This window comes from Diospyros lotus, chromosome 6 (assembly GCF_014633365.1).
Source record: "Diospyros lotus cultivar Yz01 chromosome 6, ASM1463336v1, whole genome shotgun sequence".
Classification (NCBI taxonomy): Eukaryota; Viridiplantae; Streptophyta; class Magnoliopsida; order Ericales; family Ebenaceae; genus Diospyros; species Diospyros lotus.
Window position 1 is genome coordinate 25,338,285 of NC_068343.1, and position 72,089 is coordinate 25,410,373.

Consider the following 72,089-nt stretch of genomic DNA (forward strand, 5'->3'; position numbering starts at 1 on the left):
TGATCAACTGCACACCTTGTATTCTCCCACGATTACAAATAGATTATTTTATTTTGGTAACAACAATTGGCATTTGTGGGAAGTAGAACAAAAAGTCAACTTAAAACATGGAAAACAGCCATAGACATAGACGATCTCTCTCTCTTAAGGCGTAGAAACACGCCCACCTCCATGGGACTCTCAACAACAGGGAGCGCATCCACCTCCACGGGATTCTCAACCATAAGGGGCACCTCTGCCTCTTCTAGACTCTCAGCCATGGGGAGGTGCTCACTCTACCCTCCTAAATTCGCAAGTGGGTACCATCTGACCCCACCTCTACTCAATATTCGCTCATAGGCACATCCCACTGATCAAGCTAGGACTTCGCAATAGTCTCCACGTATGGTCCCATGGGAGGAATTCGAAGCTCTAAGATAACAACATATTGAGGGTATGCAGGCACTTTGAGACATGGCTAAGATACTCCAAGGCATGGTTCTTGGAGGGATATTGCCTAGAACCTTGAGAAGATTCATGCTGGAACCAATGCAGCCCCATAAGTCTCAGCCTGACTTGGAAAGTCGACTCATATTGGGAAGCTACTCCCGACTCTTATTCTCAATCCTCTCCTCGTCAGAAGATCAATAGGCCAAGATCACTACCACCAAGGAAGAATCCCCACACTATGCCCAAAGGAAATGATAATCTGTGAATGGAGGACAGGGCGAGAAGCCCACAAAGGAGGAGGTACCATGAAACTTTAGCTAGTACACCAACGGGAGGAAGACAAGAAAATTAAATGTCAGCAAGTGTACGGGATGATATGAAAAGAGTAGTTGAAGAGGTACTTGAACAGAAGAAACTAATCCCGGCCATAAAGGAACAACAACACAGAAAACTTCCCTTTACTGTAGATATATTGGAGAAGCCAATGTCTAGGAAATTCAAGATGCCCTAGATCACCCCTATTCCAGCAAGGATGATCCATATGATCACATTTAAAACTACAAGTTGTTGATTATATTGCACAGATGGGACGATGACATAATGTGCCAGGCCTTCTCCCTAACTCTATCGGGGCACACCCAAGCATAGTTCAACAATTTACCCAAGGCCTCTATCTCTTCGTTTGGTTAGCTTAGAACAAAGTTCATTAAGGCCTTTGTGATTAACAATCAAAGGAAAAAAGATGTTACATACTTACTTAGCATTCCACATGGGAACAAAGAAACTCTACATCAATTTGTGGACAGATTTCGGAACGCCACCCTCGAAGTTTATGATTTGCGGGTCCAGGTGGCAATGTCTGCCATGATCCAAGGGACACGGTTGACCTCACTTTAGAAGTCACACTCCCTAGATCCCCCAGCGTCCCTAGCAGAGTTGTTCATCATAGAAAACAGGTATGTCCTCCACACTAAGACTATGAGAAATGTGGGAGGAAATGAAGACAAGGAGCGAAAAAGAAAGGAGTAAGAAGGGGAAGAAGACCCTATTCGGCGACAAGAGAGGGTTAGGGGAGTAGATGCACCTAGACCTCAGTTTCATCACTACACCAGGCTTCTACAACCCCGGCCTGCCATACTTGCGGCAAATAAGGGGGTAGATCTCCTCAAGCTGCCCCGTAGAGTTGATAGACCCATGGTAAGAAATCAAGAAGAGTATTGCAGGTACAACAGGACCCGTAGACATTCTACGGATCATTGCAGAGAATTGAGAGATCAGATTGAGATGCTAGTTTGGGAACATCTTCGAAGGTATGTACAGGGAAGAGATAAGGAGCCTCGTAAAGGAGAAGAGAGATAAGAAAAGTGGGTGAGATCAAATCAGAGACAAAAAGAAACAAGAAGGGATTATGGAGAGAATCATCTTCTAGATAATGAGCCAACTCACCAAGCTATCCATGTTATTTTAGGAGGTGAAACTCTGGCTGGAGACATTTCAGCCTCACAAAAGGCATATGCTCGTCAGGCTTACCAGGTGATAGTGGCTAGAGATGAAGAGGAACCAATTACATTCACTCCTGTTGGTAGAGGTGATATAATACTTCTACATGACGATCCGATGGTAATCTCTGCAATTGTTGCAAAACACCCTATCAGTAGAATCTTGGTGGATAGCGATAGCTCTGTTAACCTTACTTACTGGAATTGCTTTGACCAAATGCATATATCCCACAATCGATTAAAGAAAGTGTCCTCCCCCCTGTACAACTTCACCGAGAAAGTTATCCCAGTAGCAGGGTCTATTCTGTTACCAATCACATTGGGCTCAAATGCCCAAAGCGTGACTAAATAAGTGAAATTTATGGTAGTCAAAGCACCTTCAGCAGCATACAACATGATCTTGGGCCAGCCCCTGCTTAATGATATGAGGGATGTTGTGTCTTCTTGCTACTTATTGATGAAGTTCCCCATGCTTGAAGGAGTAGGATAAGTTCGAAGGGATCAAAAGAAGGCACGCAACTGCTATGTGTCATCCACAAAAGGGAGAAAGAGTGAAAAGACTTTATCCATTGCCAAGACAAGCCACGAAGGGACATGCCCATAGGAGAAGGCAGTCAACTATCATTAATACCCTTAGAGAGAAAACTGGGAGCAAAATTCAAACACATTCAAGAAAAGCTATGTGAAAGATCGAGAAACTAAACTGTTTAAAATTGTGCGTGACCTGTGTACTTTGTGATTAGGGGCAGCAATAAAACCCCAAAATGAAACAGTGGATGTACTCGCTTAGTTGCTAAACCATGCAAAAAATGTTAGCATCTTCATTACTTGCACATTGCTTTATGAAAGTGTGTTTGCTACATTTTGCTTCCAAGAAATAAAAACAAATTCAAGCATGTTACCTCTCTCACGGCCCAACAATGAGGAAAAAAAATTTTAAGCCCGTTGCCCCGCTCACAGTCTGATAACGAGGGAAATACAAATTCAAACCTGTTGCACTACTCATAGTCCGGTAATGAGGGAAATACAAATTCAAACCCATTGCCCTACTCATAACCCAACAATGAGGAGAAGACAAATTCAACCTTATTACCCCACTCACAGCCCAACAACAAGGAAAAAATAAATTCAAACCTGTAGCCTCGCTCATAACCCGACAACAAGAGAAAAATAAATTCAAACCCATTACCCCGCTTATGACCCAGCAACAAGAGAAAAATAAATTCAAACTCATTGCCTCACTTACAGCCTGACAACGAGGGAAAAACCTAACACAGGCCCATTGTCCCGCTTATGGCCCAACAGCGAGAGAAAAACCTAACGCGAGCTGTTATCCTACTTATAGCCCAACAATTAGGGAAAAACCTAATGCAAGCCGTGGTCCTATTTATGGCCCAACAATGAGGAAAAAACCTAACTCGAGCCTGTTGTCCTACTCATGGCACGACAACTAGGGGAAAAATCCATGTTCATTGCCGCACTTATAGGCCCACAATAAAGGATAAATCCAAAACCTATTGTTCTGCTCACAGCTCGGTAACGAGGGAAAAAACTCAACGCAAGCCCGTTATCCCACTTATGGCCCGACAACGAGGGAAAAACGAACTCAAACCCATTATCCTGCTCACAGCCCGACAACAAAGGAAAAGCAAATGCAAGCCTATAGTCCTGCGCATAACGCAAATAATTGGGAGCAAAAACAAACTCATTTTTCGGTGCATAGTTCGACATCTATGGAAAGCAAACTTATCAGTCCATCTACCTCATACTTCCATAAAGGAATTGAAAAGCACTAGAGCCCAGAAATTTAAAGGCACAGTGCAAGAACATACTCGAAATGAAGCAGCTAAAAGAAAAGTAATGCTAAAAAAGTTTACAAGACAAGATACTCTTCCACCCGGGACTCACAGCCGAAAGAGTAGGGATCGAGCAATTGATATGCCCTACAAACTTAGAGAGAGGTAAAGCTACAAAAGAGTCACGAGACTTGAAAGGATGACGAGAGTCACAAGACTTAAAAGAGTCGCGAAACATGAACATGAATCCCAAAGGGCGAACGGGTTGCAAAAAATTAGGGAAACAAGCTAAAGAAGCAAGAGGTCGAGTGAGACCGAGTGGGGGACACCCACTCGATCATAAAATTAAATGGGTTGTGGTTTCGATGCTGCTTTGGTTTTTTGGGCATAACTCTCTTATCCGAGCTCCAATTGAGGTGATTCAAAATCATATGGAAATCTAAGAAAAATATATACAACTTTCATGTTTTGAAGTTTGAGAAATACTGGTTGCATCAAGGCTGAAATCAGGCTTGAAGTTGATGCACATGCACCCTTACCCAATTAAAGAGCGGAGTACAACATTGGAGCAAGGATGGATTCAAACCAAGGCCGAGTGGGCATAACCCGCTTGGTCATATGAGCGAGTGGGTGGGGGGCTTTCTCCCCCCTCCCCCCCCCCCCCAAAAAAAAAAAAAGCGTGACCCTGTAATACCCCAATTTTTTCTAGGCATTAAGTACAACGTTTTCTTGGAAATCGAAGGATACAGTTAGTACATGTGAAGTTCCTGGGTAATCGCCGAGGAACAAATGAAGGATTTTTTGAAAGATCATGAAAACTACCACAGGGGGTATCGTCTTAAGATATTTTGGAGAGGTTTAAGGAGTTCTAGGGCCCAAGTGATATAAGTGCAAAGAAGTTTTGGGCTAAGGAGTTATTTGTAAGAAGTTTAAAATATCTTGTAACTATGGAGTTAAAGGAACCAAATGAAGTAACTTATGGTTAGGAACATAATCATGAGCAACAATAAGGAATCTTGAAAAACCTAATTAACATGTGGTGGTACATGTTTCAATGGACACATATCGTAAGGGGGAAAAATGGCACAAATCACTAGGGACACGTGGCGCGATCCTACGAAAGCAATGATTACAACCTTATCCAAGTTACACATGGCAAGCGACACATGGCAAGCGACACATGGCACACTTGGATTGGCCATAGATGCATATAAATACTAAGCCCTTAGAAGGGACAATCTCACCATTAATAAATAGGGAAAAAATAGGTGAGTTGAGAGAAGAAACTTTGCCAAAGAAGGAGGTAGAGAAACGCTTCGCCCAAAAATTTGGACTGCCACCATAAAAGGAGTGAAACAGCATCAAAACAGCAAGGTAATTCTAATTTCTTTCCATGGTTTGATAGAGAATTGAATAAGGAGTCTGGCTTCAAACGGAGGTCAAATCGGATTCCGGACAAGGGAGAACGGGCCAAAAAACCCCAAGAGGTTAAAACGGGAAGGGCGGCACGTGCAGCTCACGCGCCACCTGACTGCTGCGAGTGCAGCACATGGGGGTCCTTACCCCAATGCGTGAGGCACGTGAGGGGCCCCTCTGGCCCCAAATTTTTTATTCATGGTCCTTAAATTTATCCCTAGGACCCTATATAAAAATATTTTAGGTTTGAGTTTCGAAAGTATGTTATTTTTGCAGAAAAACATTCACGAACCCTGTGAACAGTACCTTAACGCTTCCGAACCAGCAAAGTGAGTGTTTCTTGCATCCTTTTGCTACATCCCGATCATTTTGGCTTCATTGGGTGAGGATGTTGTCTTGCATATCATGCTTTTGTGGCTTACATGTCATTTTTCCTTGGTTATGCATATTCCTTCTACTTTGTCATATATCATGTTCGTTGTGGTGACTGTGGCTAGTTGTTGGGACATCATGAGTTATCTCGAGCTCTTATGGTGAGCCAAGGAGTGACTATGATGACTGCGGAGGTGATTGCAACACCTTGGCATTTCTACCACAGGGGCAAATTTCATAATGGCATTATTGCATCTGCACGCATGTACTTCATTGTTTGATTCACTCACCTAGAAGTTAGAAGGAAGAGCCTCAGGAGCTTTACTACTCCTCGAGCCCTTCAAGCTGAAGAGCTCAAGGAGTGGGGGGCAAGTGATGAGGAGAACGCACTCGGTCCCATAATTACGCCAAGACGGATACCCAGTGGCGGTCAGAAGATACGTTTCCCAATAGGGAGTTTAGTCTGCGATCTTCTTGTTTAAATCTAGAGGATACATGACAGACAAGCATCGCCACGTCAATCGGATAGGCACTCAGTAAAGAAATCTCCGAGGCCGTAGGAACAGGCTAACCCACCGAAGGTCACGGAGGCAACAGCTATCCCGAACTCCTCGAAGACGGATATTATTGCGAAATCTTTATCGGGAAAGTTTCGAAGAAGGCGGAGGGGAGATCCCGAAGATCCCTCCATGATCTCTATCCCGAGAAAAGGTAAGAGAAAAAGGTGGGGGATTCTTCTTATCCTCTTCTGGAGCATATAGTTTAAAAGAGACAATTAATCCTGGATGGAGGGGGAACTAACTTGATCGTCGGAGATCGACCGGGGGAACAAGTCCCCGTCTCCATTGCAGGTACCTTCGGAGAGGCAAGAAGGGAGCGTGCGGCTACCACTTCATAAAATTAATCATCAAAAATAGAAATAACAACAAACAAGGTAAAGTATGAAAACGTTGTAGAAAGAAAGAAGGAAAAGAAATCAATCCATTATTTTGTTTTACAACAAACTCTTATCGATAGTAAATCACTTTACGTAGCTTCGAAATGTCGAACGGAAGACGTGAATGAATATTCGAACGTGGAGTATAGCATAAATGCTAACTGGAATACTTCCTAACGTAAGCATGGGTATGGAGATCCACATAAAATGCTCCCGCAACATTATGAAAAGGGCAATACCAAAAGCGATCATCATTGTTGCAATTGATAGGAAAAGAGTGAGAAGGCCAAACATCAAGGCGAGGGGCAACTTGATCCGGAAATCGTCTTCTCTGAAGAGCGACGTATGAATTCCTAGGAATATCATAGCCGAAGTACAAGAGAAGAGCAATGAGAGTGCATCTGAAATTATGTAAATGGTGAAGTATTTTGATCCCAATTTCCTAGGAAGGCCTGTATCGTCGTTTTCGCCACCTGGCACAGTAAATGCTGCAGTAAACATGATGGTCACAATTAACGTCGCCACTACTGAACAAGATTGTGCTATCTCCTTCAACCAGACTCGCGCTTCTTCCTTGAGGTCCTTGTGTTCATCATTGAATAAATCTGTTGGAGTCTGGTTCCGTTTGTTCATTAATTTTCTGCACATTGGTGTCAGCTTTTCCACTTCCTACACATCATGGATACACCTCGAAATTAAATACATCAATTAACAAATATTTCATACTTTATCTAGTTTAATTATGTGCAAACAATAATTAGTTAAATGCATTGCTCTCTCTCTCTCTACAACATAAATGGTTTTTGTTTTTTTAACATTCCTTTTCAAAACAAATAAAAATGTCAACCGACCAAAAGTTAGGATGAGTTCTTTCATCTTTTTTTAAGCATCTTTATAATAGCATGTCTTAGAAAATAAAAATAATAAAAATATTTGAAATACAACACTAATAGTTTGATAAGGCAAATAAAATGGTGGAATGTCTTAAATATTTGTTATCATGAAAAGAAAAAATCTTTCAATGTTGTGTTTTTTTACTTTATGAGCATTTTCCTTTCTTCTCATAGTTTAAACTAACAATGACACTTTATCTCTTGTAAGGGAAAATTAAAAAAAAAAAAAAAGAAACAAACAAGAAGGAAAGGAACTAGAAAAGAAGTTGCTTCATAATAACAAAAAATTATGAGACAAACCTTAAATCGCTGTAGCTCTCTCTGCATTTGTAGAGCTGGACCAAGAAATTGGCTAAGTTGAGGGGATGGTGACAACATTGCAGCTTGATGAAGGAGGGTGTTACCCTTCCGATCGGGAATCATGTTTGCTAAAAGGCTTATTTCAGTCCTTTTACAAACAAAAGTATAGATTTTCTCAAGCCCCTTTGAGATCGCATGACCAAAAATGGGTAATTCTTTGAACTCCAACCAAATTACATCAGGGCATTCTTCAATAACTATTTTAAGAAATTCCACATTCTCTTGTAAAACAGCTGTAAATGTTGGATTCACCAGTATGCTGTTAATATCATACAGATTTGACCTTGATAATTCCTTGATTATTCGGCGCAACAATTTACCAGCTAGTCCATGATCACTCCTGTACTTTTTAACAAAACCCCATTGCACTGTCATTGAAACAAAGACAAAGAACAACTTTTGATATTAGTGTTTCTTAAACTAATAATTGCTCCCTGAAATACCACATCAATGTGAACTAAGGGTTTATTTTGAGGAAATTGCAATAACCACATCCATTGTAATTTATATGAGAAAAACTACTATAGTAATTCCCCAATTGGGGTGGGTTGGATCTTAGCACTCTCAGTTGGAAGAAAGAGCGAGTGGAACCCAAGGTTGAAGAAGAACCAAGATTGTAGTGATTGAAAGAAAGGTAGAGTAATGAGATCTAGTGGGTAGGGAGCAAAGATGAAGTTACACTAGGAATCATCAATTGCCACATCCATTGTAACTAGGGTTGCAATTGAGCCGAGTCGAATCAAGTTTCACAAAACTTAGGCTCGACTCTATGAGTAAGGGTACGGGCTCGAGCTCTACTTGAGCCTTAAAACCTGGCTCGAGCTAGAGCTCGGTTTATGTGAACTAAGCTTTAGCTTAGCTCGGCCTCGGCTTATCAAGAAGCTCAACAAGGCCTCGACCACAAATTTGAGACAACTGAGCACAAATCATCTAGGTTCAACTTTCTCAGGTCTTCTCTTTCTTTCTCTCTACATATATATTTCAACATAGATGGTGAAAATGGCAATGACTGAACCCAGATCTTGGTCTCTCTCGATCTCTATCTATCTATCTATATGTGTGCATAGTCTATAATAAAGAAGAAGATGATGATGATGATGATTTTCATTTGTTAATTTCTGATGGAAGAAGAAAAAAAATAACTTTTGATTGAATAATAGTGAAGAACATACCATTGGCCGTCCCTGTTTGTTCCGAAAGGAAAAGAAGAGAAGAAGCCATGAGTAAGGAACAAGCGAAGAAGAAACCACTGCTGCCTGCTGAAGAAGCAGAGGAACAGGGGACGAAGGGGCCAAATACACAAAAGGGTAGAAGGAGAGGAGAGAGGAAAGAACATGCAAAAGTTTCTTGGAGATCAACCCCACTAAATCTAATAAATAAATACCACTTTGATATGATATAATGATATGTATATGTATTTATGTTAATAATATATTTATAAAATATATGTCTAATATATTCATATATTTTTTAATTATAAAATAATATATTTATAAAATTATAAATAAATTTATTAATATATTTATAAACGAGTTTAAACAGGAGCTAATCGCGAACTTCTAATAGGGCCTACTCGCGACACTCTAATCAAGTTAGCTCACGAGCTAACGAACTGAGCTTTATTGACCTCAAGCTCAGCTCATTTATAAATCAAGATTCAAAGGTAGTCTCAAATTCAACTCGTTTATCTTAATGAATGAACTTGAATGATTTTTTATGGAGTCGAACACTGAGTCGTTCATAAATGGTTCGACTCATTTGTGACCCTAATTGTAACTAAAGAAGAAGAGAAAAGAGAATATGGGTAAGGAATAGAAAGAAAGAGAGAAATAGGAAAAAGACTGGGAAGACGAGGGCATCGGAAATAGTCATTTAAAAAGAATTAATATAATAACTAAGCCCTAGAGAGCTTTTGCCTCTAGGGGTCCCAATGGTGTTTTCAATTTTTAGGGTTCATTTGCTTTTGTCCCTATTACTACTGTTAATGGTTTTGTCACCAACACCATTATCTGGTCCTTAATTTTCTTCTCGTTGGTTGTTGGATGGTCATTCAGCTAAGGCATTGCTCATGGTATGAGTGATCGATGACCCATTCAGTCTTTCTTCTCCTTCGTATATGTTTCCTTCTTGTCGAGCTTTATTTTGCATAGATGTATTTTTTTACTCCTTTTGTTGGTTGTAATCCACATCAACTTGACATCTCCCTTATATATACCATTGTTTGCTATCGGTCTTATCCTTGTTCCCAATTATCGTTTTGCATCTATCATTATTAGGGGGATGTTAATTTGTTGGTTGAGAAACAAAGGTAAGGGTGGTTATCCACCAGTGGTGGTGTAAAGGTTTTGGCTTTCTATGGATTATTGTAAAAATGTTTGAAGACAGGCTAGGTGTGCTCGCTATGTTTAATGGTAGTTTGACCAGTTGAGGCAGATGTTTCTTTTAGCCAAGGGAGGTTTTAGCTCCAGAATGTGATTGTCATTTTTTGTAGGTGGTCAGCAATGACTTGTTAAGGAAGATTATGGCAGCGACAATAGTTATTCTTTTTGCTCGAGGGTTGCAAATGGTCTTAGGGTTCTAGGTTGCCTTTTGTTGGTCTTGGATGGCCACGTTCTTGTGTTCTATTGCTCTTTTTATGTTTTTTGTGGCCTATATATGCCTCTTGGGTTTAACTTGTGGGTGTAGTTATTTTAACCTATTTGACTATGGCTTCAGGATGGACTTTGTTCATTGTTTTAACCTATTTGACTATGTGTTTAGAAAAATAAAAAACAATAAAAATAACTGAGGCTAATTAAGGATAAAGGTCCAGTGCAACAAAGGTTTCTAAAATCAAGAGATGTCACTATTATTTCCACAACCTGAAGGTTACAAGCACATTTTTCATTTCTTTTTTTCCGGCTAAGTATGAGCTAATTTAAGGTAATGAGTCTAGTATGCCATAAAAATTGAAACTTGAATGCACCATACAAAAATTACTGCTAGATTGTACCTTTGATAATATATTCATATAACAATTCACGCTAAATGAACAACGATAAAAAAAATCATGATTTGAATGGAAGCTTTTAAGAAGGTATTCGATTTAATTGGATGATTTTATTTATTTATTTATTTATTTGCTTGAACTAATTAGTTTAAGGTATTTAGTAGTTTTTTTCCTTCTAAAAACTAAGTTTGAAAATCAATATATAAATATATATAAGACTATATATATAGTTCTTATGAAAAACACGCATAGTTAATTAACTAGCGATCGGCTTGTGGCCTAGTAACCCTAGAAGTAAAGGAAATTTGGAGTAAGTTGAATTACCGAACTCGATAGTTACGTAGGCTAAGACCCATGTTGGAAGTCCTGCACAAAAGGCCAACCTCAATAAATATTAATAACTGACGAAACATAAATAAATTCAATTTTTTAATGAGAACAGTATAGTACTCACGCGAGGAGACATTGTGATATAGCCGAGGTAGGAATCCATTTATTCCAAAATTTGTAAGGGCTAGTGAACACAGTGTTTGACCTTTCTCCTTCTGTAATTCTTCAATGCACTGCTTTGGGCCTTCGTTGAATGCCTCCAAAGCAATATCTATGGGGTATATATATGATGATATGCGGAGAAAAATGATTATTACTTACAAATAGGATATATATATATATACATATGTGTGTGTCGATCACCGTAATAATTTGCTAGAGTGGAATTTAATCCCGTGCATATACCGTAGATTTCAGCTGTGATGCATGCTTTGAAAAGCATAAACCCATTATGCTCGCTATAATGTCCTTCGTAATCTGCAGCAGCATCGCCAACTGGTTTCGAATTTTGATCTCCCTTGCTTACATAAAGAAGGCTTTCAACCAAAGTGACGTCATAAAGATAGCTAACTGTTTCCTCGTGCCCATAGAGAGCAGCCACAACGACCGCCAGCTGTCTTCTACCATTCATGATATCCGGCAAGTCTTCGTGCTTCTCAACTAACAAATGGATGACCGCACTCAACCCTGTAGCGGCAGCTAGAGTAAGCGCCGTGTCGCCGAAATCGTTTTTCATTTCTAGGATTTCTAGGATTTCTGGATCAGGTCTTTGCTTCAACAAATGCTAAACAATATTTTTGATGAGGAGAACGCCCTCGGTTCCATAATCATGCCAAGACAGATACCTAGTAGCGGTCAAAAGATACATGGCAGACAAGCATCGCCACGTCAATCGGATAAGCACTCAGTAAAGAAATCTCCGAGACGTCAGGAGCAGGCTAACCCACCGAAGATCACGGAGGCAACAGCTATCCCGAACTCCTTGGAGACGGATGCTATCGCGAAATCCTTATCGGGAAAGTCCCGAAGAAGGAGGAAGGGAGATCCCGAAGATCCCTCCATGATCCCTATCCCGAGAAAAGGTAAGAGAAAAAGGTGGGAGATTCTTCTTATCCTTTTCTGAGAGAACATAGTTTAAAAGGGACAATGAATCCTAGATCAAGGACTAACTTAATCATCGGAGATCGACCGGGGGAACAAGCCCCGTCTCCATTGCAGGTACTCTCAGGGAGGCAAGAAGGGAACGTGCGGCTACCACCTCAGAAAATCTATCATCAATTGGCGCCCACCATGGGGCCGACATTCTTCTCTTCTGTCTCTCCAGTGCAGCAAACAATCTTGCCTTTTTTCTCAACCGTGAATGGCAACCAGAAGACAGCCGTCTAGGGCCGTGGGGAGCAACCCCGTTCCAGAGCCGAGTCAGCAGAATCCTCCCCGAAGCCCGCCGGGGAGAGCTCGGAGTCCGGAGGGCCCTCCGCCTCCCTCCGATCGGATAGCACTCCTGGAGGGTCAAGTGCAACGATTGACGGAGTTACTCATGGGTTTTCTAGATCGCCAGCATCAGCAAGCCCAGCATTCTCTGGCGGAAGAAAGGCGCGAGCCCCCAAGAGAGGAGGAGTCCTATCGACGGGATGAGAATCCACAGAGGCCGGGACAAGATGATGGCGAGGCGGCCCAGTCTCTTGACTTGTCGTTTGTGCAGCAGCGGCAGGAAATAAGATTGCAGCAGTTGGAGGAGGAGATGGCCACCCTAAAGCCGAAGACCGGAGAGGCTCAGGGACCAAGGATAAATCAGCCCCTTAGCCCAGAGATCATGGCGGCCATACCACCGGAACGTCTCCGTATCCCAGCCATTAAGCCTTACGCAGGGACCTCTGACCCGATGGATCACCTTGATCTCTTTACCTCGCATATGATGGTACAGGACGCCTCAGACGCGATGTGGTGTAGAGTTTTCTTGGCCACCCTGGAGAGGCACGCACGGGCGTGGTATTCAAACCTGGCTCATCATTCCATCGTAAGTTTTGCGCAACTCCGAGGCAGCTTTCTAGCGCATTTTGCACCTCTCCGAAGACACCGAAGGTTCACCATGGCCTTGGTGAGTATGAAGCAGAACCAATGAGAGCCCTTGAAGGATTTCGTTTCACTATTTAATATGGAAGCCTTGAGCATTGAGAACTTTGACCACAACGTAGCTATGGTGGCATTCCAGAACGCCCTGAGGCCTGGCCCTTTCGCCCAATCATTAGCCAAAACGCCTCCGAGTGCGTTCACGGACATATTGGGCCGGGCCACGAAGTACATAAATGCCGAAGAGGTCATGCAGGCTAAGAGGGCGGAGCATGTGGAAAAGAAGGATAAAAAGAAGCATCCCGAGGAAAGGAGGAGTGACGACCGAAGGGAAAAACATCGCCCTCGGTGGGATTCGGGGGGTTTCACTCCTTTGAACGCCCCGAGAGCAGAAATCCTGGCTACTATTGAGGGAAAAGACTATTTGAAAAAGTCTCGACCGATGAAGGCACCATCCGACAAAAGGAACAGAAGTAAATATTGCCAATTTCATCAAGATCATGGTCATGACACTGAGGAGTGTCACCAATTAAAGGAGGAGATTCAGGAACTTATCAATCGGGGTTTCTTGAGGAGCTATGTGGCTAAAACGGGTGATTCTCAGGGGAGAAAGGATCGACGGTCGCGATCGAGAAGCCCCCCCAAGAGAGACCGCACGGAGGATCGAAATCGGGCCCAGCAGGAGAGATCGCATCGAAGAGAAGATGATCATCCTCAGCCTCCGATATTCCACACACTCGCACCAGGGGAGGTCCCAGTCATGAAGGATGAAAAAAGTAATGCGGTCCGGCTGAAAAGATCGAGGAATGTGGATCCAATCTCTTTTTCAGATAGCGACCTCCCGGGATACCCGACTCGAAATGACCCACTGGTGATAACGGCTGAACTCGGGAAGTGGGAACTTCGGCGGATCCTTGTGGATCCAGGAAGCTCTTCAGAAATCTTGTATCGGCAAGCCTTCTTAGGCATGGGCTATGAAATGACACAGTTGAGGGCAGCGAAGGTCCCTTTGGTGGGATTTGATGGTGAAGCTGTATATTCAGAAGGGATTATTCAACTCCCATTGACGGTAGGGAGAGGTTCCCGAACTTCTCGAGTTATGCTAGACATCCTGGTAGCTGACGTGCCTTCGGCTTACAACATGATTCTAGGAAGATCTGGTCTCAATGCCCTTCGAGCCATCCCAAGCACATATCATATGATGATGAAGTTTCCCACGGATAGGGGGACGGGCGAAGTGCGGGGAGATTTGCGCTTAGCCCGTGAATGTTACATGGCCTCTATAGGCATGGCGAAGAGTAAAGAAGCAGGGCTGCAGAAGGATGTTGACCCCCCGAAGGAGGTCAGTTTTCTACTAGAAGGACCCGAAGATCCCAAAACAGCAGAGCCGATGGATGAATTGGAAGAAGTACCTCTGGAAGAGAATTGCCCAAGTCGATGCGTAAGAGTAAGTATGGAGTTAAAAGATCCGCTAAGGAGTCAAATAATATCACTCCTTAGACAGTATGCGGATATCTTCGCATGGACAGCCCGGGATATGCCAGGAGTAAATCCAGAAGTAATGACACACAGGCTGGGGGTCCGATCAGGTTTTCAGCCTGTCAGGCAGAAGAAACAAAGCTTCGCCCCAGATAGGGCACGGACAATCGAGGAGGAGATCGCAAAGTTAGCAGATGCGCGCCACATTCGGGAAGTGGATTATCCAGATTGGTTAGCGAATGTCGTGCTGGTTCCCAAAGGGCAGAGCAAGTGGAGACTTTGTATCGATTTCACCGATCTTAACAAAGCCTGCCCGAAGGATAGTTACCCACTCCCGAGGATTGACGCCCTAATTGATGGAACTGCTGGATGTTCGCTCATGAGTTTCCTAGATGCTTTTCAGGGATATCACCAGATTCCATTGCACCCGGAGGACCAGGAGAAGACAGCATTCATCACCAACAAGGCAACCTACTGCTACACCGTAATGCCTTTCGGGTTAAAGAACGCAGGAGCCACTTCCCAACGCTTGGTAAATAAGCTTTTTCACCAACAACTCGGGAGAAATATGGAGGCATACGTCGACGACATGCTGGTAAAAAGCATGGTAGCCGAATGTCATCCGGAGGATCTGGAGGAATGTTTCAAAACCCTTCGTAAGTTCCATATTGTAATACCCGGTATTACATGGTATTGAAAATAAATAATTTTTGATTATTTTGAAAGGACCTCGGGTGGTCCGGGAAGCCCAAAGGCCAATATCAAGAAATTAATTAATGAAATTTGCCGAATTGGCGGCTGGGAGTGCCTCGGGACTTGGATGTCCAGGGATGAGGGCAAGAGATTGACGAGCGTCTCATGATGAGATTAATGACGCTGGAAGCAGTCCGATTGGGAATAATTTTCGGAATAAATTCTGTATAAGCCCGAGTGGGTGCCAATACCGAATAATCGGAGGGGACCTTCGGGAAGCTGAGGGGACCCTAGGGGTGGTCCGGTTTTGAGAATAAGGCAACCCTTAAGTGTTTTCGGGTCGAATAAAGGTCCCGTGCAGGCGCAGGGACGAAGTCGGTATTCCCGAGTAGCAGTCGGCTATTAATTTTTGATAAATCGAGATGTGGTGTGGCTTGATGATAATTTAATTAAGCCTTGGAGGGTCAAAGTGTTATTATCAAAAATCCCAAGTGTAATTAAATTTCCTAAATTGTGATTATGGAAAATTTGGAGGGATTAATAAGTAATTTTAAGTGTATATATATATATACGTTGGTGCGTGAGAGTTACCACCCATTTCAAAATTTGAAATCCAAATCAGAGAGTGGGAAACAGAGAGCTCGGCAGAGAGAGATCGAGCGATTGAGGAAGAGATCGCGAGTGAGAGCTTGCGAGAGAGAGGTGCTGGCCGGATTTGCTAACCGAAGGCAGCAACCATGGCTGCCGTTTGATGGCCGAAACAGAGAGAGCAGAGGAGAGTGAGAGCCTTCGCGAGGGAGAGATCAGAGAGCTGGCCGAGGCTCGCGGGATCGGAGAAGAGCGAGAGAGAAAAGGAGTAGTGCGAGATCGAGGGAGCCGGAGGCTAGCCGCGACCAGCTGCAATGCTGGAAGCTGCCATGGCCGAAAGCGGCAGCAACTTCAGGGGAGCTGGAGCATCAGCGAGGGCCGGCTTCGATCGCTGGTCGAGGTCGCGTCGGCATGGAGCGGCCAATGGCAGTGCTTGCGATGACCAAGAGGCGTCGACGAAGGTCGATTGCAGCGGCCATGGTGGACGCTGAGGTTGCAGCGCACAGGTAGTGTGTGCTTGGGAGGAGGATCCAGCCGCAGTGGCGGCGTTCGGCCAGTGGCCGCGAGCAGCCGGTGGTGGCTGCGAGCGGCGGCGGGCGTCGGGCCAGGCGAAGGCGGCTGGAGGAGCTGGTGCAGGCGCGCACAGGGCAGCCACGCGAGGAAGAAGAATGAGGCACAGTGCGCGCGGGAAGAAAGAAAATGAAGAATAAAAGAAAAGAAAAAAAAATATAATAAGGAAATTCTGAAAAATCTGGAAAAATAGGGGAAAAAATCCCGAAAAATTTCAGAAAATTGGGGAGAAGTCTTGGAAATTATATTGAGACTCATAGAGCATACCGGAAGCTCGAGAATGGGATTTCGGGCAAGAGATGGCAGCTTGGGAAGCAACGTCGGCGTGGGCAATTGGCCGATTCTTCCTTCCAATTGAATGAGGTAATTAATTAATTCTTTTGAATTAATTGAAGTAAATTAATTTAATTATTCTCATTATGTGAGATAATGAATTAGGTAGTATTAGTTGGATTAAACCCTATGTTGGGGTTATTTGAAATTTGTTAAGAATGATTTTGGTGATTTTGCGATGTGTGGTGAAATTGAGGGCATTGGGTTAATGCCGGATTTTAATGGAGTTGGGTATTGTGTGTATTTGTACCTAGGTTCGACCGGGGAGGCGGTGATCCTAGAAGAGCTCGGAGTTCGGGCTAGAGTTCGTGCCGAGGCAGAGTTGAAGCTTCGAGCCAGGTAAGGGATGGCCCCATGTGGAGGTGGCTTTGCAAGTCGGTAAATATGCTTGATAATGTTTTTATGTTGCATTGGCATGTAGTGGTTATATCTTGTGTGATGCAAGACCTAGTGGACCTATGGCCATATGGAGGACTAGTGTGGTGGGGGCTGATAGGTTGATGCCTCAAACCTTAGTGGGTTGTGAGGATGAGGGGACCTAGCCTCATTTGCATGCATTGGCATACATAAACATGATTATATTCATATTTACATGCATTTGCACCCTTACTAAGTCTTTATGACTCATGAGGTTTTACCTCATGTGTAGATGATGCAAATCCGGATGCAAACAGGGATGGCGCCGGGAGGCCGTTGTGGCAACTAGCTGAGTTGCCCGAGTTATGTATTTTTAATATTGCTTGTATGTAGCCAGAGGGCGTGGTATATGTATACCCTTGTGAGTAAATGTATACTTGTTGAGAGTTGGTTGTATCTAATTATTGTAATCATCGTAGAGTGATAAATGATTGTGAAATTGTTCATTATATATATATGGCTTGGGTTATTGAAGCCAAGTTCGGATCGAGTAAAGATCAGCGAGGTATGTTCTCATAAATCCCTAATACTCAGCGAAGTGTTTGTATGCTAGCTTTGTGCCTGGGTCACCTATAGCTTGCTATGGGGCGAGCTGAAGAGAGGTGAAGCTCACTCGGGTTTCGGGTCTCAGTCCGCTGTGTCTTCTTGATTGAGTTAGGACCGATTCCTGAGTGGAGCGAAGGGAAGGACGAAGCCTAGTTCCCACCTAGGGCGTTTCTCTTGAAACATAGTCCAACCCTTCAGTTGTGGTTTGATAGGTGAGTAATCTAGTCGATTATTTACCAGTGGCACCCGTAAGTGGGAGCGGGTCGTTACACATATGAAACTTAATCCTGTCAAATGTGCTTTCGGTGTTTCTGCAGGAAAGTTCCTGGGCTACATAGTACACCACCGAGGGATCGAGGTAAACCCTGCAAAGGTCAAAGCTATCATGGATATGCCGGCCCCGAGGAATGTGAAAGAGGTACAAAGCCTTACGGGCAGGATGACAGCCCTTGGCAGATTCCTTTCTCGTTTGGCAGAAAAAGGTCTTCCTTTCTACAAGGTCTTATCGAAAGCAAATAACTTCGAATGGAATTCTGAATGCCAGCGAGCTTTCGAAAAGCTGAAGGAGCACCTAGCCACGCCTCCGGTTCTTACCAAGCCGAAGCCCGGAGAACCATTATACATATATCTGGCGGTGGCCAATGAGACCGTAAGCTCGGTATTGATACGAGAAGAAAATAAGATCCAAAGGCCCGTTTATTATGCGAGTAAACGATTATCGGGAGCCGAGGTTCGGTATCTTCCTATGGAAAAACTGGCTTTCGCCTTAATAACATCGGCGAGAAAACTCCGACCCTACTTTCAAGCTCATACGATTATAGTGCTTACTAATCAACCTTTGAAGCAGGTTCTTAGCAAGCCGGAGCTTTCAGGCCGGATGTTGAAGTGGGCAGTAGAGCTCACCACCTTCGACATTGAGTATAGGCCGCGACCGGCCATTAAGGCGCAGTCGTTAGCAGACTTCATTGCCGAAGGGATAGGAGCTCCCGAAGGCCCCGAAGAAAATCAGAGACCATGGTTGATGGCGGTAGACGGAAGCTCGACCTCGGGCGGTGGTGGAGCAGGATTAATGATAAAAAGTCCCGAAGGGCAAATATGGCCTTATGCGCTACATTTTGAATTCCGAGCATCTAACAATGAAGCAGAATATGAGGCCTTATTGGCTGGACTAAGGTTGGCTGAGCAGTTGGGAGCTCAAAACGTCGAGGTAAGTTCAGATTCTAACTTAGTGGTGCAGCAGGTGAATGGAGAATATGAAGCCCGAGAAAGTCACATGGCGCGATACTTGACCATAGTCAAAGAGCTGATGGCGCGTTTCCAACACGTAAAGGTGGAATACGTCCCTCGGGCTATGAATACAGAGGCGGACTTGCTGTCCCGAATCTCTTCTTCCTCTTTCCCTATGAGCTCTCGGGAAATTCGGATCGAATCTCTTCCGCAAAAGAGTATCGAAGAAGTCGCGGACCAGTTATGTGTCGATGACGAGCCTAGCTGGATGGACCCCCTGTTGTTATATTTGAGAGAGGAGAAGCTCCCCGAAGACGATTCGGAGGCACGGGAGGTCAGACGAAAAGCCCGAAATTTCGTGTTAGTCGGCGGGGAACTATACAGAAGGTCTTTTTCACAACCACTGCTCAAATGTATCCGACCTCGCGAAGCAGATTATATCCTACGGGAGATTCATGAAGGAATATGTGGAAACCACATCGGGGCTCGGGCGCTTAGTCAAAAGGCCCTGCGGCAGGGGTATTATTGGCCAACGATGGTACGAGATTCCGAGCAGCTAGTCAGGACTTGTGATCGATGCCAGAAAATGTCTAATTTGGTCCATGTGCCGGCAGTCGCACTAACTCATCTCGCTACACCATGCCCCTTCGCTCAATGGGGTATAGACATCCTGGGGCCTTTTCCCCCAGCAGCTGGACAAGTCAAGTATATCATGGCTGCTATCGATTACTTCACAAAGTGGGTCGAAGCTGAAGCAGTGGCCTCTATTACTTCTCGGCGGGTGAAACAATTTCTATGGAAGAATGTAGTCTGTCGCTTCGGAGTCCCTCGGGTGCTGATCTCAGACAACGGCACTCAATTTTCTGATCGGTCTGTTCGGGAATGGTGCCAGGAGTTGGGAATCAAGCAACAATTCACCTCTATAGCTCACCCACAAGCTAATGGCCAAATTGAACTCGCTAACAGAACTCTGTTGCGCGGTTTAAAAACAAGAGTAGATAAGGCTAAGGGTAGCTGGGTGGAAGAACTATCGAGCATTCTGTGGTCTTACCGAACCACGGCGAAGGTCTCCACGGGAGAGACTCCTTTCAGTCTATGCTACGGCTCAGAAGCATTAATCCCAGTTGAAATTGGAGTGCCTACGCTACGAGTAGAGCTGTTCGACCTTGAATCCAATGAGCAGAGTTTAAGGGACAACCTAGACCTCCTTGATGAATTTCGTGATCAGGCGAGGATTCGACAAGCTGCTTATAATCAGCGCATAGAGAGATACTACAATCGACGAGTAAGAGCACGAAATTTTCTACCAGGAGATTTGGTATTAAGGCGAGCAGACGTTCAGGGAGCCCGAGAAACAGATAAGTTAACACCAAATTGGGAAGGTCCTTACAAAGTAACAGAGGTTCTCAGCCCGGGGGCATACAAACTACAGACCCTCGAGGGTACAACGGTGAAAAACGCATGGAACGTGCAGAACTTGAGGAAGTTCTATCAGTGATAACTCTTTATTATCTTCGTATGATCTGTTAGTAATAATTTTACATTAGATGTCTTGGCATTTTTTCTTTTTGTTGCTTTGCGTATGCTATCCAGGAATAAATTCATTTTTTCTCCTATGCGTAAAAACTCATCATTTCCAAAGATCTGGGAAGGCACATCAGCGCAAATAGAAAGAATTGACATACCCTCAACGGGGCCCGAACCCCCGACAAAAACAAAGGATCAGATATGATCCTCAGGGGGCCCGAACCCCCGACAAAAACAAAGGATCAGATATGATCCTCGGGGGGCCCGAACCCCCGACAAAAACAAAGGATCAAATATGATCCTTGGGGGGCCCGAACCCCCGACAAAAGCAAAGGATCAGATGTGATCCTAGGAGGGTCCGAACCCCCGGAAAAGACAAGGAATCAGATATGATCCTCGAAAGGCTTAAGATTACGAGGATCAGGCGCGATCCTTGGGGGGCCGAAGCCGAGCCCTTTTGAGCAAGCGACAGCAAGCAACGAAGACCAAGTCTTGCGATAAGCAGGGGTGGTAAAAAAGGAAGAATCAAGCCTGATCCCAAACGGCCTTCTTTTTCTTGTTTTCGGCAAAAAACAAAGGAAACAAAAAAACAAAAAGGCGGTAGCAAAAGAAAATTGTGTGAAAAATCTAAACACTTTTATTATTACGACAACAGGTTTTAATACAAAAAATGTCTACTCTAAAGAAGACAAGGCGGCGACAACATCGAAGGGGATGGAGTCTACATCTAGGTTCGGGAAGCGCTCTTTGATGAGTTTTCTCATATGCTCAAACCCACCCCGAAGAACTCCTTCTAATTCCGCGGCATAAGCTTCGGAACTTCAAAAATCCTCGCGACCATTTTGAAAAGCCACTTGGGCATCCTTGAGGGCGGATTGGAGTTGGACATGAGCAGTACGAAGGTCTTCTTTGCACCGGGAATAATACTCCAACGCTTCGACCTGTCCCTTCTTGGCTTCCTTCAGCTCTAGAGTAAGTCTTTTTATATCCTCCTGAAGCTGGTGATTAACAACCTTAGTGGAGTCCAGCTCCTCCCCAAGTCGGGAATTGGCCTGATTAGCCTCAAGCATGTTTTTCTAGACCAACTCCAAATCCTCGCGCACTTGAGCTTCGGCTTCGTTGGCAAGTCGGGCATCTTCTTGCGCCAGCTCCACAAACTTAGTTAAAATATAAACACGGTGCTCGAGACTCGACAGTTGGGAGGAAAGAGATTCCAACCCCCGAAGCCTTTCGACCTCAGACTCCAGGGAAATGATTCGGGCTCGAAGTTCGGATTCTTGTCGAGAGACCAGACCTTGGAACTCTGTAAGGTTCTGAGGAAGTAAAAACAGAATATAGATTAAGACCTACTCGCATAGAAAAAGCGCAAAGTCAAAAGAGGAAGGAGTACAGTCGCACCCTTAGAATTTCGGCGCAATAGTCGGTTTCGTTCGGAGTTCGTAGAGTCTCCGGTAAGACTAAGTGGTTGAAGGAGCATTGGTGGCTTCAGGAGCCGAAGGCTCGGAGGGAGTAGCAGCTGGGGAGGCGGCCTCCATCCTACGACGCTTCGTCCGGCGTGCTAAAATCTCCTTTGTCGACAACACCGAAGCCTCCTCCAGCGAAGCCTCTCCCGTCAGCTCCGAACGCCCCGCTGGTGCTAATGGCGTTAAAATTCGTTTAAAAATCGAACAGATAGGGATGCTGGGAGGCGTAGCACTGGACTCCGTACCTGCCATGGTTTTGCTTTTCTGGGCCTCTGCACGAGCTACAGCAAGCACCTGTGCGATGGTCGCTGAATCGTCTTCGTGAGAGATCGGCAAGGGCGCAGGCATGGTGGAGGCTTCTCGCTGCGCGGTCGAAGAGTCTCTGGTCTGAGAAGTGAGAAGCTGGGAAGATTGGTCCCCCGAACCCCCAGCAACGCCCCTCTTGGAAGCCTCTTGGAAGGTCCCAGGATCTTCCTCCACCGCTCTTCGCGACCTGGACGGTAATGAGTTTTTCTTATTATTCTTCTTGCTCTTTGGAACTCGCTCGGGAGGCGCAGCCCTCTCCAACACTCTCTGGTTGCTGGAAGGTGCCGAAGGGCCCTTACTCCCAGGGAAGTCCAAAATCATTCCTCTGGTGATAGTAGAATAAGATATCTCCCAGCCCTCTTCAACTAAGAAAGAGATAACAACGAAAATCAAATACAGACAAAGGAAGAAGAGAGAGTAAAAGAAAAAGGTGAAAGAAAAAGAGCTCACAGTTCTCGCCGTCCAAACCCGCTTGGGTAAGGCTGGGATTGGAAAGCCATCATTCTTCCCAGTTCCGACTGTTCTTCATAAGTCGGCAAGCGAAATCTTCAATGGTCTCAACACTCGGACGCTTGTGCTTAGTGTCTAGAGTCCACTCGTTGCTGACAGACCAGATCTCTTGAGAAGAGCCGGATGGCCTGGGGCGGACGAAGACGAAACGCTCCTTCCAATCATCAAAATCTTTCGACCCGCCAGATTGCATGAGAGTCGAGGCAAAAATCTCAAGTCCGGAGTATCCCTTGCAGGCGAGGAGACGGCTATCTTTCACGATCCGAGGGGAGATGGAGATCCACCCTCCGGGGTCGCGATTGGTCGTGAAGAAATAGTCGAAGAGGTCCCCAGTTGGCTCAATTTTGCCAGAATGACAAATAAGGAGGAACCCCATCAAGTATCGCCATCCGAAGGGAGACAGCTGGGCGGGAGCGATAGTGAGATATTGAAGTAAGGTCATCACTCTTCTTCGGGGAGGAAGCCGAAAGCCCCTGTCAAAAGCACACTTATAAATGCAGAGGCGGCCGGCGAAGGGATGACACGCTCATAAATGGCTGTTGAACTCTACCTCCCACTCTTCGGGGACGTTGTACTTTTCTCTGAACTGTTGGCATTCCGCTTAGCTCATCCATTGACATGGAATCGAGGCAGTAGGGTGTTTTTCCCACTCAATAAGCTCTGCGCCGGTGGGATTAAACCTCCCAGAACCAATTATCGCCATGGCAAAGAGCTAGAAGAAAGAGAGGCGGAAGAAGTGGAAAACGCTTGCCGGCACAAGAAAAGCTAAAACTGAAGGAAAGTCGTGCGGAAAGAGAAGTAGAGGGACTGAGGAGTTCCCATTTTAAAAGTTCAAACTACGGGAATAAGAGACCAAAGGGCGAGCAATAATGAGCATTGATCGCCCCGCACTGACAGAGCTCGAAAGACGAAAAGGCCTCGGACAGCGCATAGGGAAGGGATACTGCCGTCAAAACCGATTGATTTTCGCGTCCGCCAGACACGCAAAAAAAAAAAAAAAAAAAAAAGGGAGAAAGAAGAAGGAAAAGAAGAAGTTAGAGGGAAGAGCCTCAGGAGCTTTACTACTCCTCGGGCCCTTCAAGCCGAAGAGCTCAAGGAGTGGGGGGGCAAGTGATGAGGAGAACGCCCTCGGTCCCATAATTATGCCAAGACGGATACCTAGTGGCGGTCAAAAGATACATGGCAGACAAGCATCGCCACGTCAATCGGATAAGCACTCAGTAAAGAAATCTCCGAGACCTCAGGAGCAGGCTAACCCACCGAAGATCACAGAGGCAACAGCTATCCCGAACTCCTCGGAGACGGATGCTATCGTGAAATCCTTATCGGGAAAGTCTCGAAGAAGGCGGAAGGGAGATCCCGAAGATCCCTCCATGATCCCTATCCCGAGAAAAGGTAAGAGAAAAAGGTGGAAGATTCTTCTTATCCTTTTCTGAGAGAACATAGTTTAAAAGGGACAATGAATCCTAGATCAAGGACTAACTTAATCATCGGAGATCGACCGGGGGAACAAGCCCCGTCTCCATTGCAGGTACTCTCAGGGAGGCAAGAAGGGAACGTGCGGCTACCACCTCAGAAAATCTATCATCAATTTTCATGTCCGGCGACCACAGTAACTTGGAGAGCATTCACCTCTAACCCGGTGAATTTGGTGTTCAACAGTTCGCTATTTTTTTTTAGCATCTCCTTCACCGCATTCAACTCTCCGCGTCGCACTGCCTCGTAAAAGTCTCTATCAAACCCTGAAATCAAAGGTTAATTACGGGAATTAGGAAAAAGAAAAGAGAGAGAAAATAAGTGACACAGGATGATCTTCAAAACCTGCACCGATAAATATATAACACCTACACAACACCTACAGAGCGGTAATACTACTTGTACATTTTTGTTGACAATTTATTAATCAATTATTAATATATCCTCAACTACGAGTTCTTTTACAGAGTCAGACAAATTGATAGACAGACTAACAGTTGTAATGTGAGTGAGGATATTTTAATCTTTTTGCTCCTATTCTATAATCCTATTTGTCAACCTATCTCACTCTTAAAAATTTTCTCCTCAACTGCATAGTAACATTAAGTGGGGTATATTCGGAAAATTCTATTCGCAGCTACGGTTTTACTCTTCGCAGCCATTAAAAATTTATTATTATTCTTTTACTTTTCATAGCCAATTTAATAACTTTTTACAACTAATATTTTCCAAAAATACCCTCCACAGCCATAACCATTCACACACTTTCTCTTGTAGTAGCCATACGCAACTGCCCAAACACAAAAAAAATTTACAATGGGAGAATACAAAAAAATAGATGGAAATAAATAATCAGACACACATACATATATATACATGCAGACAGACAAATATATATATATATACACGCACAGACACACACACATATACATCAACAGTCCGCCTACACAAACATAAATATATGTATGTATATATACACACATATATATATATATATATATTTATATAGAGGAAGGAAGGAAGCAGGCTGCTTCCTTCCTATACAGGAAGGAAGCAACGGCCATGGGGGCGCCCATCACGCGCCCCGAACCCTGGGGTTCGGGCTCCTTAATGGCCCCCAAACTCCAGGCTTCGGGGGCCATTAAGGCGCCCGAACCCTGGAGTTCAGGAGCCTTCAAGCTCTCCGAACCCCAGGGTTCGGGGGGCCGTGAGGCGGCCATGGGTGCCCCCATGGCCGCTGCTTCCTTCCTGATATTACTTTAAATTCACCCATCCAAGCATAACTTAAATGCATTCGTGCTCTAACCCACAAAATCATGTATATTAGATAACTACATAAATATACATACATATATATATATATATATACACGTGATGATAGATTTTCTGAAGTGGTAGCCGCACGCTCCCTTCTTGCCTCTCCGAAGGTACCTGCAATGGAGACGGGGGCTTGCTCCCCCGGTCGATCTCCGATGATTAAGTTAGTCCTTGATCTAGGATTAATTGTCCCTTTTAAACTATATCTCTCAGAAAAGGATAACAAGAATCTCCCACCTTTTTCTCTTACCTTTTCTCGGGATAGGGATCATGGAGGGATCTTTGGGATCTCCCTTCCGCCTTCTTCGGAACTTTCCCGATAAAGATTTCGCGATAATATCCGTCTCCGAGGAGTTCGGGATAGCTGTTGCCTCCGTGACCTTCGGTGGGTTAGCCTGTTCCTGAGGTCTCGGAGATTTCTTTACTGAGTGCTTATCCGATTGACGTGGCGATGCTTGTCTGTCATGTATCTTTTGACCGCCACTAGGTATCCATCTTGGCGTAATTATAGGACCGAGGGCATTCTCCTCATCACTTGCCCCCCCACTCCTTGAGCTCTTCGGCTTGAAAGGCTCGAGGAGTAGTAAAGCTCCTGAGGCTCTTCCATCTAACTTCTTCTTTTCCTTTCTTCTTTTTTTTTTTTGCGTGTCTAGCGGACGCGAAAATCGATTGGTTTTGAAGGCGGTATCCCTTCCCTATGCGTTGTCCGAGGCCTTTTCATCTTTCGAGCTCTGTCAGTGCGAGGTGATCAATGCTCATTATTGCTCGCCCTTTGGTCTCTTATTCCCGCAGTTTGAACTTTTAAAATGGGAACTCCTCAGTCCCTCTACTTCTCTTTCCTCACGACTTTCCTTCAGTTTTAGCTTTTCTTGTGCCGGCAAGCCTTTTCCACTTCTTCCGCCTCTCTTTCTTCTAGCTCTTTGCCATGGCGATAATTGGTTCTGGGAGGTTTAATCCCGCTGGCGCAGAGCTTATTGAGTGGGAAAAACACCCTGCTGCCTCGATTCCATGCCAATGGATGAGCCAGGCAGAATGTCAACAGTTCAGAGAAAAGTACAACGTCCCCGAAGAGTGGGAGGTAGAGTTCAATAGCCATTTATGAGCATGTCATCCCGTCGCCGGCAACCTCTGCATTTATAAGTGTGCTTTTGACAGGGGCTTTCGGCTTCCTCCCCGAAGAAGAGTGATGTCCTTACTTCAACATCTCACTATCGCTCCCGCCCAGCTGTCTCCCTTCGGATGGCGATACTTGATGGGGTTCCTCCTTATTTGTCATTCTAGCAAAATTGAGCCAACTGGGGACCTCTTTGACTATTTCTTCACGACCAACCGCGACCCCGGAGGGTGGATCTCCATCTCCCCTCGGATCGTGAAAGATGGTCGTCTCCTCGCCTGCAAGGGATACTCCGGACTTGAGATTTCTACCTCGACTCTCATGCAATCTGGCAGGTCAAAAGATTCTGATGATTGGAAGGAGCGTTTCGTCTTCGTCTGCCCCAGGCCATCCGGCTCTTCTCAAGAAATCTGGTCTGTCTGCAACGAGTGGACTCTAGACACTAAGCACAAGCGTCCGAGCGTCGAGACCATTGAAGATTTTGCCTGCCGACTTATGAAGAACAGTCGGAACTGGGAAGAAGGATGGCTTTCCAATCCCAACCTTACCCAAGCGGGTTTGGACGGCGAGAACTGTGAGCTCTTCTTCTTTCATCTTTTTCTTTTACCCTCTCTTCTTCCTTTCTCTGTACTTGATTTTTGTTATTATCTCTTTCTTAGTTGAAGAGGTCTGGGAGATATCGTATTCTACTATCACCAGAGGAATGATTTTGGACTTCCCTGGGAGTAAGGGCCCCTCGGCATCTTCCAGCAACCAGAGAGTGTCGGAGAGGGCTGCGCCTCCCGAGCGAGTTCCAAAGAGCAAGAAGAATAATAAGAAAAACTCAATACCATCCAGGTCGCGAAGAGCGGTGGAGGAAGATCCTGGGACCTTCCAAGAGGCTTCCAAGAGGGGCTTTGCTGGGGGTTCAGGGGACCCATCTTCCCAGCTCCTCACTTCTCAGACCAGAGACTCTCCGACCGCGCGGCGAGAAGCCTCCACCATGCCTACGCCCTTGCCGATCTCTCACGAAGACGATTCAGCGACCATCGCCCAGGTGCTTGCTGTGGCTCGTGCAGAGGCCCAGAAAAGGAAAACCTTGGCAGGTACGGAGTCCAGTGCTACGTCTCCCAGCATCCCTATCAGTTAGATTTTTAAATGAATTTTAACGCCATTAGCACCAACGGGGCGTTCGGAGCTGACGGGGGAGGCTTCGCTGGAGGAGGCTTCGGCGTTGTCGACGAAGGAGATTTTAGCACGTCGGACGAAGCGTCGTAGGATGGAGGCCACCTCCCCAGCTGCTACTCCCTCTGAGCCTCCGGCTCCTGAAGCCACCAATGTTCCTTCAACAGCTTTAGTCCTACCGGGGACCCTACGAACTCCGAACGAAACCGACTATTGCGCCGAGATTCTGAGGGTGCGACTGTACTCCTTTCTCTTTTGACTTTGCCCTTTTTCTATGCGAGTAGGCCTTAATCTATATTCTGTTTTCACTTCCTCAGAACCTTACAGAGTTCCAAGGTTTGGTCTCTCGGCGAGAATCCGAACTTCGAGCCCGGATTATTTCCCTGGAGTCTAAGGTCGAAAGGCTTCGGGGGTTTGAGTCTTTTTCCTCCCAACTGTCGAGTCTCGAGCACCGTGTTCATATTTTAACTAAGTCTGTTGAGCTGGCACAAGAAGATGCTCGACTTGCCAACGAAGCCGAAGCTCAAGTGCGCGAGGATTTGGAGTTGGTCCAAAAAAACATGCTTGAGGCTAATCAGGCCAATTCCCGACTTGGGGAGGAGTTGAACGCCACTAAGGTTGTTAATCACCAGCTTCATGAGGATATAAAGAGACTTACTCTAGAGCTGAAGGAAGCCAAGAAGGGACAGGTCGAAGCGTTGGAGTCTTATTCTCGGTGCAAAGAAGACCTTCGCACTGCTCATGTCCAACTCCAATCCGCCCTCAAGGATGCCCAAGTGGCTTTTCAAAATAGTCGCGAGGATTTCCGAAGTTCCGAAGCTTATGCCGCGGAACTAGAAGGAGTTCTTCGGGGCGGGTTCGAGCATATGAGAAAACTCATCAAAGAGCGCTTCCCGAACCTGGATGTAGACTCCATCCCCTTCGACGTTGTCGCCGCCTTGTCCTCTTTAGAGTAGACATTTTTGTATTCAAACTTGTTGTCGTAATAATAAAAGTGTTAGATTTTTCACACAATTTTCTTTTGCTACCGCCTTTTTGTTTTCTTGTTTCCTTTGTTTTTTGTCGAAAACAAGAAAAGGAAGGCCGTTTGGGATCAGGCTTGATCCTTCCTTTTTTACCACTCCTGCTTATCGCAGGACTTGGTCTTCGTCGCTTGTTGTCGCTTGTTCAAAAGGGCTCGGCTCTGGCCCCCCAAGGATCACGCCTGATCCCCGTAACTTCTTTGAGGGGTTGAGTCGTATCTAATTCTTTTATCTTAAGCCTTTCGAGGATCATATCTGATTCCTTATCTTTGCCGGGGGTTCGGACCCTCCGAGGATCACATCTGATCCTTTGTTTTTGTCGGGGGTTCGGACCCCCCGAGGATCATATCTGATCCTTTGTTTTTGTCGGGGGTTCGGACCCCCCGAGGATCATATCTGATCCTTTGTTTTTGTCAAGGGTTCGGATCCCCTGAGGATCACATCTGATCCTTTGTTATTGTTGAGGGGTCTAGCCCCGTTGAGGGTATGTCAATTCTTTCCCTTTGCTCTGATGTGCCTTCCCAGATCTTTGGAAATGATGAGTTTTTACGCATAGGAGAAAAAATGAATTTATTCCTGGATAGCATACGCAAAGCAACAAAAAGAAAAAATGCCAAGACATGTAATGGAAAATTATTACTAACAGATCATATGAAGATAATAAAGAGTTATCACTGATAGAACTTCCTCAAGTTCTGCATGTTCCATGCGTTTTTCACCGGTGTACCCTCGAGGGTGTGTAGTTTGTATACCCCCGGGCTGAGAACCTCTGTTACTTTGTAAGGACCTTCCCAATTTGGTGTTAACTTATCTGTTTCGCGAGCTCCCTGAACATCTACTCGCCTTAATACCAAATCTCCTGGTAGAAAATTTCGTGCTCTTACTCGTCGATTGTAGTATCTCTCTATGCGCTAATTATAAGCAGCTTGTCGAATCCTCGCTTGATCACGAAATTCATCAAGGAGGTCTAGGTTATCCCTCAAACTTTGCTCATTGGATTCTTGGTCGAACAGCTCTACTCGTAGCGTAGGTACTCCAATTTCAACTGGGATTAACACTTCTGAGCCGTAGCATAGACTGAAAGGAGTTTCTCCCGTGGAGACCTTCATTGTGGTTCGGTAGGACCACAGGATGCTCGATAGTTCTTCCACCCAGCTACCCTTCGCCTTATCTACTCGTGTTTTTAAACCGCGCAACAGAGTCCTATTGGCGAGTTCAATTTGGCCATTAGCCTGTGGATGAGCTATAGAGGTGAATTGTTGCCTGATTCCCAACTCCTGACACCATGCTCGAACAGACCGATCAGAAAACTGGGTGCCGTTGTCTGAGATCAACACCCGAGGAACTCCGAAGCGACAGACTACATTCTTCCATAGAAATTGTTTCACCCGCCAAGAAGTAATAGAGGCCACTGCTTCAGCTTCGACCCACTTTGTGAAATAATCGATAGCAGCCATGATATATTTGACTTGTCCAGCTGCTGGAGGAAAAGGCCCCAGGATGTCTATACCCCATTAAGCGAAGGGGCATGGTGTAGCGAGATGAGTTAGTGCGACTGCCGGCACATGGACCAAATTAGACGTTTTCTGGCATCGATCGCAAGTCCTGACTAGCTGCTCGGAATCTCGTACCATCGTTGGCCAATAATACCCCTGCCGCAGGGCCTTTTAACTAAGAGCCCGAGCTCCGATGTGGTTTCCACATATTCCTTCATGAATCTCCCGTAGGATATAATCTGCTTCGCGAGGTCGGATACATTTGAGTAGCGGTTGTGAAAAAGACCTTCTGTATAGTTCCTCACTAACTAATACGAAATTTCGGGCTTTTCGTTTGACCTCCCGTGCCTCCGAGTCGTCTTCGGGGAGTTTCTCTTCTCTCAAATATAACAACAGGGGGTCCATCCAGCTAGGCTCGTCATCGACACATAACTGGTCCACGACTTCTTCGATACTCCTTTGTAGAAGAGATTCGATCCGAATTTCCCGAGAGCTCGTAGGGAAAGAGGAAGAAACGATTCGGGACAGCAAGTCCGCCTCTGTATTCATAACCCGAGGGACGTACTCCACCTTTACGTGTTGGAAACGTGCCATCAGCTCTTTGACTATGGTCAAGTATCGCGCCATGTGACTTTCTCGGGCTTTATATTCTCCATTCACCTACTGCACCACTAAGTTAGAATCTGAACTCACCTCGACGTTTTGAGCTCCCAATTGCTCAGCCAATCTCAGCCCAGTCAATAAGGCCTCATATTCTGCTTCATTGTTAGATGCTCGGAATTCAAAATGTAAAGCATAAGGCCATATTTGCCCTTCGGGACTTTTTATCATTAATCCTGCTCCACCACCACCCGAGATCGAGCTTCCGTCTACGGCCACCAACCATGGTCTCTGATTTTCTTTGGGGCCTTCGGGAGCTCCTATCCCTTCGGCGATGAAGTCTGCTAACGACTGCGCCTTAATAGCTAGTCGCGGCCTATACTCAATGTCGAAGGCGGTGAGCTCCACTGCCCACTTCAACATCCGACCTGAAAGCTCTGGCTTGCTAAGAACCTGCTTCAAAGGTTGATTAGTAAGCACTATAATCGTATGAGCTTGAAAGTAGGGTCGGAGTTTCCTCGCCGATGTTATTAAGGCGAAAGCCAGTTTTTCCATAGGAAGATACCGAACCTCGGCTCCCGATAATCGTTTACTCGCATAATAAACAGGCCTCTGGATCTTATTTTCTTCTCATATCAATACCGAGCTTACGGCCTCATTGGCCACCGCCAGATATATGTATAATGGTTCTCCGGGCTTCGGCTTGGTAAGAACCGGGGGCGTGGCTAGGTGCTCCTTCAGCTTTTCGAAAGCTCGCTGGCATTCAGAATTCCATTTGAAGTTGTTTGCTTTCGATAAGACCTTGTAGAAAGGAAGGCCTTTTTCTGCCAAACGAGAAAGGAATCTGCCAAGGGCTGTCATCCTGCCCGTAAGGCTCTGTACCTCTTTCACATTCCTCGGGGCCGGCATATCCATGATAGCTTTGACCTTCGCAGGGTTTACCTCAATCCCTCGGTGGTGTACTATGTAGCCCAGGAACTTTCCTGCTGAAACACCGAAAGCACATTTGACAAGATTAAGTTTCATATGGAACTTACGAAGGGTTTTGAAGCACTCCTCCAGATCCTCCGGATGACATTCGGCTACCAGGCTTTTTACCAACATGTCGTCGACGTATGCCTCCATATTTCTCCCGAGCTGTTGGTGAAAAAGCTTATTTACCAAGCGTTGGTAAGTGGCTCCTGCGTTCTTTAAACCGAAAGGCATTACGGTGTAGCAGTAGGTTGCCTTGTTGGTGATGAATGTCGTCTTCTCCTGGTCCTCCGGGTGCAATGGAATCTGGTGATATCCCTGAAAAGCATCTAGGAAACTCATGAGCGAACATCCAGCAGTTCCATCAATTAGGGCGTCAATCCTCGGGAGTGGGTAACTATCCTTTGGGCAGGCTTTGTTAAGATCGGTGAAATCGATACAAAGTCTCCACTTGCTCTGCCCTTTGGGAACCAGCACGACATTTGCTAACCAATCTGGATAATCCACCTCCCAAATGTGGTGCGCATCTGCTAACTTTGCGATCTCCTCCTCGATTGCCCGAGCCCTATCTGGGGCGAAGCTTCGTTTCTTCTGCCTGACAGGCTGAAAACCTGATCGGACCCCCAGCCTGTGTGTCATTACTTCTGGATTTACTCCTGGCATGTCCCGGGCTGTCCATGCGAAGATATCCGCATACTGTCTAAGGAGTGATATTATTTGACTCCTTAGCGGGTCCTTTAACTCCATACTCACTCTTACGCATCGGCTTGGGCAATCCTCTTACAGAGGTACTTCTTCCAATTCATCCACCGGCTCTGCTGTTTTGGGATCTTCGGGTCCTCCTAGTAGAAAACTGACCTCCTTCGGGGGGTCAGCATCCTTCTACGACCCTGCTGTAACACCCGGTGTAACCGGTGTTAAGAGAATAGGAAAGGAAGTAAGTATACTTCCAAAAATGCCCTTGAGGAAGTGATGATCCTTGAGATTGAGAATGCCCATGAGAAGGGTATTTCGGTAATTTGGATAGAGAAATCCAATAAAGGGTATTTTGAGAAATTAAAAATAATTCCTATGTGGAATTAGGTGTATAAGTGAATAAAAATCCCAATATGGTATTTATGAGGAAATATGTGGGATTAATAAATTCACAAATAGTATTTGGAAATTTTGGAGAGATGCCATGAAGGAAATTAATTTTGGAAATAGGGAAAATGGTGGATAATAAATTATTTAAGGAGAATAATTAAATTTTCCCTAAGTTAGTGAATTAATGTGGTAATGCCACATGGAGGATCAAGATAAAGAATTGGAAGCCAAGTTTGTGTCTTAGAGTGACACTTGGCATAATCTTGGAAATTTAAGAGAAATTATATATGTGGATTTATGAGTTGGAGAAGGAATTAATTAAATGCAAAAGAAATATTAAATGGTCTTTCAAGCATTTAATAAGAGGCATGATTATATGGATTAAAGAAAATTCAAAAAAAAAATGGTAAATGGTCACCATTAATGCCTTGGAAAATATGAGAGTTATTTAAATACATAAGAAAGTATTTATGTCTCTCAAATGTGATGTTGGAAATTAGTCCCATTAATTTAAATGGAAAAGAAAAGAATTATGTCTCTCAAGTGTGATGGATGTGAAATTAGTCCCATTAATTTAAATGGGAAAGAAATGGAAATTAGTCACTCATTTATGAGTGAAAATGGGGAGATTTATTTAAATGGGAAATAAATATAAATTCAATGGATGAGATGTATTCTTGAATTAGAGAATAAATCCTATGGTGGGGATTTAAAGAGAAGAAATGGCATGGATTGCCATCCTAATAAAAGTGTGCTTTCTTTCAATTGTGGAGATGAAATCTTGTAAAGACCAAGGAAATCCAATGGATGAGAGTAATCAAGACCCAAGCACATGGATTGTGCTTTCTTGTGTGGTTGGGATTTTCTTTCAAAAAGCAAATGAAAATCAAGGGCTAGGATTAAGTCTTGAAATTGAGATTTCAAGACAAGAGTAGTATTTAAAGGGAAAGTAAGCCCTTGTCTCAAGTTTTGCCATTTCAAAGAAAGAAAGAAAATGAGAGGAAGGAAGAGTTGTCTTCCAAGAAGAAGAAAGGGAGAAAATGAAAGAATGGAGAAGAAATGAAGATGAAGCCAAGGTATGTTCCATTCTTCTCTTCTCTAATTAGTATTCTTGTATGCAAGATAAGTGACAAGTTGAAATGCCATTTTAGGTGGGAGAAAATGGGGTTGGAAGTTCTCTTGAAATAAAGATATGGAGGTTCAAGAATAAGGTAAGGGATGGCCCCAAGTGGTGGAGGCCTTGCATTGCATTGTAAGTAGGTTGCATAAATCTTTATGTATCTTTTTGCATGCTTTATTTGTTCATGAGACCTATGGCCATGGGGGTGGGAAAGAAGTGGTAGGTTGATGCCTCAAACCATGTTGGGTTGTGAGGATGAAATGACCTAACCATACTTGCATGCATTTGTTATTACATAGACTTGTTATGCTTGTATTTACTTTGCATATGCACCCTTACTGAGCTTTTGAGCTCATGAGGTTTTATCCTCCCCTTGTAGGTTGTTCTTATGCCAAAGAAGAAAAGGGAATGTGTTGGAAGCTTATGGTTGAAGCTCATGGTGTATCATTTTATTTTTGTTGTAAAGCTAAGGTTATGGCTTGAGAAGCCTAGGTTTGTGGTGTTCAATTTGTGGTTTAATGGCTTAGGGAAGCCTATTATTGGTAAGTGCTTCATGTGATGTATGTTAAGGGTTGCAAGGGCTTGTGAAGGCCTAGAACCATGAATGTAATTTATTTTGGAATAAATTGTGAGTTTGGAGAAAAGAATTTTTGTTGTAAAAATAGGCTTGGAAATCGGAAATGTGGAAATTTTCAATGCATTTATTTGGAGTGGAATTTCTAGAAAATTTGGGGTTTTATAGCCCAAAGAAAAGAAAAAAAAAAAAAAGAGAAAAGGAGGGAACCAGCAGCTGGAAGCTGCTGGAAATCAGCAGCAGCAGGCTGCAGCCTGCGCGCGGGCTGGGCCGCATGGGCGACCGCGCGCGCGAGCAGGCGGCCGTGCCAGCGCGCGCGCGGGCGGCTGCGCCCGCATGCCGACGGGCGCCCGCGGGCGGCCGCGCGGCATGCGCAGCCAGCCCGCGCAGGCAGCGCCCAGCGGGGCCCCGCGCGGGCCCCGGGCGTGCCAGTGGGCCCCGCCGGCCAATTTTTTAAAAAAAAAAATTGGAATTTTGGGAGAAATTGGGGCATTTCTAAATCGATTTTGAGCCCCGGAGGAATTTTCAAAGCAAATGGATTTTCGGGCATTTTTGGAGAAAACACCGAAAATTTGGAAAATTGAAAATGATGAGTTTTTCCTCCAAAATTGGTGATCCATCAATGGATTGGTTTAAATGGTGATTTTTTTTGGAGCCCGGTAAAATTCTTCGATGAAAAAGAATTAACGAGAAAATGGCGATTGGGCGCCTGAAGGAGATTCTCCTTATAGCCAATGCAGTGTGGCTAAAGCCCAATTCCGCTAGCGAATCCTGGGATTCAGCGAAGGGAAGGACGAGCCTAGATCCCACCTAGGGCGTTTCGTCTTGAAACACGATCCACCCTTCGCCTAAGGCCGGGCAGATGGACAATTCGGGTGATTGTTCACGAGTAACACCCGTAAGTGGGAGCGGGGCGTTACACCTGCTTCTTTACCCTTCGCAATGCCTATAGAGGCCATGTAACATTCACGGGCTAAGCGCAAATCTCCCCGCACTTCGCCCGTCCCCCTATCTGTGGGAAACTTCATCATCATATGATATGTGCTTGGGATGGCTCGAAGGGCATTGAGACCAGATCTTCCTAGAATCATGTTGTAAGCCGAAGGCACGTCTGCTACCAGGATGTCTAGCATAACTCGAGAAGTCCGGGAACCTCTCCCTACCGTCAATGGGAGCTGAATGATCCCTTCTGAGTATACGACTTCACCATCAAATCCCACCAAAGGGACCCTCGCTGCCCTCAACTGTGTAATTTCATACCCCATGCCTAAGAAGGCTTGCCGATATAAGATTTCTGAAGAGCTTCCTGGATCCACGAGGATCCGCCGAAGTTCCCACTTCCCGAGTTCAGCTGTTATCACCAGTGGGTCATTTCGAGTCGGGTATCCCGGGAGGTCATTATCTGAAAAAGAGATTGGATCCACATTCCTCGATCTTTTCAGCCGGACCGCACTACTTTTTTCATCCTTCATGACTGGGACCTCCCCTGCTGCGAGTGTATGGAATATCGGAGGCTGAGGATGATCGTCTTCTCTTCAATGTGATCTCTCCCGCTGGGCCCGATTTCGATCCTCCGTGCGGTCCCTCTTGGGGGGGCTTCTCGATAGCGACCGTCGATCCTTTCTCCCCTGAGAATCACCTGTTTTAGCCACGTAGCTCCTCAGGAAACCCCGATTGATAAGTTCCTGAATCTCCTCCTTTAATTGGTGACATTCCTCAGTGTCATGACCATGATCTCGATGAAATCGACAATATTTACTTCTGTTCCTTTTGTCAGATGGTGCCTTCATTGGCCGAGGCTTTTTCAAATAGTCTTTTCCCTCAATAGTAGCCAGGATTTCTGCCCTCGGGGCATTCAGAGGAGTGAAGCCCCCCGAATCCCACCGAGGGCGATGTTTTTCCCTTCGGTCGTCACTCCTCCTTTCCTCGGGATGCTTCTTGTTATCCTTCTTTTCCACATGCTCCGCCCTCTTAGCCTGCATGACCTTCTCGGCATTTATGTACTTCGTGGGCCGGCCCAATATGTCCGTGAACGTACTCGGAGGTGTTTTGGCTAATGATTGGGCGAAGGGGCCGGGCCTCAGGGCGTTCTGGAATGCCACCATAGCTACGCTGTGGTCAAATTTCTCAATGCTCAAGGCTTCCATATTAAATCATGAAACGAAATCCTTCAAGGGCTCTCCTTGGTTCTGCTTCATACTTACCAAGGCCATGGTGGACCTTCGGTGTCTTCGGAGAGGTGCAAAATGCGCCAGAAAGCTGCCTCGGAGTTGCGCAAAACTTACGATGGAATGATGAGCCAGATTTGAATACCAAGCCCGTGCATGCCCCTCCAAGGTGGCCAAGAAAACCCTACACCACATCGCGTCTGAGGCGTCCTGTACCATCATATGCGAGGTAAAGAGATCAAGGTGATCCATTGGGTCAGAGGTCCGTGCGTAAGGCTTAATGGCTGGGATACGGAGACGCTCCGGTGGTATGGCCGCCATGATCTCTGGGCTAAGGGGCTGATTTATCCTTGGTCCCTGAGCTTCTCCGGTCTTCGGCTTTATGGCGGCCATCTCCTCATCTAACTGCTGCAATCTTCTTTCCTGCCGCTGCTGCACAAACGACAAGTCAAGAGACTCGGCCGCCTCGCCATGACCATCATCTTGTCCCGGCCTCTGCGGATTCTCATCCCGTCGATAGGACTCCTTTTCTCTTGGGGGCTCGCGCCTTTCTTCCGCCCGAGAATGCTGGGCTTGCTGATGCTGGCGATCTAGAAAACCCATGAGTAACTCCGTCAATCGCTGCACTTGACCCTCCAGGAGTGCTATCCGATCGGGGGGAGGTAGAGGGCCCTCCGGACTCCGAGCTCTCCCCAGCCGGCTTCGGGGAGGATTCTGCTGACTCGGCTCTGGAACGGGGTTGCTCCCCACGGCCCTAGACGGCTGTCTTTTGGTTGCCATTCAAGGTAGAGAAAAAAGGCAAGGTTGTCTGCTGCACTGGAGAGATAGAAGAGAAGAATGTCGGCCCCACGGTGGGCGCCAATTGATGATAGATTTTCTGAAGTGGTAGCCGCATGCTCCCTTCTTGCCTTTCTGAAGGTACCTGCAATGGAAACGGGGGCTTGCTCCCTCGGTCGATCTCCGATGATTAAGTTAGTCCTTGATCTAGGATTAATTGTCCCTTTTAAACTATATCTCTCAGAAAAGGATAAGAAGAATCTCCCACCTTTTTCTCTTACCTTTTCTCGGGATAGGGATCATGGAGGGATCTTCGGGATCTCCCTTCCGCCTTCTTCGGAACTTTCCCGATAAAGATTTTGCGATAATATCCGTCTTCGAGGAGTTCGGGATAGCTGTTGCCTCCATGACCTTCGGTGGGTTAGCCTGTTCCTGAGGTCTCGGAGATTTCTTTACTGAGTGCTTATCCGATTGACGTGGCGATGCTTGTCTGCCATGTATCTTTTGACCGCCACTAGGTATCCGTCTTTGCATAATTATGGGACCGAGGGCGTTCTCCTCATCAACACGTTTTCAAAGCAGTGTGAATTCTATTAATAAAAACTTGTCCTTTCTTATGAGACAGAGACAAAAATGAATGGATATATACAGGAAGGAAACAGCGGCCATGGCCGTTGCTTCCCTCCTCTCTCTCTCTCTCTCTATATATATATATATATGTATGTGTGTGTATATATACATACATATATTTATGTTTGTGTATGCAGATTGTTAATTTATGTTTGTGTATGCGGTGCTGATAACGTATATATGTATATATATATGTGTGTGTGTGTGTTTGTGTATGTATGAAGAGGTGGTCGCGGGTAATTAATTGAGGGAGAAAGTGGGTGTGAGGATAAAAATGAGTTTTTAAAAGGGATATTTTAGGTATATTAAAATATGGTTGTGAAGAGTAAAAACTTGGTTGCCAATAGAATTTTTCTATTAGTAATTGACAAGTATCATTAAGTAAAATTACCCATATACCACTCATTTAATACTATTTCTTAAGATACAGTGGAGAAGTATATTAGTAGTTAATTAATAAAATATAAATAACAATATTAACAAAGATGTGCAAATAGCATTATTAACCTGTTAAGTTCACTCTTTGGCCACCACCTTCTTGGATGGAAGTAATATTATAACTACAGAAGAAATCACTAGGTCTACTCAAGGGCTTGCCCCAAAAGGAGACCCTCTAATGCTTAATAAGTTAATGATCAATTTAGGATAGAAAAGGTACAAGAAATGACTAGCGTCAGGCTGATAAAAGAAAGGACAACCATGGGATTGGAGAACAAGGAGGTAAAGTCCCCATCAAACATGTTGCCTGGATTAGATTTGCGGAAAAAGCAAGAGAAGCATGGAGAAAGAGAAGGGTGATAATCTTAAGAGAAAGCCGATAAAAGAAGATGTTGAGACACTGTCCCAAGAAAAAAAGAAACTATTGTCGTTGGGTCGTGGAAGGTCAATCATCCCGAATAATTGTTGCTGTTGTTGACTAATGTTGTCACTAGAAAGAAGCGATTGTCGCCAGCACTAACAAACCAAGAGTTCAAGAGAGAGAAAGTGATGAGAGAGAAAAGTGACTAAGAAGAAAGAGTGCGATTTTGATCACCCTTTAACGGGAGTAAACATAACGCTCAGTACTTTGAGAATTAAAAGTAACGAAGGGATAGTCAATTCCATATTACTGGGACTACCCCTTCATTACTTTTAATTCTTAAAGTACTAAGGGTTATGTTCACCCCATTAAAGGGGTGAACAAAATCGCACTCACGAAGAAATTGTAATATAATAGTAAACAGTAGTTGTATTTATTATGTTCTCTCAAATGCCAACAATAATTTTTATAATTATTTTAAATCTTAAAAATATAAAGTGTAATTTACTCTAAAAATTAATTACTAAATATTAAAATTCATTAAAACTCAACTGAAATAAAAATAACTAGACCAGATAATTTTTTCCAAAAACGTAGAAGATGGATGGTGTGCATTCATTGCTGAAATGAAACCGAGCAAGCGGAATGTTGCCACTACCTCGATGTCGTTTAGGTTTTCTTTTAAGATTGTGAAGTTGTGCGTCATAACCAGCACCTTCGTCTTCGTCAATGCTCGCAAAAAATAGTCTTCTTGGCTGTCCGTGTTGATCATCAGAGTCAGGCATTTTTCCTGCAAGTGCATGAAATATATAAAGTATATATATATATATATGTTTTGACTAAATAATTTATATTACTCTTTGAATTTTATATTTGATAACAAATTAGAATTTATATTTCAATTTATCTTAAAATAACTATTAAATTTTTAATGTTATTAGAATTTAGTCCTATGTTAAAAATTTTGTCAATAAATTATAATATAACAAATACATAAAATAAAAAACACAAAAATAGTGACTGGCAGCAATCATCGCTAGTAATTGCTGCGACGAATTCAGTGGTGGAAGAATCCATCGCTAGATTCTTTCTTCTTCATCAGAAATCACTAATTAAGTTTTCTTTCAAATCGCTAGATTCTTTCTTCTTCATCAGAAATCAATAATCAAGTTTTCTTTCAAGTCGCACAATCAAAAAATTTACCTACTAAATTTTACTGCAAATTTTATATATATATATGTGAAATTCTCTCTCTCTCTCTCTATATATATTCGTACGAAATCTTTAAAATATTAAGTGATGATTACTGCAACTACTGCTTCTTTGTTTATATTTTTTTATCTCTTTTATCTCTTTGTTTGTATTCAATTATTTAATAAAAACTTAAAATCAAAAAACAAAAAATATCTTTTACAACTAAACAACCATAGCTCAGCTTTTAATTTGCAACATACACTTCTTGCTTGATTCAAAAAATACTATTTGGATACTCAAATTTGAAACTTATGGTAACACTTACCTTAATGTCTTGTATTTTATATTATATAAATGTACAAACCATTAATATACAGAGTTAGTTAAAATGTCAAATTTAAGTATTTAAATAGCATTTCTGTTTCAAATTTTGTCCGATAATACTATTTATACACTCAATTTTGACATTTAAAGTGATACTAACTAGTGTGTGTGCGATATCAATATAAATTTATAATATATTAATACAAAATGTCATACAAAATATTTTGAAAAGAAAATGAAACAACATGGCGGCACTGTCACATTGACGTCGAATTAATTAAGGATAAGAAAAGAGAGTTGACGACTGACCTGAATTAAATGGAGTATGGAACAATAATGTGCCGGTAGTGGTAGCCTCTATGTCCGTGTTGGACTCAATTCGAAACATATGTATATACACACACACACACACACGAACACTCACACCCTAATCAAAAAGGTAAAGAAGTGTAAAGAATTATAACACATAGAAATATATTCCAGTCTGCACAATCAAGCAACAATGGCACCTAACTTTAGGCAGCATTGCTGGAGAAGAAATCGCAATACATCACTGTTGAGAAAGCAGAAACAGAGACGTCATGTGCAATGATATCTATTCCCTGCCTCCTTCCTTCTTTGTCTGTTGGCAATTCATTTATTATTATTCTTAAGATAATAATTAATATATTCTTGATAGATATCATTGCTCTGAAATTAATTTTAGTTACACCGTGCGCCTTTGCTTTAGACGACAATCTCTTCTCTTCTATACAAACCAACGAGTGATTAAAGATGAGCTAATCAAGGCTTGCTTCACACAGTCATCGCCTGATTCTCTTTCATTTCGACTTGGTAAAGCTGAATTGCTCGCTATATGTGCCAAACGTGTATCACGATTTTCACTTATCATATCACACCTATATATTATATACTAAAATTTTGATATAAACAAATCCTCATTTTGTCAAAATCTCTCTTTAATTTTTATTGTGGTTCAAAATTTATAAATTTAGATAACTCCTTGAAATTCAATTTGTTTTGATTTGGTTTTATCTCATCTCTTCATATATTAGTTTGAAATGATACAATTTTTCATAAAATGTGCAATATTAATTGAATTTTATTTTGAGAAAAATCAATTGGACTATAACTTAATAATACCTAAAGGCCCAATAGGTTATATATGATGAATGAAATTTTATTGACATTATATATGGAAGGCTAGGTCCCTTCTTCTCTGCATCACATCTATCACGCCATTTCTTTCTATTGAGAAACGGCTAAAGCACGATATAGAAAAAGTTCTAGCTTGTGGCTTGTGCATTTATAATTGCCGTTTTAATATGATTTTCATTGTTACTTATCCATCTAAGAGGTATTCTTTTTTCTCAACTTTATTTGTATTCTCTATGTTGTGTGAATTTTATAGATCTTGTAAAATATTTATCTAACACGTGGTATCGAGCAAATACATATTCATGTTGAACTTGTTTACATATACTGTGAGTTTTCTATACATATATATAGTGGTTGACAATGGGATAACTAATGGGTGTCGCCGACAACCACTGCTGGAGTGAAGGCCGAATCTGTTGCCAGATCTTGTCTTCCTTGGCATCAGTGGTCTTCTCACTAGATTCATTTTTTTTTCGTCGCTACAACAACTGGCAACCCACCATCAGATCCGCATCGCCATCGTCAGCGAACAAGGGGTGACATGGAAGTCGTGGATTTAGCCATGGGTGTCACCAATCTAATGGCTCACATCTTGATGTTACACTGTTCTAAGAAAAAAAAGGAACTCTTGACTTTGCAAATTGAGCTCACATCTTGTTCCCTGCTGTCCTACAAATAAAAATAAGTCTCGTTATTAATTAATACATATTATTAAATAATGATTATTCTAAACTAAAGGTAGAAAATTTAATATTTTTATTCCAAAATCTATTATATAATTAATAAGAAAAAAACACATCTCTTCTAGATGAATAGATATGTTTTTTTTCAGATAGAATACTTCATTTGGAAGAGATGGATTAATTTTTTCTTATTAATTATAAAATAAATTTTAAAAGAATAACGTTAAGTTTTTTATCATTAATTTAGGATAACCACTATTTGATAATGTGTATTAATTGATGATATGACTTATTTTCATTGATAGAATAACTAAGGGACAAGTTTAAGTGACAATAGATATGGGCTCAAACTGAGCTAATGTTATCACTAGAGAGAAGCGATGGTTGCCACCACTAACAAACCAAAAGAGAAAGAAACAGACGAGAGAGAGAAAAATGTCAAGAAAGAAGTTATAAAAATTAAATATTAGATGTACTTATTATATTTTTTAAAATGTTAAGAATAATTTTTATAATTATTTTATATATAATCGTACAAAATCTTTAAAAAATTAAGTGATGATTACTGCAACTACTGCTTCTTTGGTTGTATTCTTTATTTTTATCTCTTTTATTTTACACATCTCCAACAGGATAATTTCCCATGGAGTTGGTCAGAATTTTTAAACCAAGGTTAAATTGTGATAAGTTCAAAAGTTTAACAAAGGCTATTGTACAAATTGAAATGCAATGATTATTTTTAATTCTAATTTTGTAATTAAAAATATCTTAACATTTTTTATCTCAAGAAATCCATAACATTCATTTCCAAAAAAAAAAAATTAGAAAATATAAAAAAGAATTTTTCTTTTTCATAGGTATAAAATTAAAAAAATTAAATTATTTAATAAAAACTTAAAATAAAAAAAAACAAAAAATATCTTTTACAACTAAACAACCGTACCTCAGCTTTTAATTTGCAGCATACACTTTTAGATTCAGAAAATATTATTTAAATACTCAAATTTGAAACTTATAGTAACACTTACATTAATGTCCGTGTTACTATAATTAATTAATTAATTAAGGGTAACAAAAGAGAGTTGACGACTGACCTGAATTAAGTGGAGTATGGAATAACAATGCGCCAGTAGTAGTTGCCTCTATGTCCGTGTTGCACTCAAAATTCGAAACATATGAATATATATATACACACGCACACTCACACAGACTAATCAAAAAGGTAAAGAAGTGTAAAGAATTGTAACACAGATATATATTGTAGTCTGCACAATCAAGCAACAACGGCACCTAACTTTAGGCAGCATTGCTGGAGAAGAAATCACAATATATCTCAGTTGAGACAGCAGAAACAGAGACGTCATCTCCAATGATCTCTCTTCCCTGCCTCCTTCCTTCTCTGTCTGTTGGCAATTCATTTATTATTATTCTTAAGATAATAATTAGTATATGCTCGAAAGATATTATTGCTCTGAAATTAATTTTAGTTACACCGTCTGCCTTTGCTTCAGACGACAATCTCTTTATCTTCTATACAAACCAACGAGTGATTAAAGATGAGCTAATGAAGGCTTGCTTCACACAGTCATCGCCTGATTCTCTTTCATTTCGACTTGGTAAAGCTGAATTGCTTGCTATATGTGCCAAAACTGTATCACGATTTTCACATATCATATCACATCTATATATTATGTACTAAAATTTTGATATAAACAGATCCCCATTTTGTCACCTCGAAATCTCTCTTTAATTTTTATTCTCGTTCAAAATTTATAAATTTAGATAACTCCTCAAAATTCAATTTGTTTTGATTTGGTTTTATCTCATCTCTTCATATATTAGTACGAAATCCTCGGGATAATCCGATGGGAGAAGAAGAATTAAATAATCATTATGGTGATTCTAATTAGGGGTTGGAATAGGTGTAGGAGATCTAATTTTACTAGGATCGTGATTTGATTTGAAGCCTATGAATATGCAACTCTAGTTTACTTATTAATGGACCTTGACCAACAATGTATGAGATGATATACCTTGATTATTATGATTGTTTGTCTTCAGTGAGTGTGTTTCAATACAAATTTGATAATCAAAATTCTAGTGTGTGGAGGGACCAATTTGTTGTGGGATGTCTTAAAAAAATGAAAACTAAAAATTTGAAAAATCCAAGAAGGGCTCAACACTACAAAAAAATTGATTTTTGAAGTAATTTTTTTGTCGTGATTTTAAAAACTGCCCTATGGGAGGTCCCGGGTTCGAAACTAGGGAAGGGTGAAGGTAGTTGGAATAAAATTTCTAGCATTACTACATGGCACGCAAGGCAGCCAGGCACGCGCGCGCACGAGAAATAGCTACGGTTTCAGAACCGTTGCTAAAATTCAATGTTTTTGGAAATTTTTGCAATGGTTCTAAAATCGTCGCTAAATATTTTAAAATTCGTAGCAAAATTTATTATTTTATGACGGTTCTCAAATCGAAATATAATTTGTGACTGTTAATCCAACGGTTGCTGAAAATTGTCGCTAAATGCTCCGCAACGGTTGTATCTGTGGTGGTTTTCAAAACCATCGCTAAATTATTTTGCGGTGGTTAAAACCGCTGCAAAATGCAAAAAAAAAAAAAAAACTGACACTAATTGCCAATTTTTTTGTAGCGAAGACCCAAAAGACCCTAGAGAGTCTTCTGGGGAACCCCTCCCCAATGACTCCGAAGAGTCTTTGGGACCAGTCATGTCATTAAGCTCATTGAACCCTTAAGCCCAAAGGCTCATCCAAAGAATCTTATAGGAAAAACTCACCCGATTACTTCGAAAAGTCTTCGGGAAAAGACCATTTGAAATCCCCTATAAGCCTTCATCCTAATGACTTTGAAAAGTCTTTGAGATCTTCAGAGGAGTCTCATTTGAATGATACTCTTTGGTGTATCCCATCATCGAATGTACCTTCAAGCCCTCCAGTGCAATAACTCATTCCCGAAGATCTCGCTAGCATAAGATGTCTAAAAGGTGGTCGCTAGAAGTATAGGTACAGATAAAAACTCAATTGAAACCTGTCGACATTCAAATTTAGTCGACCGTGATCCATTAGGCCTATAGTGAATAAGCAAGTCCGAGATGCAAGGAAGAAGAACAAAATAGAAAGGACATAAGGAATTTTTACCTGGTTCGACCAGAATGATGCCTACTCCACAACTGTACTCTGTATATTTCAGCCGAGTGACTGTATGCAATTATTCCTGTTGTCCTCTTCTTTAATGATATTTGTAACCCATATTTATCATGAGGGGCCTTTACAATTGCATAAGATATAAAAATATAAAGATGATATAATCAGTCCTTATCATTTTCATAAAATTGAGAGTGGGATCCTCATTACGAGGGGTGTGGTTCGCCTCAGATAAAGTGAGTGGGTCCCTGCCTCTAGCTGTTCAGCAGCTTTGTTGTCTATGTGAGCTGAAAGATTTAGAACAGCGAGCTAGAAACATCATCAGGAGCTCGTTGGAAGCCTTGTGGGGAGCTTGCTTGGTTCCACGATCTGAGCTCGGATTTTAGGGCTATATGAGCTCGTCCTGACGAGCTTGCTTAGGCCTTTTGGGCTTTCTAAGCTTTAGGCGATTAGGCCAGCCTACTCGACTAGGTCTAGCCCATAAGAAGTGGTACGAAAAATACGTATAACACAAGCCCCCCTAGCTCGTAGTGCAATCTTCGAACTCAAAGTTGACGCGTTCCAGGTATTCCAGCTGTTAATCCACCTTTCAGACTTCTACTCAATTGCTTCAAATCACGCCATTTTATGTAGCACGTCTTGTCTGCGGCGTATTTAATGCGCATGTTCCCCTATTATTGCGCATGATAATGCTTGTGAGACCCATAAGCTATCGTGCGGCTGACGGGTGCAAAGCATACCATAAGTCATTTTGATCTGGCGGCTGAGATTGATCGAGCTAAAGGTATAAATGGAAGGGAAAACCCTATCGTTTTCCTCTTTACGCTGCTTTGAAATTTCTTTGTTTTTGCTTTCACCTTCGTCTCCGAAGCTCCAGTTGCAACAAAGCTCCTTCCAACTACAACCGCTCAGGCATCCATTTGCCCCAAGCTTTCATACTGGCAGGAGATTCAGTGATTGGTAAGTTTCTTGTGACCTTTATCTCTTTCTTTCGTTTAGACCGTCCATTGTCAGTTAGCCATTGATGGTTTTTTTTGCGGTCTTCCTGATTCTGTTGGCGTCGCCTTGGCTTTCTAGGGGGCCGATTCTAATCGGTTTGTTAGGCACTCACGGAGCCTTCGGGCTTAATGACCCTAGGATTAGTCTTCCATAGAATGCCGGGCTTGTAGTCGTAGCCCCTCTGCTTTAAGTGGCATCCTATTGCAAAGCCCATGACCTTCCGAATCGAGAGAGTTTCTAGGGTTTTTGGTCCACGAGCCATGGCGTAACTGTCCTTCTCTTTCTTTGTAGATGTTCAATTCTGTTCAAGAGAACTTAGGTCAAAAGCTCTGTAACCATATCATAGGAGAAGACGATACCTAGAGCTCCAAAGATTGCCTTGTGGTAGAGATGCATAACTTTGAGGAAATGAGCTCACGAGCTAGTGAGGCTGTAGAAGTGATGTCTTCCGAGACTAACCTGACTGTCAGTGTGCAAATCGCTGAGGGAGGCATGGGGCGCGAGGTCTTTAAGCAATATCCTTCCAAAGCCAAATTTCACGAGGTGACGACTTGCACCCGGGAATTTCGTTTCCCAAAGGAGTGTCAGGTATCTATCCCCTCTCCGAGCTGCCATGCAGCTTATCCCCCAACTGGCTTCATTGCCATTAGCCCCCAACACTTCGAGTCTGGGTTTAGGTTTCCCATTGCACCCTATCTTCTCAACCTTTTGAACAAGCTCAAGCGCGCACCCTTTCAACTAACCCCGAACTCGTATACCCAACTTACTTCCTTAGTTGTTCTTTTCCATGGGAATGAACTTTCTCCCCCGTCTCTGAAACTCATCAAATTCCTTTTTTTCTTTAAGAATGACAAGGATGGGCTATACTACTTGGCAGCTCGTCCTTTCCAATATAAATCCATTCTTCCCCAAGGCAGGGCAAAGGAGAAATTCAACGTGGGCGATTACAAGTCTAGTTGGTTCTTTGTTTCCTTCCCTTCCCTTTCGCCACTCAAGAACTTCAGTTTCGTACTGACCCTGGGTAAGGGCATTTTAGCTCATGCATGTTCTTTTGACATTTCATATGTGTCCTGATATCTTCATTTTAATGTGCAAATTTTGGAAGCGGAAGGCCAAACTTGTCGGCTGAAGAAATCAAAATCCTTGACAAACTTGTTGCTGCAGCAGCGGGCTTGGAGAATTTCGAGCTGATGGACGAACTGCTCAGGGACTACCAGCTCGCCCCTTCTCTTGAGGTTGAGATCGTGAGTGAGGGATCCATCAGGGTCTGAGATGCAGGAGCTGTTCAGCCAGCGTTCGAGATCGTCGAAGCCGACAGCAGCAGAGGGAAAGAAGGCCAAGCCACAGATATGGTGGATCTCAACCTTACCATGTCGAAGAGATCCAGGGCCAGATCGGGTGCTACTTCATTCGTGACTCTGAGCTTAAGTTCGCGAGGCAGGAGGTCAGAAAAGCCAACACCGCAACCATGACCTTAATAGCAACAACAATAGCAAAAACCTCACTAACAACAACAAGAACTACAACAACGGTCCCATCCTCAATAACAATAATAACAATGGCTCCAGTCTCAACAACAACAACAACAACGCCCCTGACAGCAACCAGAGTAGCGAGCTCCTGCTCCTCATGATCGCGGTTTAGGTGGAGCTCGTGGGAAAGAGGTCGCGAAGGAGGCCTAGATGCCTCTGTTGTGGGCTTAAAAAGAAGACCTAAACAACAACAACAGCGGGAGGATGACAAGGGCTAGAGTCCCCGAAGGGGAGGCATCCCTGGAGGCCATGCTAGGAGGGACCTATTTTAGCGTCCTCCTGGACGGCCTGCCCATACTTTTGGGTGGGGGTGCCAAGCCCTTCAATGACTCGGGGATGAAGGGTATGCCGCTTTACGATTTCATTGCCCGCTATAGCTGCATGGTAAGTTTTGCTTTTATTTCTTGTCTTCTCGATTTTGCTCTTTTCTCGAATTGACCATTCTTATTTTACAGCTCTCTCTTGCTTCCATAAAGCTCAAAATGCAACACCTGGACTTCAATGCGTAGCTCGACACGGTGAACCCATCCCTCCAAGGTGAGATAATGAAGCTCAAGGAGGAGAAGAAGACTCAACATGCCGAGCTCCTTGTTGCCCAACAGGAGGCTAAGGGTTTCGAGATGCGGCTGAGGGAGGTGCATCAAAGAAATAAAGATCTCAATGAGGAGCTGCGTCGAGAAAAGAATATGTGGGAGTCTGCTAACTCCAAGCTCACCAGCGAGCTGAATAAGGCCAAAGAGGAGTTGCGAAGGGCACAGGACAAACTAAAGTCGGCTGAGGTGGAGCTGCAAATGGCCAGACATGAGTGGAAGTCGGTCGAGGTGGAGCTTCAGAAAGCTAAGGATGAGCGGAAACAAGCCAATGACCGAGCTGATCAGTGTGAGCAGATGGTGAATGCGACCATCAATGAGATTAAAGTGGGTGTGGAAGCCCAGATAGATCAAGCATGCAAGGAAGTTAGGTCTGACACCTGCTCAGGGTACCTTTACACCATGTGGCTGAATCATCCTGAGATGGATTTCTCCTTCTTCGGTGAACAGGTCGTTGAGGAGGTGAAACAGTATGTAACAGAAGTTGCTGAGAACGCTGAGGTCACCCCACTAGCTACTCACGCTAAAGTCGTAGAGGTCCGGCCTACTGAAGTTGCCGAGGTGCAGCCTGCTGAAGCCACGAAGATGCAACCCATGGAACCAGCCAAATCCAGCTCGCCGCAGTTGCTGCTCTTCTTAGCTAGGCTCCTTTTTGTTTTCCTCTTTTTACTTCGCTTTGTAATACAAGTACTTAGTCAATGAAAATGAAGTATTTTCTAAACTCATACCTCTTCTTTTAAATTTCTTCTTGAAGTCAAGCGAATCAAACTTGAAATTTATCAAAGTCTTGGCAAATAATTCTAGAACTAATCTCCACGATATGACTTGATACGAGCTTCCAAAAGCTTTTGTATATCAGAATAAGCTGGGAAGTATAACTTGGAAGAAGTCTTCTAGAATATAACTTGAGAATGATAAGTCCTGATAGATCCAAAGAATTCCAAGCTCGCAAATTAGCAAGCTTAAAGATAGGTCATCAACAATAACCACTAATGTGTGTCCAGAAAGGTGTGATCTTCCATACTTTAGGCAAATGAAGATATCCCTTAGATAACACGTCTTTAACAAGATCATATTAAAAACCTTGCTGAGATGTACGTCCAGGTAGATCGTCTTGTGATCTTCGTCAATATGCCACGGCTGAACAGCTTGTGATCAATAAGTATAATAACCGAGAATTAGGATGCGTGTTTGGTTGGTCGCGAATAGCCATACTTAGGCAAATTAAGGCAAACCTAAGCTGACACGTTCCAAGGAAATATTATATAAATCATAATGAAAATCTTGCTAGGATATATGTCTAAGTAGAACATCCTGCGACCTCAGTTGACATACCATTTATTTTTCACAAGTTTGGTTAATCAAGAAGGAACACCCAGGTAGGTTGCAGACCATGACTTAAGTAAAGATGAAAGGACCCCAGCTAGTGAACCTTTGACTTGTATAATAGTAGTGGTTGCTCAGTAGGTGCCAAACTATGACATTAAGTTAAGAGGATTAGTTCTCAGCTCGTAACTTTAAAGATATTCAATCGAATATCAATAAAAATAATTTAATCGAGAGGGAACACTTAGGTAGGTCGCAGACCATGACTTGTGTAACACCCCACCCCATCGGAGGGAGTGCCACTATGCTGGGTCCCATCGTATACATACATATTCCCTTTTTCCTTATACATTTCTCATACACCAAATGTCGTATGTCAAAGGGAAACCCCCTAGCAAATCATTGACAATGCTGAAGCGATAATCGAAACCTGATATGGTATATAATCAACTCACTATATTTAAAACAATATAAGAATTCGTACCATATATTATCATCATATCCTCAAATACATAAATACATGGAGACATGTTTCCCGAGATAACATCTAAACACCCTAGGTGCAAAGCATATGATACCTCGAACATACATAGCCATTTCTCAACAAATAAAATACTGGAATCTCCTGCTGAATCCATCGGCCACACCATCACGTGCCGTCATACCTCAATCTATTCCTTGCCCTAACTGCAAGTCTCAACTGGAACGTTGAATGTTCCAGGGGCATTGTTAGTGTAGGTGCTCTAGACCAATTCAGATTGGGCATGTTGTACACTGACAATTGTAATCATATTTATTATTGAATAAGGAGTTATTCAATTTCACAAGAAGTCATTCTATTAGTTTCTTGTTATTATTGTAATAACCGAATGAAACTAGATAGAAGTCCATATGATGTATACTGTGATTAATCTATAAAGATATGAGATGATGCATCACAGTTTCTAGACATCATTAAACGTCCCAAGTCGTAGCAATGTCAAGAATGGACATTGACAATTGCGGTAAGACTTGTATGTGCTATGTTTTTGCTATGTGATAGCAATGGGGGTCTCACACCTATAGGTATGGGGATGCCTAGACAAGTACATAGGTGACCAATGTTGGAGAACGTGTCACTGGACATGACTCGCCATGAGAATTCATTTTGTTTATATGTTGATGGAATTCTCATACGAGATGGGTGTAACTAATCATTGGACCTGAGGTTGTCACAGTCATCTCATAAGAAGACCGGTATGGTTTGACATCGTTTCGATGGGCCTAGACAAAGGCTGCACGTGGGCGATTGTTGGGTATATCGTGAGGCTTATGGAGATGGGTGCATAGCCAAGATGGGACTCGTCTATCCCTTGATAGAGGATGATGTATCTACGGTGCCTTTGGTGGATATTCACTTTAAATCCATAGCTATGGTAAAAGAGATCAATAAGAAGTTATTGATTCACTTTCTATTTAGTGAAGATATCCGGAAGACCGAAGAAAACTCATGTGATCGTTATCAAGCAACACATCGCCATACTTGAGATCACATAAGATACATTGACGAGAGGATCGAATTACACGGTAACCATGCTCGTGAAAGGTTATTTGCGGATTATGAATCTTTCTGAATAATTGGGTAGGCATGATGCCTTGCTAGAGGCCAATCTTGTCTTATGTGTTCGTACCGACACATTGTCAACACATTCAGAAGCCTAATGAGTCATACGCAATAGGTACGGTCCCTGGCTTAAACCAGGAGAGTAGACGTATCGTTAAGTGGGACACTTCGGCAAGAAGTTGTGCCATCGTAGATTCTCACAAAAAATGAACAAATAGACGTAATGACGTCGATATGGCGAGGGGTCGCCATAATGGAAAGAGTTTCCTAAAATGACAATTAATTAAATTAGGAACAAGTTTCTAATTTAATAATTTTTTATTTGTTGAAGTGGAAAATAGGAAATAAAATATATTTGGGTTTAAGTTAATATTTGGACTAAATTGGATTTGGGCCAAATATTAAATTAAATATTATATTTGAACTAAATTGGATTTGGGCTAAATATTAAAATAAATATTATATTTGGACTAAATTAGATTTGGGCCAAATATTAAATATTATATTTGGACCAAATTAGATTTGGGCCAAATATTAAATAAAATATATTTGAGCTTAAATTAGATTTGGGCCATAATATTTTATTAAACCTATAAAAGGATTGGGCCATTTAATTATAATCCTAGTTGGACTAGAATAAACCCATTTAATTTAAGTTCCTAATTGGATTAAATTAAATGGGCCAGCCCATATCCATTAGGGTTTAAGAAACCCTAGAGCTCCTTATAAATACCCATTTATGGGTTGGCCAAATAACTAGTGATTTTTTGTGTCATTTTTCAAGAGTTGAAAAACATATTGTTGTTCACTCTTCCCCGTTTCTTTTGGCATCAATACGAAATGAGGGCATTCTTTTTCCTTTCATACACAAGCCGCACAAAGGAGAATGAGCTAGCACTCCTATTCCGCTCTCCTTGCCAACGGACGCGTGCCGTGTATCATGAGTTAGAGGTCGGACGCTTGGACGGTTCGAATCCGCGAACGACTCGATAATCTAAAGGTTAGATTTATTTATTTGTTTGTGAATGATTTGATTTCGACGTTGATTGATTTGATTTCGACGTTGATCCAATCGCCGGGATCGGGGTAAGTTCAAAAATTTTTGAACTACACTGTTTGCCCTGTAGCGATCTTCCTTCACTCTCAATGGTATCAGAGCCATCGTCGAAATATTTCAATTCCTTACATGTGGATTCTGTTATGTTGTTATTTGTCAAATAATTAAATAATTGTTGCGTTTGTATTTTTTTGGATTGCAAAATATTTTTGGGTGAAGGGAAAAAGATCGTGTATGACACAAAAAAGGGTGAAACGGGGTTCGGGGTGCATACGGATGCACTGGGGCTTCGAAAGACGCGGCTGAGCGGGGCCCGCATGCGCTGGGTACGGCCTGGGCGCTCATAGCATGTACAGGCGTGGTCGCGCACTCGCAGGCGCCCTAGGCGAGGCTGCGTACGCGCGTAAGGCGCAGGTGGATGCACTCGCGACCTGCGCGCAGCAGCGGCCAACTTGCGCGGCCCCTGCCGCCCTCACGGGCCGTGGCCGCGCGCTCTAATTTCACCCAACGTGCGCCTAAAGCGGCCCAAGCGCGCCCAGCACATGCCAGGTGTGCCCATGCAGCCCCATCTGTGCCCCTTTGCGTTTTTGGGTTGCCCAGCCGCCTCCCGGCCCCTCCCGCTCCCACGGGCTTCGGTTTGACCCTTTCCCGGGGTTCACGTGAAGCACCCGGGCTGACCCTTCGGTGCCCTAGTGCATTCTGTTCCCTCGGGTAGGGCCCGGCCAAATTGTTTGGCTATTTTTTATTATTTTTATCCGATCCACGAGTGTATGACACTTATGGGCCTTGATTAAAATTGGACCAGGGCCGTTAATTGGATTATTTATTAATTATTGGGCTGCTAGTCTATGTTTGACATGTATTGGTTGATCCAAGGCCTGTTGAGCCTTGTTAGTTAGACTAATGGATGGAGCCCAAGCCCAACACAATTAAAACAATTTTGTTTTTCCAAAATTATACAAATTTTCAATTTATTGAAAGCGTTTCATTAAAATTGAAATAGATGCGACAATTAATTAACATAATTGTAAATGAATCAATGTGATTGATTGCATGGGTGTATGGTATGGATCGAGTCGACGATTTATTTTATGTTGGGAATGAATGCTTGTAAATTTGGTTTTTGAAATAGGGTTTACGTGTCCTGCCTCTCTTATACTCTGATGTATATTCTCTTCTTATCTCACTCCCCCCAAATGTAACTTGGGGTTTTTGGTTTTATGTAATGTATCTAGAATAGAATAAAGTAGTGATAGTTGTAGTTTGTATGAAGAGCAAGAGATGGAGCCAAATTGAAGACAAGATTCGAAGACCAATGAAGGCTTGGAGAATGTGCTTGAGAAGCAAGATGTGATTCTTCACCTAGGTTTGACCCGCTAGCTTTCCTTCTATGGCTCGAGGGGACTAGCCGTAGTTATCCATACTATACACTGGTTTGAGTCGTTTATTATGCATGATTAATTTGATTAATTGCATGTGATGAGACCTAAATAAATAAATAATAAATCCCTCATTAATATTAAGCCAACTTGCCTTCCATCATTATGAAGCATTAAGTTTCTAGCTGGCACTTGATTTGTTGAGTCACTCAAGGTCATGTGTCACCTATGATTCCTATGTTTCATGAGCCATGAGATGTCCCTGAATGATGGGTCCGACTTAACTATAAAGGTGGGGTTTGTTGAGTCACTCAAGGCCTTACTGAGTATAGAGGCAAAGATTGGGAGTCACATAAGATGTGCTTGAGAAGGAGTTGTCAACCGAATGAATCTAGGAGTTGCATGGAGATGCAATTGGTAGCAAGTACCTACCTAATCAATCCTAGCACAATTTGTTGAGTCACTCAAGGTTGTGTGAGGGGAGATGGGATCCTAGCCTGCTAGGAAATCTTCCAACGGGATTTCCCAAGTTATGTCTTGAGGGTGGCAAACTCGTAGAAAATAGTGGGAGCAATCATAAAATGTTACTTCTTGCAATTTATGATTTCGTAATTTAATATGATTATAATAATATCTCTATTCAGTTGTTGATCCAGAATGTCTAGAAACATGTCGATAAGATCGATACTCGAGGGCAATAATACCTTCAACGGGACTAATTTCTATGACTGGGAGATCATCTTGAGGATAGTCCTCACGTATGATAAGATTCTCTATGCGATAGAGAGATATCTTCTTATGAAGCCACCAATTAAGGAAATAGTAGCACATTAGGCCTAGACGATACACAAGGGTGATATGATCATCGCTTGGTATATCGTTTTGGCTGCCATAACCCTAAAACATAGGTCGCAACATAAGAGTTATGATGCCTATGAGATCATGGCTAGGCTCAAGGATCATCTATTGAGAAGAATGTCATGGAGATGATATGTTTTATCAATAGATTGCTAGAGCTGAACTTGGGTATGGATGTCGAAACTTACCCTAGACTTAGTGCTACAGTCCCTCCCTAATAGTTATGGAAAAGACTCTTGGAGAGTGGTTGTCCATACTAAGGGAGACCAAACCTAAAATTGATTATAGGTCAAGGGAAGTTTTCTCTTAATTGAAGGGCCCAAGGCGCACAGGGGTAAGCCCAAGAGTAAGAAAGCCAAAAGGAAGAAGAGTTATTCCATAGCGCAATCTGGAAAAGTCCAGAAGACCAAAACTCGAAAGAGTAAGGAGGATGCGATCTATCTCCAACGTGATAAATCGGGAAGTGTAGAGTAAGAAGAGTTCTACTCATGGCACTTCAGGTATTTATGTTATTGGAATTAATCTATTTACTTCTAATCAGTCCATATGAGTATTAGATACTGGATCTAATGCTCATATTTGCACTTTTGTGTATGGGCTTAGGAGTACGAGGAGATTAATAATAGAAGTGTACCTACACGTGGCAAATGGATCAAAAGTTGGAAGATCAAAAGTTGTTCCATTAGTTGTAGGGACCTATTTATTGACATTGCCCACAGGGCTTGTATTGGAATTACATAACTGTTACTACAATCCTAGTATGACTAGGAATATAATTTCTAATTCTTGTTTGACAAGGATGGATATTCTTTTTTATTTAAGAACAATAGTTGTTCGTTTTATAAAAATGAGTTGTTTTATGGTAAAGCAACAAAACGTAATGGTTTGTATGTCCTTAATGTTGATACTCCTATTAGTAACATAAATATTAAGCGACTTAAATCAGATGATTTGAATAGCACTTATTTATGGCATTGTCGCCTTGGCCATATAAATGAGACTCCCACATCCAACTTGTATAGAGCTGGATATCTTAGCACATTTGATTATGAATCATATGGTGCTTGCGAATCTTATTTACTTGGCAAAATGACTAAGTCTTTTTTTTAAAGAGAGGCTACATGAGTGCTAGGGTTTATGCACATTGATGTGTGTGGACCCATGTCCACCCAAGCTAGAGGTGGATATGTCTACTTCATAACCTTTACTGATGATAGATCATGTTTTGGTTATGTGTATCTTATGAGACACAAATATGAGGCTTTTGAAAAGTTCAAAGAATTCAGATTTGAAGTAGAGAAATAAACTAAGAAAAGCATCAAAGTACTTTGATCGGATCGAGGTGGTGAATACTTGAAAGTTTTTAGATCATCTGAAGAAGAATGGGATTCTCTCACAATGGACTCCACCTGAAACACCAGAGATGAATGGTGTGTCTGAAAGGAGGGATAGGACCTTGTTGGACATGGTCTGGTTCATGATGAGTCGCGCTGAACTCCCTATTTTATTTTGGGGATACGCACTCCTCACCGCGATCTTTGTTTTGAACAGGGTTCCAAGTAAGTCAGTTACTCAGACTCCATATGAGATATGGAAAGGAAAGAAGCCAAATTTGTTTTTCCTTAAGATTTGGGGTTGTCAAATTTATGTTAAACATGTTGACAGTAATAAGCTATAACCCAAATCGATGAGATGTCTGTTTGTGGGATATCCAAATGGATATTACTTTTACCACCCATATGAACAAAAGGTATTTTGTTGCCAAGTATGTGGTATTCCTTGAGAAAGAATTCTTAGATGCTGTGGCTAGTGGGAGGAATGTTAAGCTCGAATAGATTCGAGGTGAATCACAAAAAAATATTCCCTTCCAGGAACCCGAGAAAGATCAGACACAAGATATTGTGTCAACTCCCCAACCTTCTACACAAAAACCTCGTAAGTTGATAAGGGTTCGTCGCGAGCAAGAGAGATATAGATTTCTCATCTCGGCACATGGAGATGTGTTTCTAGCTAAGAACGATGAGCCTACTACCTATGATGAGGCAATGTCTGACATTGACTCTGGGTTATGGCAGATGGATGACAAAACAGCTTTCCTTAAAGGAAACATGGTCGAGGATGTGTATATGACACAGCCTGATGGTTTTGTTACTCATAAACATGCAAATAAGATTTGCAACTTGCAAAGGTTCATTTATGGACTAAGGCAAGCATCCCGGAGTTAGAATCAATGTTTTGATGAAAAGATTAAAAAGTTTGATTTTTCACAAAAGGGAAGTTGATCCTTGTGTTCACAAGAAGGTTAGTGGGAGCGTGGTGGTCCTTGTAGTCCTATATGTGGATAATATATTGCTCATAGGGAATGGTGTTTCCATGATGCAATTAGTTAAAATATGGCTTTCAAAATATTTTCTCCATGAAGGATTTGGGAGAAGCAGCCTATATTCTGGGAATAAGGATCTATAGAGATATATCTAGGAGGTTCCTAGCACTCTCCCATAGCGCGTACATTGACAGTGTGTTAAAGAGGTTTAGTATGGAAGATTCTAAGAGAAGAAGTCTTCCCATGTCACATGGAATACATCTATCCAAGGATATGTGTTCGAAGACACAAGATGAGAGAGATAGGATGAGTCGAGCACCATATGCCTTGGCTATTAGCTTGATCATGTATGCCATATTATGTACGAGGCCTGATATTGCATATACTTTGAGCATATGTAGTAAATATCAAGCTAATCTAGGTGAGAAACATTGGATTGCTGTGAAAAACATTCTTAAGTACTTGTGAAGCACTAAAGAGATATTTTTGCCATATGGAGAATAAGAGCATACCATGAAGGGGTTCATGGATGCAAGTTTCCAATTTGACTATGATGATTTTAAATCACGTACAATTGAAATTCATATTTTACCTATATGGCTGGGCCATAAGTTGGAAGAGTTCCAACAAGAGATAGTAGCAGATTCAACAACTAAAGTCGAATACATAACAACCTTCGAAACAGCTAAGGAGGTTGTATGGATCCGTAAGTTCATTGATGAACTTAAAGTGGTGTCCAACATTGTTGATCCAATAACAGTTATTGGGATAACAATCGAGCCATTGCGTAAGCGAAGGAACCATGGTCTCATCAACGAACCAAATTTGTATTGCGACATCACCATATGATAATGGAGATTATCAGCTAAGGTGGCATATATAGAGAAAGTGTCGACGGATGACGTTATAGATCCCTTGACTAAAGCTCTGTCCCAGGAGAAACATGAAAGTCATGTTCGATCATCAGGTATAAGATACATGAGTGATTGGCTCTAGTGCAAGTGGGAGATTGTTAGTGTAGGTGCTTTAGACCTTGACTAAAGCTCTGTCCCAGGAGAAACATGAAAGTCATGTTCGATCATCAGGTATAAGATACATGAGTGATTGGCTCTAGTGCAAGTGGGAGATTGTTAGTGTAGGTGCTCTAGACCTAATCAGATTGGGCATGTTGTACACTGACAATTGTAATCATATTTATTATTGAATAAGGAGTTATTCAATTTCACAAGAAGTCATTCTATTAGTTTCTTGTTATTATTGTAATAACCGAATGAAACTAGATAAAAGTCCATATGATGTATACTGTGATTAATCTATAAAGATGTGAGATGATGCATCACAGTTTCTAGACATCATTAAACGTCCCAAGTCGTAGCAATATCAAGAATGGACATTGACAATTGCGGTAAGACTTGTATGTGCTATGTTTTTGCTATGTGATAGCAATGGGGGTCTCACACCCATAGGCATGGGGATGTCTAGACAAGTACATAGGTGACCAATGTTGGAGAACGTGTCACTTGACATGACTCGCCATTAGAATCCATTTTGGTTATATGTTGATGGAATTCTCATACGAGATGGATGTAACTAATCCTTGGACCTTAGGTTGTCACAATCATGTCATAAGAAGACCGGTATGCTTTGACATCGTTTCGATGGGCCTAGACAAAGGCTGCACGTGGGTGATCGTTGGGTATATCGTGAGGCTTATGGAGATGGGTGCATAGCTAATATGGGACTCGCCTATCCCTTGATAGAGGATGATGTATCTACGGCGCCTTTGGTGGATATTCACTTTAAATCCATGGCCATGGTAAAAGAGATCAATAAGGAGTTATTGATTCATTTTCTATTAAGTGAAGATATCCAGAAGACCGAAGAAAACTCATGTGATCGTTATCAAGCAACACATCGTCATACTTGAGATCACATAAGATACATTGACGAGAGGATCGAATTACACGGTAACCATGCTCGTGAAAGGTTATTTGCGGATTATGAATCATTTTGAATAATTTGGTAGGCATGATGCCTTGTTAGAGGCCAATCTTGTCTTATATGTTCGTACCGACACATTGCCAACATATTCGGAAGCCTAATGAGTCATATGCAATAGGAACGGTCCCTGGCTTAAATTAGGAGAGTGGACGTATGGTTAAGTGGGACACTTCGGCAAGAAGTTGTGCCGTCGTAGGTTCTCACAGAAAATGAACAAATAGATGTAATGACGTCGATATGGCGAGGGGTCGTCATAATAGAAAGAGTTTCCTAAAATGACAATTAATTAAATTAAGAAGGAGTTTCTAATTTAATAATTTTCTATTTGTTGGAGTGGCAAATAGGAAATAAAATATATTTGGGCTTAAGTTAATATTTGGACTAAATTGGATTTGGGCCAAATATTAAATTAAATATTATATTTGGACTAAATTGGATTTGAGCCAAATATTAAAATAAATATTATATTTGGACTAAATTAGATTTGGGCCAAATATTAGATATTATATTTGGACCAAATTAGATTTGGGCCAAATATTAAATAAAATATATTTGGGATTGAATTAGATTTGGGCCATAATATTTTATTAAACCTATAAAAGGATTGGTCCATTTAATTATAATCCTAGTTGGAATAGAATAAACCCATTTAATTTAAGTTCCTAATTGAACTAAATTAAATGGGACAACCCATATCCATTAGGGTTTAAGAAACCCTAAAGCTCCTTATAAATACCCATTTATGGGTTGCCCAAATGACTAGTGATTTTTTGTGTCGTTTTTCAAGAGTTGAAAAACGTATTGCCATTCACTCTTCCTCGTTTCTTTTAGCATCAATACGAAAGAAGTGCGTTCTTTTTCTGTCCATACACAAGCCGTGCAAAGGAGAAGGAATTAGCACTCCTATTCCACTCTCCTTGCCAACGGACGCGTGCCGCGTATCACGAGTTAGAGGCCAGATGCTTGGACGGCTCGAATCCACGAACGACTCGATAATCTAAATGTTAGATTTATTTATTTGTTTGTGAATGATTTGATTTCGACGTTGATCCAATCGCCGGGATTGGGGTAAGTTCAAAAATTTTTGAACTACCCTGTTTGCCCCATAGCGATCTTCCTTTACTTTCAGGCATAACCTATTAGAAGATGAAACTTCTAGTGAGGGTCCAAAAACATATATATGAATGCATGATGCAATAACGTGAACAACATTTGCCCTTAGTGTAACTTCCCTGGCCCGCAAGCTCGGCTAAGAATCCTAGGCAAATCCCGAACCTCTATAGGATAAGCCTAACGTTATTCCCTTAACGCCTTTGGGGAATTACGGCTACACTCTGGGGGCGACATCCCATTCCCATGCAAATATCACAACTTTCATTGCAATATGACAAAATGAACATTGCATTCATAAATAGCATGCATATAAGCAATCATATCATAAATATAAGTTCTTGTGAGAAAACCACTCACCAAATCATACTTAGGATAAGATAACTCACATTTTTAGATAAACTTATATTTTCTCAAAAAGCGTGCATCGTCTCAATATGCGTGCCCTGCCTCTATTCTCGTACTAACTCTCAAAAGTTGCACCAATCACATCATCTCGATCACCTCAATCATAAAAATGATATTTTATCACTAAATATCCTCAATATTCCATTTATTTCATTTTTCCTTCTTAAAATCCCAATAAACACATCGAGACTATTTTCTCAAATCTATGTTCACAACAATTCATAATAAACTATAAACTTCCAAGGAAAAATACTGGACTTACCCGAAGGCTACGTTTTAATGCAAAATGAGGATCTTTGGGATGAAAATCGAGATATCGGGAATCCCAAATCCCAATCTTTTTGCACAAACCTCCATAAAATAATTTTCTGGATTTTCTAACATTTTTCCCTAATTTTTCCCATGCTTCACGTGCCCTCATGCGCTGGCGCGTGGGCTATACGTGTTGACCAGCGCCTGTCGCCCATGCGCCGGTTATCTTCCTTGGCGCCGGCCATGCCGATGATTCTGGTTTGCTCTACCACTTTTAAGCCCTCATCCATTCGATCCATTTGGCATGATTTGGGTCTTGAAAGGAGCTCGATAAGCCCTTCAACGGACCGGCCAAAGGCTCGGCCAAGCGTCCGCCTCCATTTTTCGGTGAGGCTTCGAATAGCCATGAAACCTCAACCAAAATGCCTCTAACTCTCCAGATATGCTCTACACCTCATGGGCTTCAAAAGCCCTTTAAAATGGACGTCCAATTTTTTCAATAAGGCGGCCGATTTGAAGCTAAAAGTTTCCCAAAACTCTCGGCCACCCTCGGCTATTTATAGCCAAATCCGAGCTCCCAAAACCCTCTTGATCGCTTAATACACACCCAAAGGCATCTCTACCTCCATTAGATCAGCCTGGGAGCAACCCTTAGCCAACCAAATCATCACTTGCAGAGGCCGACGGGGCGACCAACATTTTGGTCGGATTTTCTTCGATTTTCGGCCACCACGGTGGCCGTTTGTTGGCTCTTCCTTCACAACAATTGTTCCCCCTACCATCCCTCGTGCATCTCGTGCCTTAGATGGCCTGTCAGCGACCGTCCATGCCATGGTCGGATTTTGGCCAAGTTTTGCTTAATTGCACTTTGGCCTTCCCAATTTTGGCTATTTCCACTTTAGCCCATTTCACTTAACCCCTTAACTTTTCAATATTTCCTTTAAGACCCTCAAGTCCTAAAACATCATTTTAACCTTTGAGGATTCCGAAAAATCATCGTTTTGGCCTCCCTCTAGCAATTTTTAAAAATTGCACTTAGGCCCGAATCTTCGTTTTGGCCTTAAACCCATTCGTTTCTTCCTGAAACCACTGAAAGGTTGTTCCTCATGAAAAAACGAAGCCCCCTCAAGTTTCCATTGACTTTTGAGAAGTCTCCTATAAAGATTCGATTTTGCAGCCTAGTTGGCAGCTGCCATTTTGCTGTACCGAAAACTATTCTCGATCTAATTTTTTTCGATACCATAAATCCTATCTCAGGGTGCTCGTTAATGCCTCATCATTTTCCTTTGGAATCTCGGCTCCAGGGCACTCCCGGCAGTTGATTAGGTCATTCATACGGTAATAAATTACCCTTATACCCTCAATTTATCCTTAAATTCCATTTTTGCCCCAAGATAAATTACCCTTGAGTCCTTTAGAATTTTTCGGGTATTACAACTTGAGTCAAGATGAAAGGACTCCAGCTAGTAAATCCCTGACTCAAGATCATTTAATGGAAGTGGTTGCTCAGTAGATTCCAAACCATGACATTGAGTCAAGAGGAATGGTTCTCATCTCGCAAACCATAACCTGAGAAAGAGGCGGTACCAAGATGAATGCTCAGTCACGCCGCATACCATAGCACGATGGCTAAGTTAAATAGGCCCCAGCTCACAACCATGGTTTCTCAGCCCCTCATTTCGGAGATATTCAATCGAATAAAGTGTAATGGATAAAAATTCATAAATTCCAATTAGAATTATGAAAATCACTTGCAATAGAAATTAGGAGAATAGGTTAGAATGATTACATTCAATGGAAGTAAGGGCGGAGGTGCTACGCATTCCACGCTCGCCGGAGAATATCCCCATCCATGTTTGCTAAATGATACGCTCAATTTCCCAAGTTTTCCTTAATGATAAAGGGTTCTTCCCAGTTAGGGCCTAGTGTTCCATCACTTGCCGTGCAAGATCCAGGGAGTATCAGTTGCTATACTAGGTCTTCGACATTGTAGTGTCGAATTCAGACCTTTCAGTTGTAGTATCATGCCACTCTTTGCTGATAGAAGACGACCCTCATATGAGTTGTTTCTCTCATTTCCTCGAGTAAGTCAAGGTTCGTCCCCAGTAGCTTGTCATTGTCATTTGAATTTAAGGTGGCCCTTCGGTGGCTGGTTACCTCATTCTCGGCTGGGATCATGGTTTTGAACCCATATACCATCAAGAATAGGGTTTCTCCTGTGCTGCTCTGAGCTGTTGTTCGATAAGCCCAGAGCATTGTGTGCAGTTCGTTTACCCAAGCCCCTTTTCTCACTTCAAGCTTTGTCTTCAAGATCTGCTTGATTATCTTGTTGATAGCCTTAACCTGTTCATTGGCTTGGGGGTTGTCCGCGGCGGTGAAAATTTTTGGATCCCCAACGATTCACAAAACTAGATGAATTGCTCGCTAGTAAATAGGGTTCCATTATCCGTCACTAGTTATCATGGAATTTCGAACCTGCAAATGATACTATCCCATGTGAATACTTATACCTTTGGCTTTTACCCATTTGGTGAAGTAGTCAACTGCACTATGGCATACTTGTACCCTCCGTGGGCTGTTGGAAGCGGCCCGATTAGATCCATGCCCCAAATGGAAAAAGGCCATGGGCTGCTCATCTGCTGTAGGTGTAATACCCAAGAATTTTAAAAGGACTCAAGAGTAAATTATCTTGGGGGCAATAGTGAAATTGCAGATAAATTGAGGGTATAAGGGTAATTTATTACTGTATGAATGATCGAATCGATTGCAGGGAGTGCTTTGAAGCCAAGATGCCAAAGGAAAATGATGTGACATTAACGAGCATCCTAAGATAGGATTTATGGCATCGAAAGAAATGGAATCGGGAACGGTTTTCGGTACAGTAAAAATGCAACTACCATTTAGGCTGCAAAATCGAATTGTTATAGGCAACTTCCAGGAAGTCAACGAAAGCTTGAGGGGGCTTCGGCTTTTCATAAGGAACAACCTTTCAACGGTTTCAAGAAAAACGAATGGGTTTAGGGCTAAAACGAAGATTCGGGACAAAGTGCAATTTTTTGAAATTGCTAGAGGGAGGTCAAAATGATAATTTCTTGGAATTTTTGGGGGGTCAAATTGATGTTTTAGGACTCGAGGGTCTTAAATGAAATTATGCAAAGTTGAGGAGCTTTGTAAAATGGGCCAAAGTGAGAAAGCTAAAGTTTGAGGGGCCAAAGTGCAATTTTAGGAAAACCTCTAAACTGCCATGGCTGACTAACCCATCCAATCACCGAAATCGGCCACAGGGAACCCACGAGGGTTGCACGGGGATTCTTTTTGATAAAGGCATGGGTTGACAATGGCCATTGGGTTGGTCGAAAAAGTAAGAAAAAATGACCGAAAGTTTGGTCGGTTGGTCGACGCCTGCAACTCACTTTTTTTGGTCGGATAAGGGTGTCTCGAGGTCGATCCGGGGTAGGGTTATGATCTAAGGACCATGGGTTGGCCGAGCAAGGGCTTTTGGGGCATCGAATTTTCCTATAAATAGGCGTCCATGGTGGCCGAGATTTTCAGAGCTTTGACGCTCAAATTGAGGGCTTTATTGAATGAATTGAGCGAGGGAAATAAGGGGCTTTTGTTGCCCATAATGAGTAGATGATATCTGGAAACTTTGGTGTATTTTGGTGGTCATTTAAGGGGGTATTTGAAGTCACTGGAGATGGAAGGCGGGCCGTTGGGCCAGGGAAGTTACACTAGGGCAAATGTTATTCATGTTATTGCATCATACATTCATATATATGATTTTGGACCCTCACTAGAAGTTTCATCTTGTAATGGGTTATGCCCCTGGAACATTTAACGTTCCAGTCTAGACTTGTAGCTTAGGCAAGAACGTGATTGAGGTATGGCGGCACGGGGTGACATGGCCGATGAATTAGCAGGTTGATCAGGTATTTCGTTTGTTCAGGAAGATTCAGATATGTATCAGATCAGATGAGAAATGGCAATGTATGATTGAAGCATCATTAGATCGCACCTGAGGTGTTTAGTTAATATCTCGGGAAATGAGTATCCATGTATTTATGTGTTAAGGCTTTGAAGATATGACGTAATGGTACATATTCTTATATTGTTATAAAGTGAAATTAATTATGTACCATATCAGGTTTCTATTTTTAAGCTTCTGCATTTATGATGATTACCTGTCTTAGCTTATTGATTTTTCTTTTGGTACGTTGAGAAGGTAGAACGGGATTGTCGGGAAATAGTTTATATTGAAAAAAAATATATATTCCTAAAATTCCTAAGTTATTTAACTATTGGGAAAAATGGGGCATTACAGTAGGTAAGCTGGCGGAGCTCGGGGAACTTTAGCAAATCTTTGGCACCTGCCACATTTCTTGACTAGCTCTACGGCATCTTGCTTTATGGTAGGCCAATAAAACCCCTGCCGAAGTGCCTTTTGCGCCAATGAAAGTGCCCTGGCATGATTATCGCGATGGCCCGCATGAATCTCTTCCAGCACGGTTTGACAGTCAGTGCCATCAATACACCTCAGAAGCAGTGTAAGAGCCCCCTCTTGTATAGCCCATCATCATAGACACAATACTGGGCTGCTCGAGCTAGCAACCGACGTGCCTCCAATTTATCTTCCGGAACCTTCCCATTTTGCATATAATCCATTATGGGATTCATCCACGAGTCTTGGGGCACCTCGATCATCAACGTTTTAGCTTGTTGTTCTGTGCTCGGGGCAGCTAAAAACTCTACTGGTATGGCCCCCAAGAACTCCGCATCTCGGGCAGTTGCTAGGAGGGCTAATGCATCGGCATGAGAGTTTTGGGAACGGGGAATCTAACGTATTCCATACTTTTCGAAAGTAGCTAAAAGCTCGCGTACCTTCTGTAAATACGCTACCGTTTTCGTGTCCTTGGCCTGATATTGTCCCCGTATCTAATTGACAACCAGCTGGGAGTCACAAAAAATTACCGGGGCCTCAGCTCATACCTCATTTGCCAGGAGGAGTCCTGCCAACAGGGCGTCATACTCAGCTTCATTATTGGTGGGTGGAAACCCGAATCTCAGGACATAAAGGATTCTGTGACCCTTGAGGCTTATCAACATGACCCTAGCTCTAGCTCCCTGCTCGCTTGATGATCCGTCCACATATATCTCCCAAAACGGCCCTTCCAGGTTCTCTGTTTCCTCATCAACTGGCCCAATGAACCCAACAATGAAATCTACTAATGCTTGGCTCTTTATCATCGTCCTTGGTTTTTATTCTATATTGAACTAAGCGAGCTCGATAGACCACTTTAGTAGGCGACCCAAGTGTCTGGCTTTTGTAAGATCTGCCTCAGCGGGTACTTGGTCAGGACTTCGATCTGATGAGACTGAAAATAAGGTCGTAGCTTCCTTGCCACCATTATCAGATAGTAAGCCTGTTTTTCCATTGGTGTGTACCTTGTCTCCACATCAACCAAACTCTTGCAGACATAATACACAGGGTGCAACACCCCTTCTTCCCCTCGAACGAGGGTTGCACTGAGAGCATGTAACACCCCCTCTCCTAGATCTGCCCGAGAAGAGGTGCTACGGGAAACAAAATAAAACTAACTGATAAACTGAAATCTAATACTATAATGAATATCTCAATCAACTAAAATAAAACTCTGAGTCAATCATAAACTGAAAACCATAAACTCTGTCTAAGGGTCCCTTAACTGAAAAATAAAATAACCCTAATTGATAAGACACAATAAATTGACAATCTCCCAGACATCTTTTGTCTCGAGCAACTCCATGTACACACACTACTGACCACTGCTGCTAGGCCACACATCTAGTACTGCCCCACTAGGACCTGGAATGGTGAAGAGTACAAGGTGAGCTATAAAGCTCAACAAGTAATAAGCTAGAAAGAATAACTGAAGCTAAATCGAAGAATATCGATACTGATAAATTACTTACTGAACATGTACTGAGTCTAATCACTATCTGATTTCATTCACAAAATGTAATGCACATAAACTATAAACTAAATGCAAGTATACAACTTTAGCTCACAGGCCCACATAACTGTAATACATACCTGACTGATCTGAATCCTGTAAACATAAAAACTATAAGCACATACTGTGGGTAATATACCCCTAGCCCCCTGGTCGACATCAGGCGAGCAACTCATAACTGAGATATAACTGAACTGATACTAATGGGATCCCCGCAGATAAGCCGCCTGGCACGCATAATGCAATGCTCATATAAATGTTGGCACACGATATGTAGTGCTCAACATAAAGTCACGCTCAATGCTCATACAAATATGTATGCACATAATCTCAAAAAATAATGCTGATCATGTCATAATTAACTGCTAAACATGGTATATGATTTTTATCAGCTATATTGAGATACAAAGATTTTGTAAAGTCTGAGTATGGGCATGGCATATTAGATTTTATCATAAAAATTCAATATTTGAATAATTGAATATTTATATTAAATTTAAGACTTGCATTAAGAATTTATTGGAAGTCATTCGGATGTCATGTGATACTATTTAGATGATTGATGAAGCATAAGGAGCAATTCGAATGAAGCAACAGCCCATTCGAATGAAAAAAATTAACTACAGCAAGGTTATTCGAATGGCAGAAACTCATTTGAGTGACAGAGACTCATTTGAATGACAGAGACTCATTTCAATGATAGATGATATATAACAAAGACTATTCAGATCTTTCCAATGACTCATTTGAATTACTCACAAATTCATTCGAATGAATTTGACAATTTTCTAACTTTTGAATGGGCATAAAGCAATTCATTCGAATGTAACAGTACCCCCATTCAAATGAATGAATGGAATACTCAGGGGTTATTCGAATGACAGAGAGACTCATTTGAATGCTAAACTATACAAAGCAACAGCTTACTCAAATCTTCAAGGGCTCATTCGAATGACAAGAAAACTCATTCGAATGACAGACTCAAAACTTCAAAAAAACACATATGAATGATATGATAACACATGACTCATTCGAATGACAAAGGACTCATTCGAATGACTGATACATTATAAGGGAAAAACTTACGATAATGCTGAGAATTCATTCGAATGCCTCAAAACTCATTCGAATGACACAAGGCTCATTCGAATGTCTGGAATCTCATCAGAAATAAAACTCACGATAACAGAGACGATATCTTAAATCAAAACCTTAACATTACTACACCATCCCGAAAGAAATATTGGGAGAACAATCCCAATTGATATAGAATAATATTAAAATGGATAAATCAATCATTTATGAAAGAAAACGCTGGAAAGAATTATGCATAGCTTATCATAACTCTCTAGACAATGATATAACTACGATTATACATACGCATGTAAATTGATAAAAATCTGGGAACAAGAATGAAGTGTTTTGTTTAATCTGAGAACATATGCTATCATGATTCAAAGATCATATTTAAAAGAATCGCTATAAAGAATCATGCAAATCTTCTTCTTACACTCTCTATTCTACGCATATATATATATATATATATAAACTAGAACTGATATAAATCTAAGAACTCAATGAAAAACTAGAATAATTGAATTCAAAACTAATATGAACCTGTAATGGAAGGGATTACAGGAAGAATACTTGCCTTATAAAACTCTGATCGAATCGATGATTGCAACTAACTTCCCTTATGCAAGACTCACTGCTAACTTTCTTGAGCTCTCTCTCTCTAATCTTCCTCTATGCAGCGTGAAAAGAAAATAAGGCTTATGATCTATATATAATGGCATGGGAAGCCCTAGAAGCCATCTCTCAATCTCCCACCTGAACTTGGAGACTCTTAAAACCTTCTCCTATTGAGATTAGGAGACTCTTAAACTCAAAGCTTTCATACGCATGGATTCCCATTCTCAATATAACTTGAATTAAATAATTAAATTCTAATCACAATTTGCCCAGTGACCCTCATGTCCTAGCATTTAATTTCCACAATAAATAATTAGAATTAAATTCTCTTTAAATGCTATTCTCTCAATAAAAAATCTCTAAATTGCCACATTAAAATTTAATTGGCCAATTCTCTTAATTAAACCTCAATAATTAATTAAATAATTCTAAATAAATTCTAGACCCTCTAACGAGTCATTACAAAGCATGTTGGGACATTCCCAAGTATAGGGTTAACTTTTCTCCATCTTTGGGCTTGGCGAGCAGTGAAACTCGTCCCATATACTCCTTAAGTTACTGGAATGCGAACTCGCATTCTTCTGTTCACTAGAAGTCTCGTGCCTTTTTTAGTAGCTCGAAGAATGGGGCACATTTATCAGTTTCCTTAGAAATGAACCGGCTTAGGGCTGCGACCTGACCATTGAGGCTTTGCACCTCTTTTTTTCATACAAACAACCTCATGTCGAGCAAACCCCTTATTTACTCTAGGTTGTCCTCAATGCCTCTGTTATTTACCTTGAATCCCAGAAACTTTCCAAAGGCTACCCCAAAGGCACACTTGAGCGGATTAAGCTTCATCTAATAGCTCTTGAGGACCTTAAACATCTCTCCCAGATCGGAAACATAATCAGCTACCAGCTCTGACTTCACCAGCATGTCGTCAATGTAGACTTCTATGGTTTTGCCGATCAGTGCTTCAAACAAGTATTCACCAACCTTTGATAGGTCGCACCAGTATTTTTTAACCGAAAGGGCATGAACTTATAACAATAAAGCCCCCGATCGGTAATGAACGAGATGTGCTCCTCTTCGTTAGGGTTCATGGGAATCTGGTTGTAGCCTGAATAAGCATCCATGAAGCCGAGGAGCTAGTGACCAACTATTACATCCATGAGCTGATCGATTCTTGGGAGAGGAAAGTTGTCCCTAGGGCAAGCTTTGTTCAGGTCAGTGAAGTCGACACAAGTCCTCCACTCCCCATTTTTCTTCTTTACCAAGACTGGATTAGCTACCCAGACCGGGTAGTAGGCATAGCGATCACTTCTTCTTGCCCACTTCTTCTTTAAGAGCGGCATAGCGCTCAGGAGTCATTGGTCTCCTCTTCTGACGCACTGGCTTGTAGCAAGATCGCCATGGGACAGGCATCGTAGTTTAAAAATTTTGAACCTTACGCCGATCCTGACGATTGGATCAACGTCGAAATCAAATCATTCACATACAAATAAAATAAATCTAACCTTTAAATTTTTGAGTCGTTCACGGATTCGAGCCGTCCAAGAGTCCGGCCTCTAACTCGTGATACGCGACACATGTCCGTTGGCAAGGAGAGCGGAATAGGAGTGCTAGCTCCTTTTCCTTTTTGCAGCTTATGTATGGAAGGAAAAGAACGCCCACGTTTCAAATTGATGCCAAAAAGAAACGGGGAAGAGTGAATGGCATTCGCTTTTCAACTCTTGAAAAATCACATAACCAACCATTATTTTTGGGCAACTTATAAAGGGATATTTATAGAGAAAACATCATAGGGTTTCTTAAACCCTAATGGATTGGGCTAGCCCATTAATCCTGGTTAAACTAGAATTTTAAGTGGGCTTATTCTAGTCCAACTAGAAATATAATTAAGTGGCCCAAATCCATTTATAAAATATTTAGCCCAAATCTAATTCAAGCCCAAATATTTATTATTTAATATTTGGTCCAAATCTAATTTAGTCCGAATATAATATTTAATATTTGGCCTAAATCTAATTTAGTCCAAATATAATATTTAATTTAATATTTAACCCAAATCCAATTTAGTCCAAATATTAACTTAATCTTAAATATATTTTATTTCCTATTTGCCACTCTAACAAATAGAAAATTATTAAATTAGAAACTCCTTCCTAATTTAATCAATTACCATTTTAGGAAACTATTTTCATTATGACGACCCCTCATCATATCGACGTCATTACGTTTCTTTGTTCTTTTTCCGTGAGAACCTACGACGGCATAACTTCTTCCCAAAGTGTCCCACTTAACCATACGTCCGCTCTCCTAGTTTAAGTTAGGGACCATGCCTATTGCGTAAGACTCATTAGGATTCTGAATATATTGGCAATGTATCGGTATGAAACACATAAGACAAGATTGGCCTCTAGCAAGGCGTCATGCTTACCCAATTATTCAGAAGAATTCATAATCTGCAAATAATCTTTCACGAGCATGGTTACCGTGTAATACGATCCTCTCGTCAATGTATCCTATGTGATCTCAAGTTGGCAATGTGTTGCTTGATTATGATCACATAAGTTTTTCTTCGGTCATCTGGATATCTTCACTTAATAGAAAGTGAATCAATAACTCCTTATTGATCTCTTTCACCATGGCCATGGATTTAAAGTGAATATCTACCGAAGGCGCCTTAGATACATCATCCTTTATCAAGGGATAGACGAGTCCCATCTTGGTTATGCACCCATCTCCATAAGCCTCGCGATATACCCAATAATCGCCCACGTGCAGCCTTTATCTAGACCCATCGAAACGATGTAAAAGCATACTGGTCTTCTTATGAGATGACCGTGACAACCTTAGGTCCAAGGATAAGTTACACCCATCTCGTATGAGAATACCATCAACATATAACCAAAATGGATTCTCATGGCGAGTCATGTCCAATGACACGTTCTCCAATATTGGTTACCTATGTACTTGTCTAGGCATCCCCATGCCTATGGGTGTGAGATCCCTATTGCTATCATATAGCAAAAACATAGCACATACAAGTCTTACCACAATTGTCAATTTCCATTCTTGACATTGCTATGACTTGGGATGTTTAATGATGTCTAGAAACTTTGATGCATCAGCTCACATCTTTATAGATTAATCACGGTATACATCATATGGACTTCTATCTAGTTTCATCCGGTCATTACAATAATAACAAGAAACTAATAGAATGACTTCTTGTGAATTTAAATAACTCCTTATTCAAATAATAAACATGATTACAATTGTCAATTTACAACATGCCCAATTTGATTGGGTCTAGAGCACCTACACTAACACCCCCAGCCTCTTCTTTCGGTCCGGTGGGCTTCTTTGAGCCAAAAGCCTCTTCCTACTGGATCT

The 72,089-nt window shown here is 42.2% G+C and overlaps 1 protein-coding gene across 1 annotated transcript; it reads right to left on the reverse strand.

Annotated features, from left to right (window-relative positions):
- Positions 1–6,533: 6,533 nt before the first annotated feature.
- On the reverse strand, positions 6,534–11,757 carry LOC127804419 (ankyrin repeat-containing protein ITN1-like). The gene is made up of 3 exons (XM_052341280.1): positions 11,427–11,757; positions 7,643–8,070; positions 6,534–7,118 (listed from the first exon to the last, which is right to left on the reverse strand). The coding sequence occupies exons 1-3, from the start codon at positions 11,755–11,757 to the stop codon at positions 6,534–6,536; spliced, it is 1,344 nt and encodes a 447-aa protein (XP_052197240.1).
- Positions 11,758–72,089: the final 60,332 nt, after the last annotated feature.

Bases quoted from the DNA above. Each gene is read 5' to 3' on its own strand.
- LOC127804419 (XM_052341280.1), bottom strand. From the start codon at position 11,757: ATGAAAAACGATTTCGGCGACACGGCGCTTACTCTAGCTGCCGCTACA. The intron at 8,071-11,426 runs GTATATGCACGG...TTTCAATGACAG, and splicing joins CATCACAGCTGAAATCTACG to TGCAATGGGGTTTTGTTAAA. The intron at 7,119-7,642 runs GTTTGTCTCATA...CATGATGTGTAG, and splicing joins GAGAGCTACAGCGATTTAAG to GAAGTGGAAAAGCTGACACC.